General features: G+C 37.4%; 1 protein-coding gene across 2 annotated transcripts; it reads right to left on the bottom strand.

Moving 5' to 3' along the window:
• Positions 1–44,325: 44,325 nt before the first annotated feature.
• Positions 44,326–71,146, bottom strand: LOC127493269 (butyrophilin-like protein 8). 2 transcript variants are annotated; one of them, XM_089332385.1, is made up of 3 exons: positions 71,011–71,146; positions 70,039–70,230; positions 44,326–44,711 (listed from the first exon to the last, which is right to left on the bottom strand). In XM_089332385.1, exons 2-3 carry the CDS (start codon positions 70,130–70,132, stop codon positions 44,341–44,343), a joined length of 465 nt encoding a protein of 154 aa, XP_089188511.1. In that variant the 5' UTR covers positions 70,133–70,230; positions 71,011–71,146; the 3' UTR covers positions 44,326–44,340. The 2 variants fall into 2 exon arrangements, with proteins under 2 accessions (XP_089188511.1, XP_089188512.1); XM_089332386.1 differs by having other exon boundaries at positions 70,039–70,219.
• Between the last annotated feature and the right edge of the window lie 943 nt (positions 71,147–72,089).

Here is a 72,089-nt window from a genome sequence, read left to right as displayed (position 1 = left end):
CTCCAGAGTCTGTCTGCTGTAAAACTGGTGGAGCTGTAGCTGTACCACAAGCCCTTCAACTAAAGCAGCTGCCCGGAAAACAGTGAGCAGTGCCACTGGTGTTCCAATTGCTTAGAAATGATCAGGGACAATGCAAAGAAACTCATGCATCACCAGAGAAAAATTTATAAGCATAAAAATTTAAATATTAAGAAGTAAACATTGCAAAATATGAAATTAATTTTAGAAAAGAGAAGAAATTTTGAACTCTATGTACCAAGCAATTGCCAGGTCTAGCAAGCATAATGCTAGTCCTAGATTACTAATTGATTTAAAAGCAACAATAACAAAAACAAAAACAGTAAAATATAAAGACAAATTAATGTTTTATAGACCCTGGAAAAAAGATTTTTCAGCAAAATAAAAAATGTACAGCACTCCTTTCTTTAAAGTTATAATTCTTTACTGTATAATAGCACAGAATGTCAGCTCTATTTTAAGGAACAGAAGTTATGACTGAGAAAGGAAACATAATTTGGATTATAAAATTCTTACTTTAATAAAATTCCTTAAACAGCGGAAAAAATTTGTCAAGATTGTGCCCCAAATTCTTCTTTGCCAAATAGGCATTTTTGTTGCATTTCTGTATCATAACCAATTACTATAGAGGTTAATATAGGGATTGAATCCAAAAGAGTCAGAGAAATGGAATTATTTTGAGAGAGAATGATTACTCACTGAACTTAAATTGAGCCTATTCTGAGAAAAGCAATGTCAGCATGCATCGTATAATTGCTATAGTACTTAGATATGGACTGATCCCATGGGAGATAAAGAAATGGAGGTTTCCAAGAGATAATAATTACTTACCAGACTTATATTGAGCCTTCCTCCTATCTGAGAGAAAAAATACAAAACATCACTTCATGAGATAAGTTTTGTTAATATTATGAAGAATACACAATCTAAACCATATATCTGCCAGTGTTTGTGCCTGCAACACTGGACACATCTTATTCATTTCATTAGCAAAAAAAGAAAACTCTAAAGTATATTCCAAATGAATACCTCACTCCAATTGGAAGAAAACTGCCTGATATATGAATGGTTAAATAAAAGATGCTTCAGAAATCTTGTATGAAATGAAATGAAAACTTGTTTTATTTTTGGTGCAAAAAATTTTGAAATCTATGTACAATTTTTTCATAATTCACACTTTCAACACATTTTTTGAGATTCCTTGAAATTCCTATAATGTGATACTAAAATTTGTAGAACTATCTTAAAAAACAAAGTCTTAGATTTTAAAGATATATTACCAATGGAATTTACATGAATAACAATGCATACTAAGGTCATGAAAGAAGAACAATTTATAACTGAGTAAACTAAAAGGAAGAAAGAGCAGTAGAGTAGTAACTATGGTTGAAAAGAGAAAATTGTCGGAAAAATCATGGGAAAATATTTAACATTTTTGACTATTTAAAAATATTGTCAAATGATATGGATCAGCAAGTCTCAAGACTACGCTTAATATTAGTTTATACAAACATTTAAAAGGCAAATAAAAGGAGGAATTTATTTCTCTCATACCCATAGTCTGATATCCATAGCTAAGAGTGAAGACATCATCATGTGAAAAAATAATGAACTCTCTACTAGAGAAGATGTGTTGTGGAACACAATTAAAGTAAGTTTTCCATTGAGTGGAAACAGCTATTTTCCTCTTGACCTAATCATTTTCATCTCATGACCTTATAATAAACTTATATCAATTATCTCCAAGAGAGAAGAAGAAGGATATATAGCACAGAAAGGAATAGAAATGAAAGGAAGAGAGGGAAGGAAATTTAATATGAGATAATTTCAGGAAGACAAAAAGAAAATACATAGCCTAATTTGAAATCCACAAGAAGGAAAAGCAAAGAGAGGATAGTGATGAAGTGAAGAGTAGAGATGGCAAAAAGATCTAAGAAATCTGTCAATAAGAAAAACAGTCAAAAAATTACCAATCTCTCCCTGAAGTTCTTCTGAAAAATAAAATGGAAAAACTCATATAAATGTCAAGGAACAACATAGGTGAAGTTAGAGTATGTTATGTTAAGTGTAGTAAGTAGACACAGAATGACACATATCGTGTGCTTTCACATGTGAAATCATAAAAAACCAATATCATACAGTAGAAAGTTAATTACCAGCAGCTGAAGGGGAGAAGAAGGAAAAGGAAAAGGAATGAGATTGATCAAAATGTACAAAGTTTCAGTTAAATTGGAGGAATATGTTTTAGACTACATAGTGACCACAGTTAAAACAATGTAAATTTAAAATTTCTCTTAAAGATATTTGATAATCTTACTGCAAAAATAAATTGATAACAGATATGTTAATTAGCCTGCTGAGTCCTTATACAATGTCAACATGAATCAAAACATTACATTGTAATCCATGCATATTTTAAAATTAAGATTTTGCACCTCAATAAAATTTCAAAATGTTAAGTGAAGGGACAATATGAACCAACAAAGAAAATGAAAATGAGTTAAATTTTCTAGTGTAAAGTATGAATTGGTAGAATAAATATAATTTATAGCATAAACATAGTCATGATAAAATCAACAAAGTGACAAAGAAGCACATTTCTAACTTAGAAACTTGAAAAAGTGGCATATTAGAAAAGCTGAAACAGGACAGAAGAATGTAAATGATGGAAAAGAAGAACTACCTAGGATTTATATCATACATACATACTTTATAGATTAAAGTATTGAAGTAATTTAACTAATCCAACACACATACACAGACATATGAATTGAAGGTATTCAAAAAGTGGAAAAATGGGATTAAAAGATGATACCTCTCTGTCTCTACCTCTCAAATAAAGATATAAATATGGCATTTAAAAAATGAATTAGGCATTTGGAGCAATCTCATATCAAAGAGTTTGGGTCCTGGCTCCACTTCTGAATCCAACTCCCTGCTAATGTGCACTGTAGGAAGCAGCCATGATTATTCAGTTATTGAGTCCTTGCTACCACATGGGAGACCCAGACTGAGTTTCTGGCTCCAGGTCTTTTTCCATCTCTCCCATCTTTTCTCTTAGGCTCTGATAACCTCCAAAGGCTTCTCAGAAGATATCACAAACAATAAGGGAACAGATTACTATAACATCTGGGCACAATATTTTTGCAAGATTCATGGTCTCTAATTCTTCCCATTTAATAAAATTTCATTAGGATTTAATTGAGTTGTCAGTTGACAGAACTTTTAAAATTATCTTTGATAAATAGTTATTCTGTAGTTTTTATTATTTATCTCAGGAGAAGTTCCAAAATCTGGTGACATTGTTTTAATTAAGGCCCTTCCTATTTTTATTATCTTACAAATAAAAACACAATTTGTTAGCCTATAAATATTTGATTAAAAAATAAGAAAATAAATGGAGTAAATCATTATACTTAGTGAAATAAATCATGATCAAAATGTTCGAAAACTGTGCTTGAAACTTCCTTATTCCATCTCTTCTCTAATACATGAATTTGGGCTTCAGGGATATTCCTTAAACCAGTCCCAAAAAGATAGATACAATATGTTTTCACTGATCTGGGGTAACTAATATAGTACCTAAAATGTACTCTATTAGAGCTAAACTGAAATTTTGAGATTTGATGATTTTTTTATAGCCTTTCTCTCACCTGTAGAGAAACAGTGTTTTTTTCTTTTTACTATTGGTTAAACTTTAGTTAGTGTAGGTTTAACCTTATGAGTATAAAGTAAACTGAAAATAAATATTTGTAAAAATTAAGAGAGGGAATAGGAGAGGGAAGAGAAAGAAGAGTTGGGGCATGGGCAGGGGGAAGTTTAGGATGGGAAGTATCACTATGTTCCTAAATCTATACACATGAAATACATGAAACTTGCACACCTTAAATAAAGTTTAAAAAGCATTGATATAGGCCACTGACTCAAGTGTTTCAGAGAAATAAAATTAAACAAGAAAGAATAAGAAAGGAAGGAGGAGGGAGTGTTGAGTGGAGCATTACCACTATGCTTGTAATCTGTATATATGAAATACACGAAATTTGTTCACCTTATATAAACAATACAAAATTAAGCATGTGCAAACCAAGTTAAAAGTGCTATGAAATTCATAATTACAATGAAAATGTATGTCACGCATTTTATGCACATAAAATAAAACTGATACTTTTATTTAAATAATAAACAAATAATTCACTGAGAAATTTATGATGAAGATTTTTGAGGTCATATTTAAGTTGTTTAAGGTAGACTTAGTTTTCCACAATTATTTTAAGAATTACATGAACAAAATGTTTGAAAACTGTGCTTTAAACTTTCTTATTCCATCTCTTTTAAATATATGAATTTAGGCTTCAGGGATATTCCTTAAATAGCTTATATATACTTTTGGAAATATGAGCTCATAATCTAAAATTCATAGATATTTTTATTGTACATTGGCAATTTTTGCACTTTATAACACTTCAACTTTTTATATGATATTTAACTTTTATTGGCCCTACATTCTTAAAGAAATCCATTTTATTGTGTTATTTCTCCTTGATTCTTTTGTCATCTTTGCTGGATTTTTCAGAATATTCCTCTCTCTATGGAGGAAGAGTATAGTATTCAAAAAATAAAATGACTCTGGGAACAATTTTCTAAATGGAAAAAATATGATGCTGTTACCTCATATTCATTCCAGAGAGGAAAATCACATTATTCAATAACTAAATCACATGAAATGAAAATATGTATGAAGTAAATTCATCACAAACAAGTTTGGAATTTATTTGTCATTTCTTAAGGTAAGGGAGGTGTAATGTGCAAAGTAACGGGCACTTCTAGATTGGAATATCTGATAAAGTTCCTAAATCAAGAGAAGTTTTCCAGAAATTATATACATTAAATGGAAACTATGTGCCTTTTGGCTTAATGTGCATGATCTCACCAAAATCATAAACTTCAGAAGTATTTGTAATACAGAAATGGAAAATACATAAATGGAATACAGAATGGAAAAGATAAGGAAACAGAAATAGAGATAACATGAGGGAGGCCCATAACCAAAAAAAAATGAAGATGGAAGAATAGAAGTAGGTATCTGGAGAAGGGAGAGCTGAAGACATGTAAGTAAAGAGAGATGGAAAGTTAAAGACATCAAGAAATTAGTTATTTTAAAGTGATAGGGGAATAAAGAGCTGTCATGGTACTGACCATTATGTCTCTGAAGTTCATCTGAAAATAAGATGGAAAAATAAATATAAATATTCTTGTAATGGAAAACAAGGTTAATAAAATTCCAACTTATGAAAAATGCAATGCAAAGTTAAAACTCGGGATATGGACACACACAAAAACACACACACATATACACTCATACATGGTGCTGGAAAAGTGTTTTTGTTTAACTAATATGCTATACAGAATGAAATGAGAAAAGGAGAAAATCTGCTTCATTGACAAAAATAGAAATATTAGTTCTGATGGTTACTATATAATATATTTTTATTTTACTTTTATGTTATTTAAGCTTTTATTATTAGAGTTCTTATCTTCAACACTGTCTTGGTTTCAAGTAAATATATGATATTGATTCTCATTATCATGGTAGCTATGTTGTATTGAGTCACCATCAACTCTGAGTTACAGACTCTTGGGCAACTGATCCTGGAATAAATCCAAGTTCAGATGCCTCTAAGTCACTGGCCACCACAGTACCAAAATATCACTTTGTTTTATATGCTTGTATGTCAATAATCTGATCCAGAATAAATCAGTATTTACAGGGAAGGAAAGGAATAACTGAACAAAAAAGGATAGGGAATGATGAAATGGAGGGGGACACTAGTCTTGTTTTGTTTGTTTGTGTGATCCCTTTGACTCTTAGACCTATCAGTGTGATCAATTGTGAACTGACTAGTGTCTGCTAATACCAACTGACAGAATCAAAAAGGGAGAGAATGATCCAACATGGGAAGCGAGATACTCAGCAGACTCATAGAATGGCAAAAAGATCTAAGAAATCTGTCAATAAGAAAAACAGTCAAAAAATTACCAATCTCTCCCTGAAGTTCTTCTGAAAAATAAAATGGAAAAACTCATATAAATGTCAAGGAACAACATAGATGTAGTTAGAGTATGTTATGTTAACTGTAGTAAGTAGACACAGAATGACACATATCGTGTGCTTTCACATGTGAAATCATAAAAAACCAATATCATACAGTAGAAAGTTAATTACCAGCAGCTGAAGGGGAGAAGAAGGAAAAGGAAGAGGAATGAGATTCATCAAAATGTACAAAGTTTCAGTTAAATTGGAGGAATATGTTTTAGACTACATAGTGACCACACTTAATAACAATGTAAATTTAAAATTTCTCTTAAAGATATTTGATAATCTTACTGCAAAAATAAATTGATAACAGATATGTTAATTAGCCTGCTGAGTCCTTATACAATGTCAACATGAATCAAAACATTACATTGTAATCCATGCATATTTTAAAATTAAGATTTTGCACCTAAATAGAATTTCAAAATGTTAAGTGAAGGGACAATATGAACCAACAAAGAAAATGAAAATGAGTTAAATTTTCTAGTGTAAAGTATGAATTGGTAGAATAAATATAATTTATAGCATAAACATAGTCATGATAAAATCAACAAAGTGACAAGGAAGCACATTTCTAACTTAGAAACTTGAAAAAGTGGCATATTAGAAAAGCTGAAACAGGACAGAAGAATGTAAATGATGGAAAAGAAGAACTACCTAGGATTTATATCATACATACATACTTTATAGATTAAAGTATTGAAGTAATTTAACTAATCCAACACACATACACAGACATATGAATTGAAGGTATTCAAAAAGTGGAAAAATGGGATTAAAAGATGATACCTCTCTGTCTCTACCTCTCAAATAAAGATATAAATATGGCATTTAAAAAATGAATTAGGCATTTGGAGCAATCTCATATCAAAGAGTTTGGATCCTGGCTCCACTTCTGAATCCAACTCCCTGCTAATGTGCACTGTAGGAAGCAGCCGTGATTATTCAGTTATTGAGTCCTTGCTACCACATGGGAGACCCAGATTGAGTTTCTGGCTCCAGGTCTTTTTCCATCTCTCCCATCTTTTCTCTTAGGCTCTGATAACCTCCAAAGGCTTCTCAGAAGATATCACAAACAATAAGGGAACAGATTACTATAACATCTGGGCACAATATTTTTGCAAGATTCATGGTCTCTAATTCTTCCCATTTAATAAAATTTCATTAGGATTTAATTGAGTTGTCAGTTGACAGAACTTTTAAAATTATCTTTGATAAATAGTTATTCTGTAGTTTTTATTATTTATCTCAGGAGAAGTTCCAAAATCTGGTGACATTGTTTTAATTAAGGCCCTTCCTATTTTTATTATCTTACAAATAAAAACACAATTTGTTAGCCTATAAATATTTGATTAAAAAATAAGAAAATAAATGGAGTAAATCATTATACTTAGTGAAATAAATCATGATCAAAATGTTCGAAAACTGTGCTTGAAACTTCCTTATTCCATCTCTTCTCTAATACATGAATTTGGGCTTCAGGGATATTCCTTAAACCAGTCCCAAAAAGATAGATACAATATGTTTTCACTGATCTGGGGTAACTAATATAGTACCTAAAATGTACTCTATTAGAGCTAAACTGAAATTTTGAGATTTGATGATTTTTTTATAGCCTTTCTCTCACCTGTAGAGAAACAGTGTTTTTTTCTTTTTACTATTGGTTAAACTTTAGTTAGTGTAGGTTTAACCTTATGAGTATAAAGTAAACTGAAAATAAATATTTGTAAAAATTAAGAGAGGGAACAGGAGAGGGAAGAGAAAGAAGAGTTGGGGCATGGGCAGGGGGAAGTTTAGGATGGGAAGTATCACTATGTTCCTAAATCTATACACATGAAATACATGAAACTTGCACACCTTAAATAAAGTTTAAAAAGCATTGATATAGGCCACTGACTCAAGTGTTTCAGAGAAATAAAATTAAACAAGAAAGAATAAGAAAGGAAGGAGGAGGGAGTGTTGAGTGGAGCATTACCACTATGCTTGTAATCTGTATATATGAAATACACGAAATTTGTTCACCTTATATAAACAATACAAAATTAAGCATGTGCAAACCAAGTTAAAAGTGCTATGAAATTCATAATTACAATGAAAATGTATGTCACGCATTTTATGCACATAAAATAAAACTGATACTTTTATTTAAATAATAAACAAATAATTCACTGAGAAATTTATGATGAAGATTTTTGAGGTCATATTTAAGTTGTTTAAGGTAGACTTAGTTTTCCACAATTATTTTAAGAATTACATGAACAAAATGTTTGAAAACTGTGCTTTAAACTTTCTTATTCCATCTCTTTTAAATATATGAATTTAGGCTTCAGGGATATTCCTTAAATAGCTTATATATACTTTTGGAAATATGAGCTCATAATCTAAAATTCATAGATATTTTTATTGTACATTGGCAATTTTTGCACTTTATAACACTTCAACTTTTTATATGATATTTAACTTTTATTGGCCCTACATTCTTAAAGAAATCCATTTTATTGTGTTATTTCTCCTTGATTCTTTTGTCATCTTTGCTGGATTTTTCAGAATATTCCTCTCTCTATGGAGGAAGAGTATAGTATTCAAAAAATAAAATGACTCTGGGAACAATTTTCTAAATGGAAAAAATATGATGCTGTTACCTCATATTCATTCCAGAGAGGAAAATCACATTATTCAATAACTAAATCACATGAAATGAAAATATGTATGAAGTAAATTCATCACAAACAAGTTTGGAATTTATTTGTCATTTCTTAAGGTAAGGGAGGTGTAATGTGCAAAGTAACGGGCACTTCTAGATTGGAATATCTGATAAAGTTCCTAAATCAAGAGAAGTTTTCCAGAAATTATATACATTAAATGGAAACTATGTGCCTTTTGGCTTAATGTGCATGATCTCACCAAAATCATAAACTTCAGAAGTATTTGTAATACAGAAATGGAAAATACATAAATGGAATACAGAATGGAAAAGATAAGGAAACAGAAATAGAGATAACATGAGGGAGGCCCATAACCAAAAAAAAATGAAGATGGAAGAATAGAAGTAGGTATCTGGAGAAGGGAGAGCTGAAGACATGTAAGTAAAGAGAGATGGAAAGTTAAAGACATCAAGAAATTAGTTATTTTAAAGTGATAGGGGAATAAAGAGCTGTCATGGTACTGACCATTATGTCTCTGAAGTTCATCTGAAAATAAGATGGAAAAATAAATATAAATATTCTTGTAATGGAAAACAAGGTTAATAAAATTCCAACTTATGAAAAATGCAATGCAAAGTTAAAACTCGGGATATGGACACACACAAAAACACACACACATATACACTCATACATGGTGCTGGAAAAGTGTTTTTGTTTAACTAATATGCTATACAGAATGAAATGAGAAAAGGAGAAAATCTGCTTCATTGACAAAAATAGAAATATTAGTTCTGATGGTTACTATATAATATATTTTTATTTTACTTTTATGTTATTTAAGCTTTTATTATTAGAGTTCTTATCTTCAACACTGTCTTGGTTTCAAGTAAATATATGATATTGATTCTCATTATCATGGTAGCTATGTTGTATTGAGTCACCATCAACTCTGAGTTACAGACTCTTGGGCAACTGATCCTGGAATAAATCCAAGTTCAGATGCCTCTAAGTCACTGGCCACCACAGTACCAAAATATCACTTTGTTTTATATGCTTGTATGTCAATAATCTGATCCAGAATAAATCAGTATTTACAGGGAAGGAAAGGAATAACTGAACAAAAAAGGATAGGGAATGATGAAATGGAGGGGGACACTAGTCTTGTTTTGTTTGTTTGTGTGATCCCTTTGACTCTTAGACCTATCAGTGTGATCAATTGTGAACTGACTAGTGTCTGCTAATACTAACTGACAGAATCAAAAAGGGAGAGAATGATCCAACATGGGAAGCGAGATACTCAGCAGACTCATAGAATGGCAGATGTCCTAAATAGCACCCTGGCCTCAGAATAAGACCTTAAGGCATTCGGATCTGGCTGAAGAGCCCATGAGAGTATTACAGGCATGGAAAGCCAAGACACTCTGGGGGAAAAAAATTGAAGACCTAAATGAAAGATCTCTGTGAGTGAGATCCCAGTGGAAAGAATGGGCCATCAAAGAAGGAGGTACCTTTCTCTGAAGGGAGGAGGGAACTTCCACTTTGTCTATGACCCTGTCTGAATAAGATCGAAGTCAGCGAACTCAAAAGGCTTGCATAGCCTTGGCAACTCATGACTAGAGCCTAGGGAGATTACTGACGCCATAAACAAGAGTGTCAAATTGTTAAGTCAACAACAAGAGTCACTGTGTACTTACTCCTCATGTGGGATCTGTCCTTAATGTGTTGTCCAATGTGAAGTAATGCTATAACTAGTACTCAAATAGTATTTTACACTCTGTGTTTCTGTGTGGGTGCAAAATGATGAAATATTTACTTAATATATACTATATCAATCTTCTATATATAAAGATAATTGAAAATTAATCTTGATGTGAATAGAATGGGAGAGGGATTGGGATATGGGAGGGGTACGAGTGGGAGGGAAGTTATGGGGGGGAGAAGCCATTGTAACCCATAAACTGTACTTTGGAAATTTATATTTACTAAATAAAAGTTAAAAAAAAAAAAAGAAAATGGAGGGGGAAAAAAGGAGAGAACTTAATGTGGGAGAACTCCAGTAGTCAACATATGGGGAAGAGAGTAGACATTCAAAAGAAGCATGAATCAAGAGATACATATAGGGGAGGAGGGAACAAATGTTAAAGATAGCGAGAAAGTGGTCATTTTAAAGTGGCATGGGAGTAAAGGCTGTCAGGGAATATTTACCACATTGTCTCCGAAGTTCTGAAAAATAAGATGGAAAAACAAAATAAATATGCTTGCTGTGGGAAGCAAAGCTTAAGAAAATGCAAACTTACTGAAAATGCAAAATATGATATGGGAGTAAGGGCTTCCAAGGAACATTTACCATTGTTTTCCATAAGATTTCTTAAAAAATAAAATGAAAAATAACAAAGTAGATATTATTGAGAACAAATTTAAAAGATCACTCAATTTATCATAAAAAGCAAATTTAGAACTCTCAGGATATTCACACACATATGCAGTGGCAAATAGTTTTTTTGTTGTTGTTTAAAAGTATAATGTAGCATAATATGAAATTTGGAGGGATGGAAAATATTTATAAACATTTTAGAAATGTAAATTATTATTATCCTATTAAATCGCTATTGACTCCTTTTTATGTTATTTTGGCTTTTATTATTTGGCCTGCTAACTAATATGTTCTTTGACTTCCAGTAAATAGATAATGCAGATTATCATTATTGTAGTAGCTATGTTTTATTGAGTCACCACAAACACTGAATTGGAGAATCATAAACCATTGTTCTTGAAGGAAATCTAGCTTTAGATTATTCTAAGCTTGTGTCACATTTATACCAATGGATCAATACAGAACTTGGTTTTTCTTTTCAATTAGTTTATTTACATAAAGAGAGCAGATTTCAAGTATTTCACCTACGCAGTTTAAGACCATAAAGACATTCTCCATACATCCTCCATACTTCCCTCACAGCTTTCCTCCTCCTTCCTTTCTTATTCTTCTTTTAAATTTTGCTATAACATGCTTTTAATCTATTTTATAATCACAAACTTGTCTTTCTGTGATAAGCATCTGGAATAAAGAGCCAGGGTTTATAGGGAATAAAAATGGCATCTAAAAGAAGAAAGACAATGGATAAAAGAAGAAAGGGAAACAGATGGGAGAGAAAGAAGGTAGAGAACTTAACATAGGAGAAGTCTAAGATTCAAAATATGAGGCAGAAAAGTAGACATTCAGGACAAATGGGAACCATGCTAATGAAGAGGAAGGGAGTGTCAAAGGGAAAAAGGCACCATGGTGCAGATCTAAGGGTTGTCAGAGAATATTCGCCAAGATTGTTTCTAAGATGCCTCTGAAAAATAAAAAGGACTGTGTTCTAACCCTCAGTGAAAAATCCCAGGATAAAGGACTCAAAAAGAAAATTAGTTTTACAATGAATATTTGATGTTATAAAATATAAATAAAAAGAAAAGTTACTGGATATGGAAAGAGCAATGTGTCAGGCAAGATCAGGTTCAATATGTTTAGGAGTACTGGAGTAGTAGGATTAAAGGCAGAGTTACATTGAAACTTGAGCAATGAAGAATGTTGGTGAAAACATTTTAAAAGATTCACAAGAAAGAGGATGTTAATTCATCCTCTTTAGTTATGTTCTCTTCTGATTAAAGATTAGATTAGGATCATCTGCACAGAAGTGGATGCATTAAAAAATCCATGATAGATTCTCAGGGGACAGGAAGAGAGAAAACCACAGTGGAAATTGTACTGAAGGAAGAGGAATGCAGAGGATTGGTGTGGAAGGTGCAGATGGGCAACATGAACATGGACACAACAGCCGACCTCCACAAAAAGAGCCAGAGAAAGTGCCAGCATTGAAGAGTGAGATGAGGTCAGACTACAGTGGTCATTGACACTGTAGATACAGCCAGAAGTAGAACATGGCATAAGTCTAGCCTGAAACCCTGAGGGGAATAGGTATCTGCAGACTCAGTTAAAAAAAATGGCACATTTCTCTCTCACCACCACCACCCTACAAAGGCTCTTGGCAACAGCTGAGAGAGGACAAGCAACATTTTGGGCATAGGCAGCAACTGCAGAAACACTTGTGTGCATGCCCAACAACTATCCTTCTTGTCAGTAGTAAAAGCAACAACAGCTCAGGTGCATGCACCCTGCAACCAGTAGGGAGATAGCAACATTTGGCCAGAACCTCACCTTTGCATGGCATCCAGAATTTCTACCAAAGGGAGAAATTTGAATCTGACTTTGAATCTGACTGGAAGGATTGACAAGGGACCGGGCAGCCATGCAGGATGTGAGTTGCCCCGAGCCTCTCAACATATCACAGACTCCAAGACACAAATTGCAAAAGTGGAGCACCCACAGACAGCTAGTTCAGGGAACATCTCTGCCTCTCTGTGGATGGGTCAGGCTAGTGGGGGTGGAATGGAAACTCTGCACTCCGTGACTGTGGGAGAATTATGTACTGAGACTGTGAGAAATCTGTGACTGCACAAGAGGGTGTAGCTGGGTCTGTGAGCAATCAGTATGAGTGGCTACACATGCTCAGAGCTCCCTGATTGCCAAGGGATTGGTCACTGCAAGGGGATCCATGCTGAGGACTGTACTGATCCTTCAGAACATAAGGCAGCATGGATTGCACCCACTGTGGGATAACACTGAGACATTGATCACCTTGGAAGAGAAGAGGTGAGAGGAGATCTATCATGCTCAACTACAGTGTCACCCTGGATACACACCCCACCCTGGAGCAATGACCAGAGCTCCCTGGCCACACCCAGCACACACCTCTGAGTATTCATTGAAAGAGCTGACACCACAATAAACCACAGAGGCATAGTTCAAAGATAAAGCCATCGGAATAAAAAGCCAACAAGTCTTTCGAAAAACACCTAAAAATAAATGCAGAAATACAAGAAACAAAAATAAGGAAGACAGCATTATCCCCCAAAGGAACACAGCAACACTTCAATATTAGGGTGTGAAGATGAAGAGATTCATGAAATGCCTGAAATACAATTAAAAAGATTAATCACAGGACTACTCAGAAGAAATGAGAAGCAAATTCACAAATTAAAGAAATTCATACACAACATGAATAAAAAATTCTCCCATGAAATTGAGATTTTGAAGAGAAATCACAATGAAATATATTAGAAATGAAGACTTAAATATGTCTAATAAAAATATAGTGGAAATCCTTAACAACAGACTTGGTGAGGTAAAATAAAGAATATTCAAGCTAGAAGGCAAATCTCTGTAAATTTTTCAGTCAGACCAAACAAAAGAAGAAATGGAAAACTTAAAAAACAGTGTTGGAGATCAATGGGATACTATCAAATGACCCAACATACGGGTCTTTGGAGTTCCTGAATGTGAGGAAAGAGAGAATAGATTAGAAGGGGCCTATTCAGTGAAATAATTTAGAAAATATTCCTAATTTGGAGAGAGGCAGGAATGTCCAAGTAAAGGAAGCACATAGAACACAGAAAACATCTTCACCATGATATTGTAGTTTAACTTTCAACAGTAAAACTTAAAGAAAATAGTCTAATTGTGTGGACCTGTGGCTGAATAGCTTAAGCCTCTAATTCTGGTGCCAGGTTTCCCTAAGGGCACTGGTTCCTCTCCAAGCTACTCCTCATCCAATTCAGATTTCTGCTATGTCATGGGAAAGTAGTGAAAAATGGCCCAAGTACCTGAGCCTGTGCACCCACATGGGAGACACAGAAGAAACACCTGGCTTCCACCTTTGGATTGGCACAGCTCCAGCCACTGCAGGCTTTTTGGGGAATGAACCAGTTGATGAAAGACCTCTCTCTCCTCTCATTCTCTGTAATGCACCTCTCAAATAAATAAATTAAAGATTCTAAAATGTGCATGAGAGAAACACCATTACTTTCAAAAGATCTCTAATTAGCCTCACAGCTGACTTCTCATCAGAAACCCTCAGACTAGGAAAGAATGGGAGGTATAGTCTAATATTTAAAAGAAAAATAACTGTCAACACTGTACAATAACTGTACAACACTGAATGTTGTACCCAACAAAGCTCTCATTTATGAATTAAGGTGAAATAAAGATCTTTCTTTTTTTTCTTTTTTTGACAGGCAGAGTGGACAGTGCGAGACAGAGACAGAGTGAAAGGTCTTCCTTTGCCGTTGGTTCACCCTCCAATGGCCGCCACGGCCGGCACACCGTGCTGATCCAATGGCAGGAGCCAGGTACTTATCCTGGTCTCCCATAGGGTGCAGGGCCCAAGTACTTGGGCCATCCTCCACTGCACTCCCTGGCCACAGCAGAGAGCTGGCCTGGAAGAAGGTCAAACAGGACAGAATCTGGCGCCCCGACCGGGACTAGAACCCGGTGTGCCAGCACCACAAGGCAGAGGATTAGCCTAGTGAGCTGCAGTGCCAGCCATAAAGATCTTTCATGACAGAAATTAAAAGAATTTTTCACCACTCATCCACCTTACACTAGATGTTTAAGGTTATGCTAAACACAGAAACACAGATAGATAGTCATAATTATGAAAGAATGTGAAGACAAAAATTTCACAGTATAAGTATAAAGGAAACCCAAAGTAACAATAGGAATATTTATGAGAAAATGGAAAGGCCACATCACTAATTATCAATAGAAACCTTGAAAGTAAATGGTTTCAACTCTCTAGCTAAAAGATACAGGCTGGCTGAATGGATTAAAAACAAGACCCATTTATTTGCTGCCTACACGAAGCACACGTCGCCAACAAAGATACATACAAAGTGCTAACAGAAAGCAAAAATGAGCATGTATACCTATCCTAATATCAGATAAAAAAAACTTAAATACAAAAAGTATTCAATGACACAAAGAAGGGCACTATGAAATGATTAAAAGATTATTTCAACAAGAAGATGTAGCTATAATAAATGGAAATTCACCCAGTGACAAAGTGCCGGCTATTTAAAACAAATGTTACTGTGCACTTACTCCTCATGTAGGATCTCTGTCCTTAATGTGCTGTACATTGTGATTTAATGCTATAACTAGTACTCAAACAGTACTTTTCACTTTATGTTTCTGTGTGGGTACAAACTGTTGAAATCTTTACTTAATATATGCTAAACTGATCTTCTGTATATAAAGATAACTGAAAATGAATCTTGATGTGAATGGAAGTGGAGAGGGAGTGGGAAAGGGGAGGGTTGCGGGTGGGAGGGACGTTATTGCGGGGAAGCCATTGTAATCCATAAGCTGTACTTTGGAAATTTATATTCATTAAATAAAAGTTAAAAAAATGTTTCTGGATCTAAAGAGAGACATAGACTCCAATATAATACTAATGGGGGACTTCAACCTCTGACTTCAAGCAATGGAAAGATCAATTAGAAAGAAAATCAACAAAGAATCAAAGAGCCAATCAACACTATGAACTAAATGCACCTACCTGATATATACAGAACTTTTCATCCCACAGTTGCAGACCACAAATTCTTCTTTTTTTATTTTTTGACAGAGTGGACAGAGAGAGAGAGAGAGAGAGAGAAAGGTCTTCCATTGCCATTGGTTCACTCTCCAATGGCTGCTGCAGCAGGCACAATGCGGCTGGCGCACCATGCTGATCTGAAGGCAGGAGCCAGGTGCTTCTCCTGGTCTCCCATGGGGTGCGGGCCCAAGTACTTGGGCCATCCTCCAGTGCACTCCCGGGCCATAGCAGAGGGCTGGCCTGGAAGAGGGGCAACCGGGACTAGAACCCAGTGTGCCGGTGCCGCTAGGCGGAGGATTAGCCTGTTGAGCCATGGCGCCGGCCAACCACACATTCTTTTCATCAATGCATGGAACTTTGTAAAGGTATTCTATAATAGACCATATATTAGGCCATAAACAAGTCTCAAAAAAATTTAAAAAATCAAAATCATGCTATGCATCGCCTCCAACCACAATGGAATAAAGCTGGAACTGAACAACTCAGGAATGTCTAAAGCATATGCAAACACATGGAGACTGAAAAACATCCTCTTGAATGAACTGTGGGTCATAGAAGAAATCAAAAGGGAAATAAAAAATATCTGGAAACAAATGAAGACAATAACACAACATATCAAAGCTAATGGAACACAGCAAAAACAGTATTAAGAGGGAAGTTTATAACAATTGGTGCCTACATAAAGGAATTGGAGAAGTACCAAATAAATGAGCTATCAGCACATCTCAAGAACTTAGAAAAAGAACAAGAAACAATTACCAAAATTAGTAGGAGGAAAGAAATAGTTAAAATTAGAGAAGAAATAAATAAATAAATTTAAATTAAATAAATACAAATGATCAGAGAAATGAAGAGCTGTTTTTTTAAAAAAAATTTCATACACTATTGGCCCAAATACTCAAAAAAATGAGGAAGAAGCCCCAAATTTATAAAATCAGAGATGAAAAAAGAATTATTACAGTAGACACTGCAGAAACAAAAGAATCATCAGGAATTACTACAAATTATGCCAATGAATCAGAAAATCTAAAAAAAATGGATAGATACTGGGCACATACAATCTAATAAAATCGAGTCCTGAAGACATAAAAAACATAAACAGCTCAATCAATAAGACATAGATCGATTCAGTAGTAAAGACCTTCTCAACAAAGAAAAGCCCAGGACCAGAAGGCTTCACTGGTGAATTCTACCAGACATTTAAAGATGAAATAAATCCAATTCTTCTCAAGCTATTCAAATATTTCAAAGGCAGAAATCCTCCCAAACTTTTTCTTTAGTGTCAGCATCACCCTTATTCCTAAAGCAGAAAAAGAAACAACTATAGATCACCCTCCCTAATGAACATAGACGCAAAAATACTCAACAAAATACTAGCTAAATGACTCCAAAAACAGACAAGAAGAACCATTCATCTGGAATAAGTGGGATTTATCCCTGTTATGCAAAGATGGTTCAACATTATAAAAATAATTAAATGTTATACATCACATTAACAATCTGAGGAACAAAAACTAAATAATTATTTCAATAGATGCAGAGAAAGCATTTGATAAAATACAACACCCTTCCATGATGAAGGAAACAAATGGGTATAGAAGGAGCATTCCTTAATACAATCAAGGCAATTTATGACAAACCTTCAGCCAGTAACTTTTTCTGGGAAAGTTTGATCTAAGATCTGGAAGTATACACAGATTCCCACTCTCACCACTGCTATTCAACACAGTCCTGGAAGTTTTAGCCAGAGCTGTTTGGCAAGGAAAAGAAATAAAAGGGATACAAATTGGAAAGGCAAGTCAATCTATTCCTATTTGCAGATGGCATGATTCTATATAAGGAAACAAAAAGACTCCACTAAGAGATTATCAGAACTTATAAAAGAGTTTGATAAAGTGGCAAGGTATAAAAAAACACTCAAAAATCAATAGCCTTTGTATACACAAATATACCATGATTGAGAAAGATCTATGACCAATCCCTTCCATAATAGCTACAAAAATATTAAATACCTTGGAATAAATTTAACCAAGAAGTCAAAGATCTCTACTATGAAAATTACAAAACTTTAAAGAAAGAAATAGGAGACACAAAAAATGGAAAAAATCTTCCATATACATTGAATGGTGGAATTAATATCAAAATGTTATTTTGCCCAAAACAATTTGCAGATTGAATATGTTCCCAATCAAAATACCAATTACATTCTTCTTTTTTAAAAAATATTTTATTTATTTGAGAGGTAGAGTTAACAGACAGTGAGAGAGAAAGTTCTTTTATCCGTTGGTTCACTCCCCAAATGGCCACAATGGCTGGAGCTGGACTGTTCCAAAGCCAGGAGCCAGGAACTTCTTCCATGCCTCCCACATGAGTGCAGGGACACAAGTGCTTGGGCCATTTTCTACTGCTTTTCCAAGTATAGGAGAAACCTGGATCCTAAAAGGAGCATCTGGGACTAGAATGGGCATCCATATGGGATGCTGGTGCCAAGGGGGAGGATTAAACTACTGTACCACGATGCCACCCCAGCATTCTTCTACGATTTAGGAAATAAAAACTGCTAAAATTCATATGGATTTTAAAAGACTGTATATCAATAGAACAAAATAGAAACTCCAAAAATCAATCCATGCATCTGCAACCAACTTACCTTTGAAAAAGCAACTAAAATCAATCCCTGTAGCATGCACCATCTTTTTAATAAGTGGTGCTGGGAAAACTGGATTTCCATATAGAGAAGTATGAAACAAGACCTCTACCATAAACAGAAATCCAAAATTGACCAAGGACCTAAATCTACAATGTGATACCATCAAATTACTAGAGAACATTGGGGAAACTCTGCAAGTCATTGACACAGGCAGACTTCTGGGAAAGACCCCAGAGACAGTCACAGCCAAAATTGGCAAATGAGATTATATCAAGCTGAAAAGTTTCTGCAATGCAAAAGAAATACTCAGCAAAGTGAAGAGGCAACCGAAAGGATGAGAGAAAATATTTGCAAACTATGCAACAGATAAACAATTAATATCTAGAATCTATAAACAGCCAAAGAAATTCAACAACAACAAAACAATCTAGTTAAGAAATGGTTTCAAGATTTGAACAGGCATTTTTCAAGAGAGGAACCCTCCACAGTGAAACATAAAGAAAAGATCCTGGCCAGCGCCGCGGCTCACTAGGCTAATCCTCCGCCTAGCAGCGCCAGCACACCGGGTTCTAGTCCCGGTTGGGGCGCCGGATTCTGTCCTGGTTGCCCTCTTCCAGGCCAGCTCTCTGCTGTGGCCAGAGAGTGCAGTGGAGGATGGCCCAGGTGCTTGGGCCCTGCACCCCATGGGAGACCAGGATAAGCACCTGGCTCCTGGCTCCTGGCTCCTGCCATTGGATCAGCGCGGTGTGCCGGCCACAGCGCGCCGGCTGCGGCGGCCATTGGAGGGTGAACCAATGGCAAAGGAAGACCTTTCTCTCTGTCTCTCTCTCTCACTGTCCGCTCTGCCTGTCAAAAAATTTTTTAAAAAAATCCTAAAATGTGCAAGAGAGAAACGTCAGATTACTCTCAGAGGATCTCCTATCAGACTCACTGCTGACTTCTCATCAGAAACCCTACAAGCTAGGAGGGAATGGAGAGATATAGCCCAGGTACTAAGAGAGAAAAACTGCCAGCCCAGAATATTATATCGTGCAAAGCTATCATCTGTGAATGAAGGTGAAATAAAGACTTTTCATAGCAAACAGAAATTGAAAGAATTTGTCACCAGTCATCCAGCCCTGCAAAAGATGCTTAAAGATGTGTTGCACACAGAAACACAGAAAAACGGTCATCAATATGAAAGAAGGTGAAGGAAGGAAACCTCACAGCAAAAGATCACAGGGAATTCGAAGCATATATTAGAACTTATCTTTGGCAAATGGCAGGGCAAAGTTACCACTTATCATTAGTCACATTGAACGTGAATGGCCTGAACTGTCCAGTTAAAAGACACCGATTGGCTGATTGGGTTAAGGAACAAAACCCATCTATTTGCTGCTTACAAGAAACACATCTTTCCGATAATGATCCATTCGTACTGAAAGTGAAAGGCTGGAAAAAGATATACCATGTCAACAGAAATGAAAAAAGAGCGGGCGTAGCCATCTTAAAATCGGACAACATAAACTTTACCACAAAAACTGTTAAGAAAGATAAAGAGGGGCACTATATAATGATTAAGGGATTAATTCAACAGGAAGATATAACAATTATCAATGTATATGCACCTAACTACAGGGTACCGGTTTATCTAAAAGATTTGTTAAGGGACTTAAAGGGAGACTTAGACCCCAATACAATAGTACTGGGGGACTTCAATACTCCACTCTCAGAAATAGACAGATCAATAGGACAGAAGATCAACAAGGAGACAGTAGATTTAAACGACACTATAGCCCAAATGGATCTAACAGATATCTACAGAACTTTCAATCCTAGAGCTAAAGACTTTACATTCTTCTCAGCAGTACATGGAACCTTCTCTAGGATTGATCACATACTAGGCCATAAACCAAGTCTCAGCAAATTCAAAAGATTTAGAATCATACCATGCAGCTTCTCAGACCATAAAGGAATGAAGTTGGAAATTAGCAACTCAGGAATCCCTAGAGCATACGCAAACACATGGAGATTGAACTACATGCTCCTGAATGAACAATGGGTCATAGAAGAAATTAAAAGAGAAATCAAAATTTTTCTGGAAGTAAATGAGGATAACAGCACAACATACCAAAACTTATGGGACGCAGCAAAAGCAGTGTTAAGAGGAAAGGTTATAGCAATAGGTGCCTACATCAAGAAATTGGAAAGGCACCAAATAGATGAGCTTTCAATTCACCTCAAGGATCTAGAAAACCTACAGCAAGCCAGACCCAAATCTAGTAGGAGAAGAGAAATAATTAAAATCAGAGAAGAAATCTACAGGATTGAATCAAGAAAAACATTACAAAAAATCAGCCAAACGAGGAGCTGGTTTTTTGAAAAAATAAACAAAATTGACACCCCATTGGCCCAACTAACTCAAAAAAGAAGAGAAAAGACCCAAATCAATAAAATCAGAGATGAAAAAGGAAATGTAACAGCAGACACCACATAAATAACAAGAATCATCAGAAATTACTACAAGGACTTGTATGCCAGCAAACAGGGAAAACTGTCAGAAATGGATAGATTCCTGGACACATGCAACCTGCCTAAATTGAACCAGGAAGACATAGAAAACCTAAACAGACTCATAACTGAGACAGAAATTGAAACAGTAATAAAGGCCCTACCAACAAAGAAAAGCCCAGGACCAGATGGATTCACTGCTGAATTCTACCAGACATTTAAAGAAGAACTGACTCCAATTCTTCTCAAACTATTCAGAACAATCGAAAAAGAGGGAGTCCTCCCAAATTCTTTCTATGAAGCCAGCATCACCTTAATTCCTAAGCCAGAAAAAGATGCAGCATTGAAAGAGAACTACAGACCAATATCCCTGATGAACATAGATGCAAAAATCCTCAATAAAATTCTCACCAATAGAATGCAACAACACATCAAATGGCCAACAGATACTTTAAAAGCTGTTCAGAATCAGTAGTTATCAGGGAAATGCAACTCAAAACAACAATGAGGTTTCAACTCACTCCAGTTAGAATGGGTCTCATACAGAAATCAACATACAACAAATGCTGCCAAGAATGTAGGGAAAAGGGTACCCTAATCCACTGTTGATAGGAATGTAAACTGGTGAAGTCTCTGTAGAAGACAAAACGCAGATAACTCAGAAACCTGAAAGTAGACCTACAATAATGATCCAGCCTTCTCACTACCTGGAATTGATCCAAAGTAAATGAAATCAACATATGAAAAAGTTATCAGTACCACCATGTTCATTGCAGCTCAATTCACAATTGATAATATATGGAATCAACCCAGATATCCATAAACCAAGACTGGATAAAGAAATTATATTGTATATACATTATGGAATACTGCTAAGCAGTTAAAAAAAGAAATCCTGTCATTTGCAACAATGGATACAACTAGAAATCATTATACTTAGTGAAATAAGCCAGTCCCAAAAAACAAATACCCTATGTGTTCCTTTATCTATAGTAACTAATAGAGTATCTAAAATATAATGTGTTCAAGTGAAATTGACATTTTCAGTTTCAATGATTTGCTTATAGCCTTTGTCTCTACTGTTGAGGAACAGTATTTTTTTCCTCTTACTATTTGTTGAACTCTTTACTTTTTATACAGTTAATCTTTGAGTATAAACTGAACTGAAAATAGTTCATTGTAAAAATTAAGAGTGGGATGGGGCCGGCGATGTGGCATAGCAGGTGAATCCACCGCCTGCAGTGCCAGCATCCCATATGGGCACTGGTTCGAGTCCTGGATGCTCCACTTCCAATCCAGCTCTCTGCTAATGGCCTGGGAAAGCAAGAGAAGGTGCCCCAAGTCCTTGGGTCCCTGCACCTATGTGGGAGACCTGGAGGAGTCTCCTGGCTCCTGGCTTTGGATCAGCGCAGCTCTGGCAGTTGCAGCCAACTGGGGAGTGAACCGGTGAATGGAGGCCCTCTCTCTTTTTCTGCTTGCTGTTTGACAGTGGTGCTTCCCATGTGAACTATAGTGTTTTGGTACGCCCCTTTCTCTCAGAAAATATACGTAATAATTTCTCTTTTCAGTGGCATTAGCCTTCTGTGTCACCACTCAGACATACATACAGTGATGGAATACATTGTCAAAAATTGTACATACAGCTGGCACCGTGGCTCAATAGGCTAATCCTCCACCTGCGGTGCTGGCACACTGGGTTCTAGTCCCGGTCAGGCGCCAGATTATGTCCCGGTTGCTCCTCTTCCAGTCCAGCTCTCTGCTGTGGCCCAGGAAGGCAGTGGAGGATGGCCCAAGTGCTTGGGCCCGACACCTGCATGGGAGACCAGGAGGAAGCACCTGGCTCCTGGCTTCGGATTGGCACAATGCGCTGGTCGTAGCGGCCATTTAGGGGGTAAACCAATGGTGAGAAGACCTTTCTTTCTGTCTCTCTCTCTCTCTCTATCTCACTAATTCTGCCTGTCAAAAAAATCACTTCTACTGCCAAAATCCAAGCTCTAAGCAGTTGATAAATATGATTGTGGTGGTTATTTATGAATAAAGGGGTTAGCACTGAGAGAGGAAAGAAGGAAGCATTGTGGCAATATTAATTTTTAAGTTTTATGATATCATTGATGTCACATAGGTATGTTCATTTTGTAGAAATTCGTTGTTCTCCACACTTGTTTTGAAAATTTTTCTAAGTAAAAAATTGCTATGAGTTGAAGTGCATCCCTCAGAAATTAATATGTAGAAATCTTGTCTCCTAGTAGCTTGGATCATGATCTTATTTGGAAAAAAGGTCATTGCAGGCACTACTAGGATGTCCTTATGGAAAGGAGATATGTGCACACAGAGAAAGACATACATAAGGGAAGACTATATGAGGAGCCCAGCCATGTGAAGATGAAGGAATTTCTACAAGGCAAGCAATACTGAAGATTGGCAGAAAACTTTCAGATATTATGGGCCATGCATGATACAGATTCTTTATTCAAAGGAACCAACTATGTTGTTATGTAGATATCTTGATTTTGATCTTATATCCTAAAGAACAATGGAGACAACAAATTTCTGCTATTTGAGGCACATAATTTTGGGTATTTTTAAAGACAGCACTAGCAAACTAATATATATATGCGTGTGTGTGTGTGTGTGTGTGTATAGCTTATATATATATAAGTTGCTTATAAATATATGAGCAACTTCTAATTATAATAAATAGCACTATAATTATGGCTAGTTATTTCAATTGTTATTTCTATTGTTTTGGAAAATTTTAGTATTCAGGTCTTACCTGAAGTTTGATGTAATAAACCTGAAATGGAAAAAATATATATCATTAAGCTCTTTAGTATTATGACAAATAGAGAACAGAAGAAAAATAATGAATCATTAATCACATTATAACAAAGTGTGAAAACATAAGTTATCATTTATATAGTTTTATAATTTTAAATATATTTGTGCTTAAAATTTGCATTTTAGTCATTGCTATTTGAACATTTTTAAATCTCAAGGTTGTCTATCTTCATAATAATTCAGAAATATATTGTTAGTAGTTATAATATCTTAGACGTACAAAATTTAAGTGCCTTATCCAAGAGTACATGATTTATAATTGTGAGACCCTGAGAACCTAAGAAGTAATTATCATAAAATCATTCTACTCAAGTCTTAAATAGATATGCTTGATAAGCATTGTAGGGACAAATGATATTTCTAAATATAAATGCAAAAAATCTCAATAAAAGTGTATTTAACCTGACAAAGCTATGTACTAAGAGGCTATACATATTCAACAAGTAAATATGATCAGAAATACAAGAATGATTCAACAATTAGATATTATGCTAAAGGATATTTCCAACGTAATATATATAAGAATTATCATTTTATTATATCCCAAAAGTGAAATAAATGCACCCTTGATACAAAATAATAAAAAGTAGAGAACTAGAACAGAAGAAAATATTTTAACGCTAACAAAGAATATCCTTCAGAAATGAATAAATAAATATTTTTCTTAATGATAAACATTAAAACAAGGGAATATTATTTCAGGTGGTTCAAGCCAAAAACACAGTAGGAAAAAAGATATTGTGTGTGTGTGTGTATATACACATCAATAAAAACATATTTTATAAAGAGTAAATTAGGGGCTGACATTGTGACATAGCCAGTAAAGCTGCCACTTGCGATGCTGGCATCCCATATGGGCACTGTTTTATGTCCCAGATGTTCCACTTCTGATCCACCTCCCTTCTTATTGCCTGAGAAAAGCAATAGAAAATGGCCCAATGCTTTAGCCCCTGCTGCTCAGGTGGGAGACCTGGATGAAGGTTCTGGCTCCTGGTTTAGGCCTGGTGCAGCACCACTGAGGCCATCTGGGGAGTGGACCAGGTGATTGAAGGTCTCTCTCTCTCATTCTCCATCTCTCTTTTTCTCTCCCCATCCCCTCCGTAATTCTTTCAAATAAATAAATACACCTTGCAAAAATCAAAAAGTAAATTAGAGTAAGTTAATTATATATGAAAACTATCATAATTGGATCTGATTTCATTTTAGATCCTAAACATACAAGAACATCAATGAAAAACCTACATAAAATGAGTTAAGTTCAACAAAGTGTTCATTTTAACAGCTAAATATTTTTAAAATATCAATAACTTCAAAAAACATCATAACTATGTTTATAAGACCATATTCCTAATTTGTTTGATCTAACCTGTTTATGCAGGCTTTCCAAAGGTAATTATTATTAAAATTAAATTAGTTACACATTGCTGCACAACAAATTACCACAAACATAATGCTTTAAAAAACACACACTTATTATCTCAGTTTCTGTGGATTAGGAATCCTGGATCAGGCATCTGAGCACAGCTTTCTAACTCTACCTTAAAATTTCTCCCAAGGCTGTAGTCAAGGTGTTGGTCACCACTGGGATTTGGACTAGGGAAGGATCTGTTTCAAAGTTTTATGAATACTGGCAGAATCCCAACTGAGTGACTGTTAGATTGAGAGCCTCAGTTCCTAGCTACCTTTACTCTGAAGGCTGCCATAATTTCCCGTCCAGTTAGTTTCCCCCAATGTGACAATGTGATTCATCAGAAACAGTGAGAAAGACAGTTTGCCAGCAAGACAGACATCAAAATCTTTTGTAATATAATGAGAAGAAAATTATTTAAGGACAGAGGATTACACAAGACTGAATACTAAGAGGCAGAGATTATTTATGGCAAGATGAAAATTTAAGCAGAAGATAAAATTTGCCTCAAGTATCTAAATATTTGTGGTTTCTTTTTTCTCCTCAACAACAACTTTATCAATGAAAATGTGTATTGTCCTTTTGATTCAGAATACAGGTATACTAATTATCAACCACTATTCAGCTAAAAATAAATAAAAATTTATGAAAGAAATTTTTTTCTTGTATGGCTTGGATTTTCATTGATTTTCTAAACTGCTGACACATTAAGACAAAACTGACGTTACCACTTCTCTGTTCTTATTTGATTCACCCAATCTATTGGCTTCATCATAATTTATCACATTCAATTTCTGATGTCTTACCATTTTGGATGCGTTTTATAAAAGCTTTGCGAATAAAGTAAATTGAAATGCAAATGCAAATTAAAGTAAATAATACAATCCCAAGGGTGACTGCATCCATAATCAAAGTCTTAGAATCATTTGCATAGTTTCCTGAAAGAAAACAAAGACATGTAGAGTTAGACACAATTTTCATTCCTTTTTTATCCTAGAATAGTTCATATGTATTTATGCTCAATATGACCAGTTAAAATATTCGTATCTTTATTTGAACAATGGAAACAAATTTCTGAACAGCTAATTTCATTAAATTACACTAACTGCTGTGAGAATCGCACAGAAATTGAAGTTATACTTTGTGTCTTGGAAGTTTTCCCCAAGTCACATTATGTAGTTGAATTTCTAGGGCTGCTTTTCTTTAAAAGATTTGGTGTGACCACAGAGCAGAGACCATGAATGCTTCACTAGTATAATGTAATCATAGAGGGCAGAAAGAGTTAGAAAAGGGATTTTGCAGAGACATTTATGGGACAGCTTGATTTCTCAATTCTACGCTAACCAACAGTAAAGTGGAAAATTATATTATCTCAACCCAAATTCTGAGAAAGATTTGTTCCCCACATACTTATCATCCTTTGTTTTAATTTCCTACATTTTATGCCATTTATGCCTCATAAAATTCTACTTCACTCATTATGTAATATCTAATTACAGAATAAGATTGAAAGTCATCCTTATTTTTCTTATATTCTCATTTCCATTCAATTTGGACATTAGGCTCTGAATCCTGCTGATTCTCTCTAGCTCATTCATTTGTTTATTTAAAAAGTTAGCAAGTATCATCAATGGTCATTTCAAAGGTTTGTTAATTTTCTCATACTAAATGATATTACGATATCCCATGAGTAAAAACCTACTGCTGCAGGGCCAGCGCTGTGGCACAGAGGGTTATCGCCCTGGCCTGAAGTGCCGGCATCCCATATGAGTGCTGTTCAAGACCTGGCTGCTCCACTTCCAATCCAGCTCTCTGCTATGGCCTGAGAAAGCAATAGAAGATGGCCCAAGTCCTTGGGCCCCTGCACCCACATGGGGGATCCTGAAGAGTCTCCTGACTGCTGGCTTCGGATCCAAATAGTCCCGGCCATTGTGGCCAATTGGGGAGTGAACCATTGGATGGAATACTTCTCCCTCCCCCGCTCTCTCTCTCTCTCTCTCTCTCTCTCTCTGTTTCTCTCTCTCTCTGCCTCTCCTCTTTCTGTGTAACTTTGACTTTCAAATAAATAAATCAATCTTAAAAAAAAAAAACCTTACTGGTGCCCTGCCAAGGCGATGTTACTCACTGAAAATCTTTCTTCCTCTGCTCAGAGGAGACACCACCATCCTAGATTTCAGTGGCTACTTACCAAATATTTCATTGACAGGCTCCAATAATGAATCTACTTCCTTTGTTTCATAATCCAATCATTCAAGTCAATCTACACTTAAAGTCAATTTGAATATCTATTTACCTTCTGACTGCTTTCCCAGGTATATTCCAATTTTTCTTCCTTAACACTTGTATAAACCTTGATATTTGAGAAAATGTTTTAATAATCTACTTCAAAGCTGACTGCCACTCTTACTTGTATTTATTTTATTAACATTGATTTTTGTAATATATTTGAGCAAACTTCACATAGTCATAGCATGCATACACAAACAGTGGAATAATAGGTAGTAATAAAAAGAATGAACAGATTTTTTGAGATTTATTTTGTTATTGAAAGACAGAGTTACAAAGAGAGAGTGTGAGAGAGAGTGAAAAATCTTTTTTCTGCTGATTCTCTCCTCAAATGTCCACAACAGCCAGGGCTAGATCTCCCACTTGGGTGCAGGGAACCAAGCACTTGGTCCATCCTCCACTGCTTTCCCAGGCACATAAGCATGGAGCTGGATCAGAAGTGGAGCAGCCAGGACTCAGATCGTCACCCATATGGGGTGCTGGCATCACAGGTAGCAGCTATCCTGGCTATGCCACAATGTCAGGCCTGGAATGAACTATTGCTATGTGCAACAGCATGGAGTGATATCAAAATTCTTATTACTGATGGAAGGAAGCAAGATATGAAGCTGTACACAGAGTTTGATTCCACTTAGAGAAAATTCTAGAAAGTTTAAACCAACTTCTATGGAGAGCAAATCAATGATTTCTTGTGACCAGAGAGAACATGCAAGGGCCAGAAGGAGGTAATACAAAGGACCAGAGAGAAACTTTTTCAGGAGATAGATATGTATATTCTTGAATGTTGCTATGGACACACAAGTGTATGTGTATTTCACAAATTTTTCAGTTGCATGATTTTAATGAGTGAATTTTATTTTTATGCAGTTATACATAAAGTAAAGCTATTAACAGGTCAGCCCCGTGGCTCACTTGGTTAATCCTCTGCCTGCAGCACCGGCACCCCGGGTTCTAGTCCTGGCTGGGGCACTGGGTACTAGTCCCAGTTGCTCCTCTTCCAGTCCAGCTCTCTGCTGTGGCCCAGGAAGGCAGTGGAGGATGGCCCAGGTGCTTGGGGTCCTGCACCCGCTCCTGGCTTCGGATCAGCACAGCGCCAGCTGTGGCGGCCATTAGGGGAGTGAACCAACAGAAGGAAGACATTTCTCTCTGTCTCTCACTGTCTATAACTCTACCTGTCTAATAAAAGAAAAATAAAAGCTATTAACAACAACAAAAAAAAAAAACCGCCAGTGCTTTTTATTTAGACCTCAAGGCTCTTGGACCTTCCCCATCATCCCAATCCAAATTGATTTCTTGGCCTCATTTCCTTTAACATCAAGCTGTATCCTTTCTCAAGCATTTAATAGACATTCAATAATACTTCAGATTTATTGTAAGTTGCATAAAAGATAAAAAATTAAAATATTGTATTTTTTTAAAAAAGCACAAACTTTTATCAAGCTACCAAAGTCAAAGAGGAAAAATAAAATCAGAGATGAAAAAGGAGACATTGCAACCAATACTACTGAAACAAAAGGAATCACAAGAAATTTACAGGAACCACCACATACTAACAATTCAAAGAAATTCTTTTTTTTTTTTTTTGTAATCCCTGGATATGTACAATTTACCCAGATTAAATCAAAGAAGTACAGAAAATTGAAATGAAACAACTATCAGAGAGAAGATTGAAGCATAGTTAAAAGTCTCATCAAAGAAAATCCCAGAACCTGATGGCTTTACGGTGAATTTTACATAGATATTTAAGGAGGAATTAACTCCATTGCTATTAAACTGTTCCAAAAGATGAAAAAATTGGGACTGGCATATTATTTTTAAAAGGCATACATTGTTTTGATACCAAAAAAGAAACAAAGGCACACACAAGCAATAGATAATTACAAACATTTTTAGCGAATGTTGATGCAGAATTCTTAATAAAACATTATCAAACAGAATCCAACAGTACATCAACAAGGTTATATATACATCATGATCAAGTGGGATTCATCCTAGTGACAAGGATGGTTCAACATTTCCAATCAATTAGCATAATAAGTCACAGCAATGGAATGAAGTACAAAAATCATCTGATCTTTTCAATAGATGCAGAAAAGGTGTATGTTAACATTCAATATCCTCTCAGGGTTAAAAACTCTTGAAAATTTTAATTTGAAGGAACATATGTCAAAATAACAAAGGTTTTATATGACAAACTCACAATCAATATGCAGAAGGTAGAAAAGCTGAAAGCATTTCCACTAAGATCTGGAACACGACAAGAATGTCCGCTTTCACCACTCTTACTCAATATATTTTTGAAAGTCTTAGAGTGGTTTTGGAAGAGAAAGAAATAAAGGACACTGACTGTGAATAATAATTGATAGAATTAAAAAGGAGAGAATGATCCAACATGGGAAGCAGGATACACAGCAGACTCAAAGAATAACAAATACTCTAAAAGACACTCTGGCCTCAGTCCTTAAAGCATTCAAATCTGTCTAAAAAGCCCATGAGCATATTTCAGGCATGGAAAGCCAAGGCACTGTGGCAAAAAAATGACCTAAATGAAAGATCTCTGTGAGTGAGATCCTGGTGGAAATATGGGGTCATCAAGGAAGGAGATACCTTTCTCTGAAGGGAGGAGACAACTTCCATTTTGATTATAGCCTTGTCTAAATAAGATCAGAGTTGGTGAACTCAAGAGGCTTCCATAGCCTGGGCAGCTCATGACAGGGGCCTTGGGTGATCACTGACATCATAAATGAGTGTCAATTGTTAAATCAACAACAGGAGTCATTGTGCACTTGCTCCCCTTGTAGGACCTCTGTCCTTAATGTGTTGCACTACGAGAATTAACAGTAAAACCAATCTTCAAACAGTACTTTATACTTTTTGTTTCTATGTGGGTGCAAACTCTTGAAATTTTTACTTAGTATAGAGTTGATATTCTGTATATAAAGATAATTAAAAATTAATCTTAATGAAGAATGGCATAGGAGAGGGAGTAGGAGACTGGATGATTTGCGGGTGGGAGGGTGTTTATGAGGAGAAGAACTGCTATGATCCGAAAGGGGAGAAACAGAAATATCCAAGTTTACAAATGACTATACATGAAAAAAATCTACTCCAACAAATACATGTTAGAACTGAATTCAATAAAGTTGTGCTATGCAAAATCAACAACAAGAAATTATCATTAATAATCTTGTTGAAAGGAAAAAGACAAAAGTAATTCCTTTCACAATATATAGGAATAAATTCTAACAGTGAAAGATTTTTACACTGAAAATTACAAGACATTGGTGAAAGAAATAGAGGCCATAAAATATGGAAAGTGAGCAGGTGTTTGGAGTAGCATTTGACAGCACTTGGGATGCATGCATCTCCCATATTACAGTCCCTTCGGTTGATCCTTTCTCAATTCCTAATTCCAGCTTCCTGCTAATGTGCATTCTGGGAAGTGTAGCATGATGGCTCAAGTATGGGCCACTATCACCAATGTGGGAGACCAGAATTAAATACTTGTCTCCTGCATTTGGACTGGCCCAGTTTCACCTGTTGCAGGTATTTGGGAATTAAACCATTAGATGAGAGATATTTCTGTGTCTGTCATTATCTTGTTCTCTCATTCAGAAATGAAAATAATAAAAATATTTTTAAATGGAAAGATAAAACATGTTCATGGATTGAAAGAATTAACAATATTAACTATCCAAAGCAATCTACAGAGTAAAAATATTCCTTAAAGTATCAATGACATTCTTTACAGAAATATAAAAAACTGTCCTACAGTTCACGTGGAACCACATAAGAACCAGAATTACCAAAACAATCTTAAGTGAAAAAAATTAAGCTGGATGAATCACTATGCCTGATTGTGGAGTATACCACACAGTTATAGTAATTAAAACAGCATAGTGCTGCCATAAAGCACTGATAATTAGATAAATACAACAGATTATAGAATTTGGGAGTTAATGCATATACAAATAGCCAAATAATTATTAATAAAGATATTGACTACATACATTGGAGAAAGGATAGTCTAATCTATGGTGCTGTCAAAACTGGATATATAGGGGCTGATGCTGTAGCACAACAGTTAAAGCCTTGGCCCATATAGCCAGCATCCCATGTGGGTGCTGGTTCAAGTCCTGTCTGCTCCACTTCCTATCCAGCTCCCTGCTAATGCACCTGGGGAGAAAACAGAGGATGGCACAAGTCCTTGGGCCCCTGCACCCACGTGGGCAACCTGGAAGAAGCTCCTGGCTCCTGCCTTCATACCATCTCAGCTCCGGCCATTGTGACCATTTGGGGAGTGAACCAGAGGATGCAAGACTCTGTCCCTACCTCTCTCTGTAACTGTCTTTCAAATAAAAAATAAATCTTTTTTTTAAAAAAAGGCAAAAAATCTAGATAAGCATGTTTATAAAAATGAAAGTAAGTTCTCTCTCACTATATTAAAAATCAACTCAAGATGGATCAAAGACCTAATTATAATACCTGGAACTATTAAATTGCTAGAAGAAAACATAAAGGAAGCGCTTTATGACACTGATGTACACAAAAATCTTTTAGTTATGAGCCCCAAAACACAGGCAGCAAAAGCAAAACTAGACAAATGGGACTATATCCAACTCAGACATTTCTGCACAGCTGAAGAAACAATCAACATAGTGAAGAGACAATTAAGAGAACAGAAGAAAGAATTTGCAAGCTACTTATCGAACATAGTATTAATACACAGACTGTATAAGGAACTAAAAAACCTCAACAACAGCAACAAAACAAGAAAAGTAAGCAAGAAACAAGCAAAGAATCTGAATAGAAATTTCTCAAAAGGAGAAATAAAATGACCAACAAATATATGAAAAAATGCTCACTAGCCATTAGGGAATTGAAAATCAAAACTACAAAACGATAGCATCTGACTCCATTTATTCTAGCTGTTACCAGAAGGACAGAAAGTAGCAAATGCTGACAAGGATATGGAGAAAGAGTGACATCACATAACTGGTAGTGAGAAGTAAATTAGTACGGCAACCATGAAAAACAGTACGGAGAGTCCTTTATTTTTATTTTATTTATTTATATTTTTGACAGGCAGAGTTAGAGAAAGAGAGAGAGAGAGAGAGAGAAAGGTCTTACATTTTCCGTTGGTTCACTCCCCCAAATGGCCACTACGGCCGGCGCGCTGCACCGATCCGAAACCAGGAGCCAAGTGCTTCCTCCTGGTCTCCCATGCAGGTGCAGGACCCAAGTACTTGGGCCATCCTGCACTGCCTTCCCGGGCCACAGCAGAGAGCTGGACTGGAAGAGGAGCAACCGCGACAGAATCTGGCTCCCCAACTGGGACTAGAACCTGGGGTGCCAGTGCCGCAGGTGGAGGATTAGCCTAGTGAGCCATGGCACCGTCCATGGAGAGTCCTTTAAAAAACTAGAAATAAAATCTTACTACTGGGTATATATCCAAAAAAAAAAAAAAAGAAATGATTGTATCAGAGAGATAGCTGCTCCACCATGTTTAATGTAGCACTATCCACAGTAGCCAAGATATGTAATCAGTCTGGGTTAATGAGTGGATAAAGCAAATGTTTCATTGATTTATGTATATTTTATATATTTAATATATAATTGAATATCATCCAGTTAGAAAAGAATGGAATCTGGGGTCGGTGCTGGCATCCCATAAGGATGCCAGTTCTAGTCCCAGCTGCTCCTCTTCCAATCTAGCTCTCTGCTGTGGTCTAGAAAAGCAGTAGAGGGTGGCCCAGGTGCTTGGGCCCTGCACCCACGTGGGAGACCTGGAAGAAACTCCTGGCTCCTGGCTTCAGATTAGTGCAGCTCCAGCCATTGCGGCCATTTGGGGAATGAATCAACAGAAGGAAGACCTTCTCTCTGTCTCTCCTCTCACTGTCTGTCACTCTACCTCTCAAATAAATAAAATAAATCTTAAAAAAAGAGAATTGAATCCTTTCATTTTTAGCAAAATGAATGGAAGTGGATGACATGAAGTGAAACACGCCAAACACAGAAAGACAAATGCCACACCTTCTCCTTTATAGGTGGAAACTAAAACAACTCAATTTGAACATACAACAGTAATTACAGAGGCTGGGCTAGGAAGGTGATGGGGACTGTAAGAAGGTTGGATAATGGGTATTGATTCAGAGTTAGATAGAAAAAACAGGCTGCTAGTGTTACACAGCATAGTGGGGTGACTGACGTTCACAGTGACCTATTCTACATTCTGTGAGCAAATGGAACAGAGGATCTCCAAATCGCCAATCATAAACTAAAAACAAAAGAAGGAAATGTTAATTACCCTTATTTGATCAGTATACATGTATGCATTATTGAAAAGCCACACTTCAATACACAAATATTTTCAATTACTGTTAAGTATAAAAGCCTAACTCTTCATTTCATTGATCTTCAATTGTTGTTTATTTGTGATAGTTTTATTTTTGCTAAATTTTTATTAATAAAGATAGTTAATTTTAAGATGTTCATATGTACAACTCTTTGAAATCATTTTAGAAACCTACATGAAGTGAAAACACTTTTTGGAACATAATTCATCAATCCTGACAAGATAATCTGATGTAGGTGCTGATTGCTATAAATGTCCCTGTTAGTACTGCATTTTGGTATGTTATGTATTCAATTTTCATCTGTCCAAGAATTTTATTAATTGCTAGTTTGAATTTTTCAATGATCCATTATTCAGAAGCATGTTGCTTAGCTTCCATGTATTTCTGTAACTTCTAAAATTTCTATTAACATTTATTCCTTGTTTTATTATGTTGTGATCTGAAAAGATGCATAATGTGATTTTATTTATTTTAACTTATTGATGACTTTTCCTTGAGAACATTCTTTGGGCTGATGAAATGAATGTATATTCTGAGGTTGTTCAGTGAAATGTATAATGTTGCTCAGGTACATTTGACCTAGTATATAATTTTCTATGTTGATTTTTTTGTCCATATGATCTGATGAAGTTGGGGCTGTTAAGTCTGAGCATACTTAGAGCTGAAAGAAAACACTCTAAAAAATTCAACATATCAGTGTTTAGTGAATGTACCCAAAGTAGTGCTTTTATGGAAGTTTATAAATAATAATTTTAATATTAAGAAGAAAATCAATAATTCAGCTTCCAACCTAAGAATTGAGAAAAAATAAGAGCAAAATTATCCAAAAGGGAATAACAAGAAGAAAATGATATGAATTTACTAGAAATCACATGACTCAGTCATTCTACTTCTAAGAGAAATCAAATTGTAGGTTTATACATACGCTTGTGAAAAATGGATAGTAAATTTTTTAATATGTAGAAAATGGAAACATTAAATGCTCATCTTGTGGTATGTCCAAGCAATATAAAATTCCTCATAAATAATTAAGAATAAATAACTTTTTACAAGCTGTAAACTGAATGAATCTCAGCGAATTGTATTTAACAAAAGAATCCAGAAAGTACTTAATGTATGATTCCATATACATTAAATTCTATATCAAAGGAAATATTTTATAAAATCGCATAAAAGGAGAACTAAAAACTCTGTTCTAATTTCTTCAAATCTTTGTAACAAGTCTAAAGATAGATATTGTTAGTTTCTCTTCATAATATGTCTTGTGGTGCTGAAATATTCTACTCTAAGCATATGTAGTATTTTAAAAATAAGTACTAAGTATAAGAACTGTAAAATATCCATGAAATACATTGTGATAAGCAGACTAATGTTCCCCTAGAAATGTCCATCTCCTACTCTCTATACTTTGTTACCTATGTGGAGAAGGGAACTTTGCAAATGTGACTCAGTTTAGGATCTCCACCTGGAAAGGTTATCTTTAATTATCTGAGTATGATGACATATGATGACAAAGCAGGCAATGTGTGGTAGTAAACACTCATTTAAGAATTGTGTAGGGTCTGGCACCATGGCATACTGAGCTAAGCCTCAGCCTGAAGCCAGAATTCCATATGGGTGCCAGCACATGACCTGGGTGCTCCTATTCCGATCCAACTCTCTGCTATGGCCTGGGAAAGCAGTGGAAGATGGCCAAGTGCTTGGGCTCCTGCACCCGCATGGGGGACCTGGAAGAAGCTCCTGGCTCTTGGCTTCAGATTGCCACAGCTCTGGCCATTGCACACATCTGAGGAGTGAACCAGAGGATGGAAGACCTTTCTCTCTGTCCTTCCCTCTCTCTGTAACACTACCTCTCAAATAAATAAATAAAATTTTAAAAAGTATAAACTTCAATTTGAGAGATTAATTTTCATAAACATATTTATATAACTTGTAACATATGAGAATATGAGACAATAGAAGACTGAGACCCAAGGGAAAATTAAAAAGTAAAAAATAATAACAATGAAAAACTAGAGGTAAAAAAGGTAAAAGAACTCACCCTGTGTTTCTTCTAAAGATTTCTCTGACATATCTATGGGAGAAAGATTGAATTAACTCAATAAAATTGTAATCCCAACTATTCAGCATGGACCAACTTTATCTGACAAACCATATGTGGGAACTTTCCCAAGGAGAAAATTATAACCTTAACCTGTGGAGATGCTAACAACTCTTTTTTGAGAATGTCAGTAAAAAAGAAGGATTTCTGTAAAGTAATGGTCATCAAAGAGGCATTTATCAGCCACCACTTTAGAGATATCTAGGATCATACAAGACTGGGAAAATTAAAATGAGCACATTAAAGGGAATATAAATTTGGAAATTATATGTGTTATCAAAATATAAAATTACTGGGTAAATTCTACAAATAACAGTAACTTCAGGACATAAACCTTAATATCTCATTTCTTTTTTAATTTTTATTTATAAAAAGGGAACAAATTTCATGTGTTTCATATATGCAGTTTTAAGACCTTAATGATACCTCCCATCCTACCCTCTCTCCGTTCCTCTCTCCCACCTCCCGCTTTGTTTCTTATTTTTCTTTTAATTTTTACAATGACATATGACAAACTTTCAATTTTCTTAATAATCACAAATTTAACCTTCCACTAAATACCCTATTCAACAAGTAGTAAATAGAAATATATCTGATTTCAACATCCTAACATGAGATGGCTGGTAATCATTGAAGCCTAGGAAAAGTAAGTGTAGAGAAAAATTGTGGTTGGTAAACAAACCAAAGTAAGGAACAAAGAGCGAAAGAGATAGGTAGAAGTAGTAGTATGGAGGCTAGAAGACAACAAGGCGGAATAATCTCTGGACTCACTTCACAACAGGATTAATTTAAACTACTACCTTCTTAAAGGCACAGACAGAAAAGACAAAATTTTTTAAAAATGTATACCAGTGTCAAGATTTAGGAAATCATGATCTCTGTTCTCTGTATTATCAGTTTAGAGAGTTAAATGAGATTACCAAAGAAAAAGAAATAAAAATACACTGAAAATCTCATCCTCCCTGCCCCCTCCCCAGCCTCCATAGTACAAGCACCGTGATAAGATATTTATCTTCTGCCTTTATTTGGAGCACTAAGGAAAAAGAAAAAGATATTATATTATTTGAAGTATAGAATAATTAGCATTTCTGCCTGTATTTCTGAGGAGTTTGTAGGCTGTCTCAATTTGAGTGTCTCATATATTGACTCAGAAATTATAGTTCTGCCTCCCATCTCCGGAATATATATTATCATCATCCTGAAGGACTACAGGTGCATTTCTGATCAAGACAGACACGTGTCACCCTTTTACCACTGAAATTTACATATGCATTTTATATTTTTCTCTTTATCTCTGGAGTAAATTTCCACTTTGCTGCCACTGTCAGATGGCTTACAGGTGCCTGCTCCTTGAGGGGAGGTATTATTGTCAAATTGATTTTGGCCTTGGATATATGATATTCTTCCAGTAGAGCAAGACTTTGGTAATGTCTATTTGCATACCTATGCAAGGAAAAGATACTCATAAGAGAAATAGGCACAAGCAATCTTATTCAACTTTATCAACCATTAGTGAAGTGTAAGACCATGATGAAATGTCACTACATACCTCTGGAACAACCAAAATAAATGTAAAATAATATTCTGGTGAATATACAGGGCTGGTAGGCATGTAAAATGGTAGAGTCACTCAGAAAAGTCATTTGGGAATGTCTTTAAAAATTTAAATGTTTACATAACATGCCCTTCATCACTCAGAATCCCTGCATGTATTTCAGAGATGAGAAAACATGCAACCACAAAGAAACCTCTGCAAGAAACCCATAGCAGCTTTTTTGTAAGAGTCAAAACCAGGAAATTTGAAAATGGCTTTCACTGAGTGAATAGTTAAACATACTTTGGAATATCCATACTTTGGTACACACTCAGCAATAATGAAGCAAGCTATTAATACAAAATTTATTTGGATGGACCTCAAAGGCATGACACTAAATGCAAAAGACAGTCTCAGAGTGTCACCTACTTAAAGTCAGTCTAAGATGAAATGAAATTGGAAATGGAAATGGAGAACAGATCAGTGGTTGCCAGCATTGGAGGAGCTTGGGGAGGGAGAAAGTTAGATCTGAGTTTAAAGAGGTAGTAGAGGAAGATCTTCATAGGGATTGTCAGGGAATTACTAAGGAGAAGAAGCTGCACTCTAAGCTGCCCTGCAAGAAGAAATGGCCTAACCACAGATCGTTGTTATAACTATGTAACCCTTCTACTAGGACTATGGGGCCTAGGAGGGCAGCGTTGCTATGATTACAAGACCCTGGGAGGGCGGCACAGGGGCGGGGTTGATCTTTTAGAACTGTATATAAGTGGACCCTCAGACTCGGTAAGCAGAGGTTACTCAGCTTCTCTCCCCGGTCCATAGTGCCTTGTGCCTAGGGGGATTCTCCTGGTCCGTAGTGCCTTATGCCTGCAGGAGTTTGGCTGAGCAGTGTCTTCCTCTAGATGCCATAATAAAGGTGTGTACCTGAGTCTTCTCAGTCTCCTTTTTTGAACCCGTCATTGGCTTCCTGGCCTGTTGCTGATGATCGGGAAGTCAACAGTTGGCGCCAGAACAGAGACTCGACTGAGGCAGTGGAAGGAGACGTGCCCTTGAGAAGACTAGAGAAGGGTGAGTAGCGGTGGTTGAAAAAGACCACAATGGGTAGGACATCCCAGTCTAAAGAGTATAGGAAGGCTCTAGAGAGTATGGGAAAGGTAAAAGTCTTTCCAGGATAAACGCAGAAAGGAAAAAGAGCAAAATGCTACACACCAGGTAATGTAACATGGGCTTGTAAGCTGGCAGCAGCTTGTACAGAACGTGACCTCTCTAGTCTTAGGACAGTAGAAGACATACAGAAGATGTTAAAGGACTTCCTTCTAAAGGGAGAATGTAATCTTGGAAAGGATTATAAGTGCACAGCCAAGACCCTTAAGGTGATTGTCTGCTCTGGGAAAGAGCTATGCCCTAGGAACACTGAGGAAGCCTGTAGTCTAAATAACATGATTGCAGACTTTCAAGACAGATGTTCATGGCTTGAGCCTTTGCCCACTACGACTGAAGAAAGAATGAAAGAGTAGGCAGCCTACCCTGTAGTAGTGCAAGCTGGAAACATAGAATATGAACCATTGGGTCCTAGCACAATTTCAGCTTGGGTAAAGCAAGTACAGGAACATGGCTTAACAGGAACCCCTATCATTACTTATTTTGGGGTAGTCTCAGTAAATCTTACATCAGTAGATATACATATGCTTCTAAATGTGATAACAGGGGCAGCATCAGAAAAGCAATTAATTCTAGAAAAAAATAAGGGAAAAGGCAGCACAGTGGGATGAATAACACCCACCCCCGCCAGCCAGCACAGCAGGACCGGCACCATTTACATCTATCCAAATAAGGGGAATAGGCATGACACCACAGGAAGCACCTGACCCTGTATTTAATAATGCCCAAGCCCTATCTAGTCAGTGGATAATGGAGGCAATGCAAGAAACCAAGAGGATAGTTAGTGGGGCTCCAAAAGCAGTTAGCATAAGGAAAGGACCAAAAGAACCTTATTCTGATTTTATTGACAGGCTATATTCTCAAATTGACTTAGAGGTATCTAGAGAAGATTTAAGGGAGTACTTAAAGGGCACCATGAGCATTCAAAATGCCAATGATGAATGTAAGAAACTGCTTAGAAATTTAAGACCAGAAGACTCCTTAGACGACAAAATGTATGCTTGTCGAGAGTTTGGGTCCACAGACTATAAGATGGCAATGCTGGCAGAAGCATTAAAGGTGGGGAATGAAAAGGGAAGCTCTAATACATTTAAAGGAAATTGCCATAAATGTGGAAAAAGAGGTCATATGGCTAAAGAAAGTCATGGGAGGGAAGCCACTAGACCTCCTTTAAAATGTTATAACTGTGGGCTAATTGGACATATGGCAAAAAATTGTAGAAAGTCAAAAAACAGGGGACGGGGGTGGGGGGGGGTTTAAGGCTTCCCTGGACGATGATGGCCAAACTGCTATTGGAGGAGAAACCTGGTCATATCCAACCCTCTGCCCCGACAATGAAGGAAATGCAAGCAGAAACCTCGCAAATAGGAATTTACCCAAAATTACCAAAGGACTAGACTTGGAAAAAAGACCAATGATAAAAATTAAGATGGGGGAAAAATGGTTGAAGGATTATTAGATACAGGAGCAGATTTATTTATCAAAGAAAAACAAGATCTAGAAGGAATACAAGGGGGGATTAATGAGGGATGGCAATATGTAGAAGGAGTAAGTGGAAGAACTAGGTTACAGAAAAATATCAGGACTGAAACTGGAAACACAAAATGACATCAAATGGACATCTTTGTTAGTCTCCCCCAATATTCTGATCAACATATTTTGTAGGGATTTATTACTCCAGTTAGGAGTAGCCCTAGTAATGGCACAACTGTCAACTAAAATATAACCAGTGAAAATAAAAATGAAAGATCCCAATAAAGGTCCTATTACTCCCCAATGGCTTTTAACTGAAGAAAAATTGATAGGATTAAAAGAGATAATAGATGCATTATTAAAGGAAAAGAAAATATCCCCTGCAGCTGCAGACAATCCGTGGAATACCCCAGTTTTTGTTATCAAGAAAAAATCTGGTAAATGGCATATGCTGATAGACTTTCAGGAATTTAACAAGTTAGTTGAAAAAGGAAAAGAGGTGCAATTGGGTATTCCACATCCCAGGGGGTAACAGAAAAGAAGGCAGGTTACAGTATTAGATAGAGGAGATTTATACTTTACTATCCCTTTAGAGCCAAGATTTAGACAGTATACTGCTTTTACAATCCCAGAAATTAATAACAAAGGACCAGGACATAGGTATCTCTGGAATTGCCTGCTACAGGGATTTATATTAAGTCCCTTAATTTATCAGACCACTTTAAGGGATATACTGGAGCCTTGGAGAAAGCAACATCCAGAAATGGACCTTTATCAGTATATGGATGATTTATATATTGGTTCAGATTTACCATTGCAGGAACATAAACAGAGAGTAATTCGGTGCCTACACAAAGTAAGACAGGAAAGTATTATAAGACTAGGAAGAGAACCTATTTATAGGCTTCCTATAAAGAAGGGAGATTTGGATATCATTATCCTAGAAGACCCTTATCTACACTGGGTACCCCAAATAGAATGCATGCATGCTCCTATAATTCAGGAGAGCTTTAAGCAGTCTACAAGCTAAGCCGGTAGAAGGACCCCATATTACGGTGATGGAGGTAGCAAACAGGGAATGGGAAAATATGGCTTTTGGACAGCTGAAGGAAAAATAATGATTAAGGAACATGAAGGGAGCAACCAAGAATTACAAAAAAGAGCTATACTTTCTGCCCTTCATGCAGGACCTGAAAAAATGAATATAGTTACTGATTCACAGTATGTATGTGGGTTAATTGAGGCAAGGCCTCGGCCTGAAGACATTGAAGAACCTCTCTTGAAGACTATACTAGAATCTATAGAACACAAAGAGGAGCTTTATATACAGTGGTACCAGGGCACAAAGGTATATCAGGGAATGAAAACATTGACAAGCTAGCATCCACATCTTGTAGGATGCAGATACACCTAGTGGTGCAAGGAGGTAATATCCGGGAGAAGGTACCAGAACAGGTAGGATCTAAGCACCAAGGAATTTATTTCCTTGAAAACATCAAGTCAGCAGAAGAGGACCATACAAAATGGCATGGGGATGTTCAATACTTAAGACAGAAGTATAACCTTCCAAAGAACGTTGCAGAACAAATAGTTAAGAAGTGTCCCAAATGCATTAATAAAGGAGGAACTATCCCACATCTCAGTAGATCAGGACCAGGTGTATGGCAGATGGATGCCACACATGATGAAGGAAAAATCTTTATAGTAGCAGTTGAGACATCCTCAGGACTATTATGGGCTAAGATAGTTCCAAAAGAAAACGCACAAGAAATCGTATGGGCTCTATTAGAGCTAGCTCACTTATTTCATATTACAGGATTACATACAGACAACAGGCCTAATTTTACAGCAGAAAAAGTAGAAGGGCTATGTAAATATTTAAATATTGATCACACCACAGGTACTCCGTATAATCCACAGTCCCAGGGCATGGTAGAAAGAGCAAATCAAGCGTTAAAGCAGGAGATGGATAAATTTACTGAAGAAGTACAAACTATAGAGGCTCATTTACAATTGGCTCTTATAGCTCTTAACAAAAAGAAAAGGGGAGGAATAGGGGGATACACCCCTATAGAAAGGTATATTTATCAAAGATGGCAGGAACTAGGCCAGAAATTACAAATCCAATAATTTAAAAAACAAAAAGTATCTTGTTTTTCTAGACTCCCCAACAGCAAAGATTGGAAGAGGCCTACAATTATCTTATGGAAAGGGGAAGAAGTGGTAGTTGTAGAAACCCCTGAGAAAGGGATAATTAGTTTACCACAAAGACATGTTAGGCTAATCCCAAACCCGGAAAATTAACCTTCCTACAGCATACATGAATTATCAGCTATGATTACCCTGCCAAAATAATCCCTGCATGTGCTCTGAATGCTGCTATCATTGCCAATTATGCTTTCTACAAAAGAAGTTAGGGATATCTTATTCCAGACAAAAGCAGAAAGAGATCGAGTATCCATGGTGCAAGTATTACCAATTAGTGGAGAAGAAGCAAAAGAATTGTATCAAAAACTCATAGAAAAGATGATACAGGAAGGAACGTGAGAGCCCTCCATGAAGAACCTGTTTGAGGGACTCCAAAAGGAACAACAAGAACAAAAGGCAGGAGAATTGCAGGCAATAAAAGAGAAACTAACTGAATGGGAGCCAGGTAAGGTATACACAGGTAAGGAAAAATCGCGGCCTCTTATAAAAGTAAAATTCATACCCTTAATAATGCTAGTGATATTACCAGTAGTGCACTCTCAAATGTTGGGCTTAGTTGAAGTCCCTCCAGCCTATAAGGTTCCTGACGTAAGGGAAGTACCGTGGAACTGTGAGTCAAAGGTGCCAAATATAGGATGTGAACTTCCAGGGACTCTTTCCAATAAGAGGAATGGGGATGGGACTGGAGCAAGGACAAAATTAGCTTTATTTGTATTAACGGTAGCATTATGTAGCATAATGTGCCCGATAGGTATATCGGCCAGTATATTTTTAATACACAAAAAATGTAAAGAAACTATATGCTTATCTCATGGTATGTCAATACAATAGAAAAATCTTCATAAATAAATAAGAGAAAATATTGTATAAAAACCCATAAAAAGAGAATAAACTCTATTCTTCTATTTTTATTATAATTCTATAGATAGATATTGATAAATTCTCTTCACAGCATGCCCTGTGCTGCTGAAATGCTCTACCCTAAGCATATATATATGGTATTTAAGATATAATTTGCTGAAGCAAAAAAACTATAAAAGACCCTTGCATACTCTTGAAAAAAGCATACATTCAATCTTCTTTATAATCACAAGCTTAAACCACCAATAAATACTGAATTCAACAAGAAGCAAATAGAAATATCTCTCATTTCAACATCCTAACTTGAGATCTCAGGTATTCACTGGAGGCCAGGGAAGGTAAATATAGAGAAAAATTGTGGCTGGTAAATAAAAATGTAAGTAAGGAACAAAGAGTGAAGGATATAGTAGAGTAGGTTTCCACTTATTCTCCACGTATGAAGTGACAAAGTCATGAAAATGGAGACAAGCTTGCTGTTTGCTAGGGTTGGAGGAGGTTGGGGATAGAGAAGTTTAGCTGTGAGCTGAAATCAGTAGCAGAGGAAGATCTTTGTGGGGATGAGATAGTTCACTATGTTGATATGTGGGTGTTTACATGAATCTACAGTGTGAATCAACACAGAGACACACAAGACAGTAATAACTGACAGCATAAGATCCTGCCTTTGAACTATAAAATAATATAAATTCTCCTCATTTAATAACTTCCTAATAGTCCAGAGTAGTTATATGAAAAAAGAAAATTAGGAAAGAATTAAAAACTGACCTGACACCCGAAGCTCCCAGGTGGCAATCTGGTCATAAATCCCAATGCTGAACCGGCACCCATACACACCAGCGTCCAAAGCAGTGACATTCTTCAGCCTCACGGAGACTTTCCCCTGTGCAATGGAACCATTCAGGAACTCAGTCCTCTTTCGATACTCTGGTGTCTGCATCGATGGTAGGTCTTCCCCATGACTATAGACGATGATCTCAGAAGAGAGCTCTTTCCTGTAGAACTGCACTTTCATGGCTTCCGCAGTGACTTCAGGGGACAGGAAGCAGGGGAACTCTGCGTCCTCCCCACTCAAGGCCAGCATAGGACTGTCTGGTCCAATCACCTGCCAATGCCCTGTGGGAGAAAAGACAACAGATAAATAGGTGGGAGGAGGTTGGAGATTGGGGGTTACCAGAGGCTGAATGTGGAGATGTTAATCAAAGAGTACAAAGTTGCAGTTAGGGGGAATAAGATTTTTGAGGTTCATTACAGACCACACTGATTAAAGTTCATAAGAATACACCCTGCACTGCAAAATTGCTGAGTACTTTTCCAATGCCTCACCACAGAGAATAAGTGGTGGATGAATATTTTATTATGCTACATTTAATGAAACCTGCCCTCTACATATAGCAAATATTACCTTCTACCCCTTATTGGCAAACAAACGTGTTAAAATAATGGCTGGAGAGATGTTGGTTTGTGGATAATAAGCATCAGTTAGCTAGCACTAACAACTTCAAGATATCTCCTGTACATCAAGACAATAGATAATCATTGTATGGGATATCTTTCTTCCACGACCCCCTGTGGATATCAAAATCCTCCAGTTTTCAGCATCCTTACAGAAAAAAAAATGGCATTATTTTCCACACAGTTTCTAGGCAATGTTCTGTAAACTTTACCTCATCTCTATATCAATGATTTTGCTGACACAATGTAAAATCCATGAAAATGCTGTTATACTATATTATTTCAGAATAATAACAACAGAGAAGCGTGCAAATATTCACAACAGATGCAGTTTTCCCCTGAATGGTTTCTGTTGGTGGTTGGTTGAATCTTCAGATGTGGAGTCCACAGATATTAAAGGCCTACTCCCTTTTATCCTTGAAAATTGCTAAGAAAGTGGATTTTTAATGTTCTTATCACATAAACAATGATGGATTTATGAGTAAATGCACCTGTTCATTAGCTCAATATAGTCATTCCACAACGTGTGTGTGGGTGTGGGTGTGGGTATGGGTGTGGGTGTGAGTGTGTGTGTCTGAGGTGACACACACATTTGTTGTGGTAAATCTCTTTTTTTTTTTAACAAAAAAGAGTATTGTCTTTTGACATATTATCAGCTTAGCTCCTCTTCTTGAAGGAGACCAGTTCCTGGGCGCTAGACCCAGAGACTATATTATTTGTCTGCTTGTCCACAAGGACAACACAAAGATTCGTTGCAGTCCTCAGTGTAAGCTCAGATCCCCCATCAATATCCCTTGCCAGGTAACCAGGGAGCCCTGATAGTGTGGCGCCTCTCACAGTGACTGCCCAATGTCCCAGCTACACACTGAGTCCTCCCACACAGCCTCAGTGTTTTCACAGTCCCAGCACACAAGCACCCCATAATCATGAACTCCCAGCCTCCCGTCCGTTCTCCCCACCAGACTCAGGAGTCTCCATCTGGATCTTTTCTGGGCATGGACATGAGCTGGGCAGCCATTACGTATGTCCAAAACGGTGACTAATCTCTGTTAGCTTGTTACAAGGTGCCTTTACAGGATGATCAGGGAGAAAGAAAAAATGGCCCCTCTTTTTTTTCTCCTCTAGTTGGGTGGATACATTATCCCCCCATGGGGCTCCAAGCCAGATTTCCTCTAGGCTCTCCCTGCAGCTTTTTTGCCATGAATTCTGGTCTCACCTTGCACTCCAGTGCTGGTGCAGAGGCTCTTGGCTGCTGGGGTACTAAGTTGTACGTGTCCTCACCCTCCACAAAGGTCCACTGTGTTCCTCCAATTTCTTTATAGAGTTTTCCCTGCTGTTTCCTCCCTAATTTTTCTCCCTGACTGCACTCTTTCTCTTTTTTTTTTCACACTACCTTCTGGAGACTTTGTCTACATGAATGGGAAATGGCTTCAATCCATTCAGACATCAGAGTATTGAGGAAGAACTGAATCCATAAAGGCCTCCATTGGAAAGGGGCATGTCTCTCTGAGTCTCAAGGATAACACTGCCTCAGATGCTGACAGAAACGGTTCTAATTCAGGCCCTAAATTTATGACCAGAAGGCCACTTGGGAGCTTGAGTTGTCAGGTTAGTCGTTCTTTCATACTTGCTTATTTTGTCCAACTCCTATAGACTCTATATTTTTGTTTACTCAGGAAAATTTTTACCTTAAAATATGTAGTTCAAAGGCCAGCACCTTCTGCCATGAGTCATGTCTGATTTGTGTGTGTGTATCTGTGTGATTGTATAACACCTGAAGATTCATGTGCACATCAACATAATGAACTATTTTGTCCCCATGAAATCTTCTACTATGACCTCTTTAAACTCATCAAACTATACCTTCCCCCTTCTCGATCTCCTCCTAACCTAGCAACTAGTGATGTGCTCCCCATTTCCAAAACTTCACCATTTCATCTAAAGTAGGTGACACTTTGAAACTGTCTCTTCCACTCAGGAACATGCCTTTGAGATCCAGCCAAGTCATTTTTGGGTATTATTAGTTTGTTTCATTACTGCGGAATGTGGAGCACTGAAAGGAGCACAGAACAGAGATCTCTGGCCACACCCACCACACACCTCTAGTTATTTCTGAAAGCAGACACTCCACTAATCCACTCAGACATAGTCCAAAGATAAGTGTGGCAACAGAGACAAAACAAAGAAACCAAGGAGTATCTCCACAAATGTTGAAAAACAAAAGCCCCAATTCAAGAAATAAGAATAAGGAAGACCACATGACAAACCCAAAACAACACAACACTTCAATACTACATTGTGAACATTATGAGATGGAAGAAAAGCCAGAAAAGGAATTCAAAACATAGGCATACTTAGAAGTAATCTGAAGCAAATGCCTCAATTAATGAAATCATCTGTACATGACATGAAAGAAAACTCCCACAAAATTAGATCTTAAAATGAAATCTTGGTAATGATTTCAATAGAACAAATGAAATACGGTGCAAAAAATTAAAAACAGAATTGGTGAGGCAGCAGAAAGAATATCTTATTAAGGAGACAAAGCACAGGAAATTACACAGTCAACCAAACAAAAAAAGAAGAAATTAGAAAACATTGTTGGTTATCTACAGGATATTAACAAATGACCCAAAATATGGGTTCTAGGAGTTCCTGAAGGCATGGAAAAAGAAAGGATTAGGAAGCCTGTGTAGTGAAATAATAACAAAAATAAATAATAACAAAAAACAAGAAAAATTTCCAAATTTGGAAAAAGAAAAGGATATCCAAGTACAGGAAGGACATAGAACTCCTAGTAGCCATGACCAGAAAAGATCTCCACCATGACACATTGCAATCAAATTCTCCATAGCAAAAAATTTAAAAAAAAAAGATTTTGAAATGTGTATGAGATAAATGCCAGATTATTTTCAGAGGATCTCCAATTTGAATCACAGCAGACCTCTCATCTGAAACCCTATAGTCTAGGAGAGAATGACAACATACATTCCAAGCCTTAAAAGACTGTCAACACAGAATACTATACCCTGCAAAGCTCTCATTTATGAAAAAGGTGAAATAAAGCCCTTCCATGGCAGACAGAAGCTAAAAGAATTTGTCACCAGCTGTCCAGCCCTGAAGAAGATACTTAAGAATGTGCTGCAAACAGAAATACAAAAACATGGTCATCACTATGGAAGAAGGTAAAGGAAGGACATGTCCCAGTAAAAGTACAAAGGAAATCCAAAGTAAAAAAAAGGGGGGGGGATAGGAGTATTTATGGAAAAATGGCAGGGCAAAGTTGTTACTTATCCAAAGAAAGCTTAAATGTAAATGACCTCAACAGCTCTAGTTAAAGACACAGATGGTTTGAATGGATAAAAAAAAAACACATCTATTTACTGGCTACAAGAAAGACATCTCACTAACAAATACGGAAGCAGACTGAAAGAGAGGATGGAAAAAGATATTCCATGCTAACAGAAACCAAAAAAGAGTTGGTGTAGCCATCCTACTATGAAACAAAAGAGACTTCAGCACAAAAACTGTTAAAAGAGACAAGGACACTATGTAACGATTAAGGGGTCAATTCAACAAGATCTAACTATTATAAACGTATATGCACTTAAATATAGGGCACCTGGCTATGTAAAGAAATGTTAAGTGATGAAAATGGAGACATGGACTCAAATACAAAAGCAAAGGGGGTTTCAATACCCCACTTTCAGCAATGAACAGATCAACCAGACAGGAAATCAGCAAGAAAACATTTTATTCCTCAGAAACCTGAATATAACCCTGCCATACAACCCAGCCATACCACTCCTTGGAATTTACCCAAAGGAAATGAAATTGGCAATCAAAAAAGCTGTCTGCACATTAATGTTTATTGCAGCTCAATTCACAATAGCTAAGACCTGGAACCAACCCAAATGCCCATCAACAGTAGATTGGATAAAGAAATTATGGGACATGTACTCTATAATACTACACAGCAGTCAAAAACAACAAAATCCGGTCATTTGCAACAAGATGGAGGAATCTGGAAAACATTATGCTGAGTAAATTAAGCCAGTCCCAAAGAGACAAATATCGTATGTTCTTCCTGATCGGAGACAACTCACTGAGCACCAAAGGGGAAACCTGTTGAAGTGAAATGGACACTATGAGAAACAGTGACTTGATCAGCTCTTGTCTTGACTGTTGATGTACAATGTAATACTTTATCCATTTTAGGATTTTCTCTTTGTTTTGTTCTAGTGCTATTGGTTGAACTCTGTGATTAACACACAATTATTCTTAGGTGTTTAAATTTTAACTGAAAAGTGATCCATGTTAAATATAACAGTGGGAATAAGAGAAGGAGGAGATGTACAATTTGGGACATGCTCAATCGGACTTGCCACAAATGGTAGAGTTAGAATCATGTCAGGGGATCCCAATACAATCCCATCAAGGTGGCATGTACAAATTCCATCTCACTAGTCCAAGTGATCAATTTCTATTCACAATTGATCAACTGATAGGTCTAAGAGTCAAAGGGATCACACGAACAAGACTAGTGTCTGCTAATACTAACTGATATAATCAAAAAGGGAGAGAACGATCCATCATGGGAAGCGGGATACACAGCAGACTCATAGAATGGCAGATGTCCTAAACAGCACTCTGGCCTCAGAATCAGCCCTTAAGGCATTCAGATATGGCTGAAGAGCCCATGAGAGTATTTTAGGCATGGAAAGCCAAGACACTGTGGAAAAAAAAAAAAACAAAAAAAAGAAGACCTAAATGAAAGATCTCTGCGAGTGAGATCCCAGTGGAAAGAACAGGGCCATCAAAGAAGGAGGTACCTTTCTCTGAAGGGAGGAGAGAACTTCCACTTTGACTATGCTCTTGTCTAAATAAGATCGAAGTCGGCAAACTCAAAAGGCTTCCATAGCCTTGAAAACTCATGACTAGAGCCTAGGGAGATTACTATGCCATATACAAGAGTGTCAAATTGTTAAGTCAACAACAAGAGTCACTGTGTACTTACTCCTCATGTGGGATCTGTCCTTAATGTGTTGTCCAATGTGAAGTAATGCTATAACTAGTACTCAAATAGTATTTTACACTTTGTGTTTCTGTGTGGGTGCAAACTGATGAACTCTTTACTTAATATATACTAAATCGATCTTCTGTATATATAGATAATTGAAAATGAATCTTGATGTGAATGGAATGGGAGAGGGAGCGGGAGATGGGAGGGGTGTGAGGGGGAGGGAAATTATGGGTGGGGGAAGCCATTGTAATCCATTAACTATACTTTGGAAATTTATATTTACTAAAGAAAAAATACAGAAAAAAAAGAAAACATTAGATTTAATCAACACCATAGACAAAATTGACCTAACAGATAACTACAGAACTTTCCATCTTACAGTTGCAGAATACACATTCTTTTCACCAGTTTATGGAACCTTCTCTAGAATTGACCACATGCTAGGCATAAAGCAAGTCTCGCCAAAATCAAAAAATCACAATCATGCCATACATCTTTTTGGACCATATGTAATGTAGCTGGAAATCAGCAACTCAGGAATCTCTAAAACAGAGAAAATGTGCTCCTGATTAAACAGTGGGTCATAGAAGAAATCAAAAGAGAAATAAAAAAAAAGTCTGGAAACAAATGAAAAAGACAAAAAAAAAGGAAAAATATTCATTGTTATTGATTGGAAGAATCAGTATCAACAAAATGTCCATTCTTCTGAAAGTAATTTACTTGGCTGGTGCTGTGGCATAGTGGGTGAACCAGCAGCCTGCAGTTCTGGCATCCCATCTGGGTGCCTCTTTGAGTCCTAGGTGCTCCACTTCCATTCCCGCTCTCTGCTATGGCCTGGGAAAGCAGTAGAAATGGCCCAAGTCCTTGGACCCCTGCACACACGTGGGAAACCTGGAACAAGCTTTAGGTTCCTGGCTTTGGATCAGTGCAGCTCTGGCTGTTATGGCCAATTGAAGAGTGAACCAGTGGATGGAAGACCTCTCTCTCTCTCTCTCTCTCTCTCTCTCTCTCTCTTTTTATCTGCCTCTCCTCTCTCTGTGTAACTTTGACTTTCAAATAAGCAAATAAATCTTTAAAATAAAGAAAGAAAGACTCATTCCATCTTGAAAAAAAGGAAGAACTTTACAGATTCAATGTAATACCAATCAAAATATCAAAGACATTCTTCAAAGATCTAAAAAAAAAATGATAACATCCCTAAGGAAATACAGGAGACCTTGACTAGCTGAAGCAATCTTATACAACAAAATCAAAGCTGGAGATATCACAATACCAGATTTCAAGACATACTAACATGCAATTACAATCAAAACAGCATGATACTGGTCCAAAACAGATGGATAGACCAACGGAACAAAGTATAAACTTCAGAAATCAATCCACACATCTACAACCAACTTATATTTGACCAAGAAGCTAAAACCAATCCCTGGAGCAAGGACAGTCTCTTCAACAAATGCTGCTGGAAAAAACTGGATTTCCACATGCAGATGTATGAAGCAGGACCTCTACCTTCACCTTATATAAATATCAGCTCAACATGGATTAAAGAACTAAATCTATGAACTGATACCATCAAATTAATATAGAACATTGGGGAAGCCCTGTAAGACATAGGCATAGGCAAGGGTTCTTGGAAAAGACTCCTGAAGAACAGGCAATCAAAGTCATAATTAACTCATAGTGTTACATCAAATTCAGAAGCTTCTGGACTGCAAAAGAAAAGGAAAGTGAAGAGGCAACCAACAGAATGTGAGAAATTATTTGCAAAGAATGCAACTGATGAAGGATAAATAACCAGAATATATAAAGAGATCAAGAAATTCCACAAAAAATGAACAACCCAGTGAAGAAATGGGAAAAGGACTTAAACAGACATTTTTCAAAAGAAGAAATCCAAATTGCCAATATACACATGATAAAATGTTCAGGATCACTAGCCATCAGTGAAATGCAAAACAAAATCACAGTGAGGTTCCACCTCACCCCAGTTAGAATGGTTTAGTGGATTAGGGGAGTGTCTGCTTTCAGGGAATAACTAGGGTGTGTGGTGAGTGTGCCAGGGAGTTTCCTTCTATTCTCCAGGGTGAATGGTGCTTTTATGCATATACACCCAGGTTGGGCTTGGTAAATCTCTCTCCTCTTTTAATCAGAACAGAAGTTCATTCTGCTCAGCTGAGCTCCACTCCTCAAAGAGAGCAGTTCCTGAGTGTTAGTCTCAGTAGGTATAATATTCATCCATTCTGCCCCAAAGACCACACAAAGGATCTGTGCAGTCTTCATTCTAAGTTCGGATTCCCCAGCAATGGCTGTCACCAAGTAACCAGGAAGCCCTGAGCACGTGGTGTCTCCCACAGTGGCTGCCCAGAGTCCCAGCCACACTGTGAGACCACCCACACAGCCTCAGTTTTTGTCACAGTCTCAGCACAGAAGACTCCCAGTCCCCTGTTAGATCACGCCACAAGAGTCAGGAGTCTCCACTCCTGGGCACCAACACAAGCTGGCCCAATTGTTAAGTAAGTCCAAAATGGCAACCAATCTATTGGTTTATTAAAGGATGTCATTGTGGCGGAGCCAAGATGGCGGAATAGTGAGGGTGCACACCGATAGTCCGGGAAAATTTAGTTTAATAAAAGGGGAGTTACGGTAGCCTCAGAAAAATGAACCAGAAAAATATTGCAGAGAAAACTCTTCTGGAACGAGTGGCTGTGAATCGGAGGACCTACTGGGAGAACAAGGTCGCCAACCGCGTGGAAGCCGAGCCGCGGGACCGAGCCACAGAAGCCGCGGGGTCTGCGCGCCAGTGCTCGAAGGGGAGTGCGTGCCACACAGACAACAGCGGGGAGACTTGGGATGTCCAGGGCTCCGAGTCCACACATCGGCGCTGGAAGGGGAGCGGACCTGCGTGGAGAGCGTGGGAGCCCACAGTTCGGGACACCAGTGGCAGACTCAACACACCAGCGCTGGAACGCGAGGTGAGCCGAACCTCAATAGCCCGAGACACCGGCAGGCAAGTGGAGAGAGGAGATTAGAGGGAACGACCCCCGGCGGGGGGCGGAAAGTTCACCAGGCTAACTGGAAGAGAGACAGAGAGGAAAAAAAAAAAGGTGACTGGTACGGACACGGGTTTCTCTCTCTCCGCTCACCTCTCAAGGGCGAGCAAGACAAAGAGCAGGCGCCATCTTGGACATACGTCATAAGCAGAGTGACCTCAGGTCTGCACTGGCCCTGAGCCTAGCAGAAAAACCTGACTCTGGGCGGGGCGAATTAACAGGAGATTAGGACCTAGTAAATTTGTGGTGCTACTGAACTGAGACTGTGAAAAAAGAGACGGTGGGGGAGAGAACTCACAGAATTCACATGAGTACTCTCCAGAGACGCTACAATTCCGTAACTTTGGCAACCCAGTGGGAGACTGAAGGAGAATTTGAGCCCACTCTGAGGGCCGAACAGATTCCCTGTGTGGTCCTTGGGAAAGAGCTTCCGATCTCTGGCTCCTGCGGGTGTATCATTTGCCTGCTAACTACCTCCAACTTCGTTCAGCTGTGCGGAATTACTTCCCTTTTGAATCAAAAAAAAAAAAAGAAAGAGAGAGAGAGAGAGAGGTTTACCACGCCTAACCTGGGAGTGTCACCTTTGGCACACCAAACAGAGCTCTCAGGCCACACCCATCTCAAGCCCTAAGGCTCCATCAAAAACAGATAGTCCACTTAATCTAGAGTCATAGTATAACAAGAAAAAGCACCACAGTGAAGAAACCAAATATCTCCAATATGCCAAATAACAAACGCAAAAACCAAGGTAATAAAAACAAGGAAGTCACCATGACGCCCTCAAATGAAAAAGACACCCCAATTCAAGATTATGAAGATGATGACATAGAAGAAATGCAAGAAGCAGATCTCAAAAAATTGATAAGAACATTAAGAAGTTCTCAAAAACAAATTCTTGAACTACAGAAATCCTTAATGGACAAGATAGAAAATCTCGCGTGAAAATGAAATATTAAGGAGGAATCAAAATGAAACGAAACAACTAGTACAACAGGAAACTGGGATACTGATGACTGAAGTGAAGAATTCAATAGATCAAATGAAAAACACAATAGAGAGCCTTACAAACAGAATGGGTGAAGCAGAAGAGAGAATATCGGACTTAGAAGACAGAGAACAGGAAAGGATACAGTCAGACCAAAGAAAAGAAGAGGAAATTAGAAATCTAAAACAGATTGTCGGGAATCTTCAGGATACTATTAAAAAACCCAACATTCGGGTTCTAGGAGTTCCTGAAGGCATGGAGAGGGAGAAAGGATTAGAAGGCCTTTTTAGTGAGATATTAGGAGAAAATTTCCCAGGTTTGGAGAAGTACAGAGAAACCCGAGTACAGGAAGCTCATAGAACCCCTAATAAACACGACCAAATGAGATCCTCACCACGACACATTGTAATTAAACTCACCACAGTAAAACAGAAAGAAAAGATCCTAAAATGTGCAAGAGAGAAACGTCAGATTACTCTCAGAGGATCTCCAATCAGACTCACAGCTGACTTCTCATCAGAAACTCTACAAGCTAGGAGGGAATGGCGAGATATAGCCCAGGTACTAAGAGAGAACAACTGCCAGCCCAGAATATTATATCCTGCAAAGCTATCATTTGTGAATGAAGGTGAAATAAAGACTTTTCATAGCAAACAGAAATTGAAAGAATTTGTTGCCACTCGTCCAGCCCTGCAAAAGATGCTTAAAGATGTGTTACACAGAAACAAAGAAACACGGTCATCAATATGGAAGAAGGTAAAGGAAGGAAACCAAGGAAGGAAACCTCACAGCAAAAGATCACAGGGAATTCAAAGCATATATTAGAACTTATCTTTGGCAAATGGCAGGGCAAAGTTACCACTTTTCATTAGTCACATTGAACGTGAATGGCCTGAACTGTCCAGTTAAAAGACACTGATTAGCTAATTGGGTTAAGGAACAAAACCCATCTATTTGCTGCTTACAAGAAACACATCTTTCCAACAAAGATCCATACAGACTGAAAGTGAAAGGCTGGAAAAAGATATACCATGCCAACAGAAATGAAAAACGAGTGGGCGTAGCCATCTTAAAATCGGACAACATAAACTTTACCACAAAAACCGTTAAGAGAGACAAAGAGGGACACTACATAATGATTAAGGGATCAATTCAACAGGAAGATATAACAATTATCAATGTATATGCACCTAACTACAGGGCACGGGTTTATCTAAAAGATTTGTTAACGGACTTAAAGGGAGACTTAGACCCCAATACAATAGTACTGGGGGACTTCAATACTCCACTCTCAACAATAGACAGATCAATAGGACAGAAGATCAACAAGGATACAGTAGATTCAAACAACACTATAGCCCAAATGGATCTAACAGATATCTACAGAACTTTCAATCCTACAGCTAAAGATTTTACATTCTTCTCAGCAGTACATGAAACCTTCTCTAGGATTGACCACATACTAGGCCATAAAGCAAGTCTCAGCAAATTCAAAAGAATTAGAATCATACCATGCAGCTTCTCAGACCATAAAGGAATGAAGTTGGAAATTAGCAACTCAGGAATCCCTAGAGCATATGCAAACACATGGAGATTGAACAACATGCTCCTGAATGAACAATGGGTCATAGAAGAAATCAAAAGAGAAATCAAAAACTTTCTGGAAGTAAATGAGGATAACAGCACAACATACCAAAACTTATGGGACGCAGCAAAAGCAGTGTTAAGAGGAAAGTTTATATCAATAGGTGCCTACATCAAGAAATTGGAAAGGCACCAAATAGATGAGCTTTCAATTCACCTCAAGGATCTAGAAAACCTACAGCAAACCAGACCCAAATCTAGTAGAAGAGGAGAAATAATTAAAATCAGAGAAGAAATCAACAGGATTGAATCAAGAAAAATATTACAAAAAATCAGCCAAACGAGGAGCTGGTTTGTTCAAAAAATAAACAAAATTGACACCCCATTGGCCCAACTAACTAAAAAAAGAAGAGAAAAGACCCAAATCAATAAAATCAGAGATGAAAAAGGAAATGTAACAACAGACACCACAGAAATAAAAAGAATCATCAGAAATTACTACAAGGACTTGTATGCCAGCAAACAGGGAAACCTATCAGAAATGGATAGATTCCTGGACACATGCAACCTACCTACATTGAACCAGGAAGACATCGAAAACCTAAACAGACTCATAACTGAGACAGAAATTGAAACAGTAATAAAGGCCCTCCCAACAAAGAAAAGCCCAGGACCAGATGGATTCACTGCTGAATTCTACCAGACATTTAAAGAAGAACTAACTCCAATTCTTCTCAAACTATTCAGAACAATCGAAGAAGAGGGAATCCTCCCAAATTCTTTCTATGAAGCCAGCATCACCTTAATTCCTAAGCCGGAAAAAGATGCAGCACTGAAAGAGAATTACAGACCAATATCCCTGATGAACATAGATGCAAAAATCCTCAATAAAATTCTCGCCAATAGAATGCAACAACACATCAGAAAGATCATCCACCAAGACCAAGTGGGATTTATCCCTGGTATGCAGGGATGGTTTAATGTGCGCAAGACAATCAATGTGATACACCACATTAACAGACTGCAGAAGAAAAACCATATGATTATCTCAATAGATGCCGAGAAAGCATTTGATAAAATACAACACCCGTTCATGATGAAAACTCTAAGCAAACTGGGTTTGGAAGGAACATTCCTCAATACAATCAAAGCAATCTATGAAAAACCCACAGCCAACATCCTATTGAATGGGCAAAAGTTGGAAGCATTTCCACTGAGATCTGGTACCAGACAGGGATGCCCACTCTCACCACTGCTATTCAATATAGTTCTGGAGGTTCTAGCCAGAGCTATAAGGCAAGAAAAAGAAATTAAAGGGATACAAATTGGGAAGGAAGAACTCAAACTATCCCTCTTTGCAGATGATATGATTCTTTATTTAGGGGACCCAAAGAACTCTACTAAGAGACTACTGGAACTCATAGAAGATTTTGGCAAAGTAGCAGGGTATAAAATCAATGCACAAAAATCAACAGCCTTTGTATACACAGGCAATGCCATGGCTGAGGAAGAACTTCTAAGATCAATCCCATTCACAATAGCTACAAAAACAATCAAATACCTTGGAATAAACTTAACCAAAGACGTTAAAGATCTCTACGATGAAAATTACAAAACCTTCAAGAAAGAAATAGAAGAGGATACCAAGAAATGGAAAAATCTTCCATGCTCATGGATTGGAAGAATCAATATCATCAAAATGTCCATTCTCCCAAAAGCAATTTATAAATTCAATGCAATCCCAATCAAGATACCGAAGACCTTCTTCTCAGATCTGGAAAAAATGGTGCTGAAATTTATATGGAGGCACAAGAGACCTCGAATAGCTAAAACAATCTTGTACAACAAAAACAAAGCCGGAGGCATCACAATACCAGATTTCAGGACATACTACAGGGCAGTTGTAATCAAAACAGCATGGTACTGGTACAGAAACAGATGGATAGACCAATGGAACAGAATTGAAACACCAGAAATCAACCCAAACATCTACAGCCAACTTATATTTGATCAAAGATCTAAAACTAATTCCTGGAGCAAGGACAGTCTATTCAATAAATGGTGCTGGGAAAATTGGATTTCCATGTGCAGAAGCATGAAGCAAGACCCCTACCTTACACCTTACACAAAAATCCACTCAACATGGATTAAAGACCTAAATCTACGACCCGGCACCATCAAATAATTAGAGAACATTGGAGAAACCCTGCAAGTAATTGGCACAGGCAAAGGCTTCTTGGAAAAGACCCTGGAGGCACAGGCAGTCAAAGCCAAAATCAACTATTGGGATTGCCTCAAATTGAGAAGTTTCTGTACTGCAAAAGAAACAGTCAGGAGAGTGAAGAGACAACCGACAGAATGGGAAAAATATTTGCAAACTATGCAACAGATAAAGGGTTAATAACCAGAATCTACAAAGAGATCAAGAAACTAACAAAAACAAAACCAACAACCCACTTAAGAGATGGGCCAAGGACCTCAATAGACATTTTTCAAAAGAGGAAATCCAAATGGCCAACAGGCACATGAAAAAATGTTCAAGATCACTAGCAATCAGGGAAATGCAAATCAAAACCACAATGAGGTTTCACCTCACCCCGGTTAGAATGGCTCACATTCAGAAATCTACCAACAACAGATGCTGGCGAGGATGTGGGGAAAAAGGGACACTAACCCACTGTTGGTGGGAATGCAAACTGGTCAAGCCACTATGGAGGTCAGTCTGGAGATTCCTCAGAAACCTGAAGATAACCCTACCGTTCGACCCAGCCATCCCACTCCTTGGAATTTACCCAAAGGAATTTAAATTGGCAAACAAAAAAGCGGTCTGCACCCTAATGTTTATTGCAGCACAATTCACAATAGCTAAGACCTGGAACCAACCTAAATGCCCATCAACGGTAGACTGGATAAAGAAATTATGGGATATGTACTCTTTAGAATACTATACCGCAGTAAGAAACAACGAAATCCAGTCATTTGCAACAAAATGGAGGAATCTGGAACACATCATGCTGAGTGAAATAAGCCAATCCCAAAGGGACAAATACCATATGTTCTCCCTGATCGGTGACAACTGACTGAACACCAAAAAGGAAACCTCCTGAAGTGAAATGGACACTATGGGAAACGGTGACTGGATCAGCATAGCCCTGACTGTTAATGAACAACTTAATACATTATCCCTCTTAGTAGTTCTTTTGTCTGTTCTACTTAATATGACTGGTTTAATTCGGTAATTAAAACACAGTTATTCTTAAGTGTTGAAAATTAACTGAAATGTGATCCCTGTTAAACATAAGAGTGAGAATAAGAGAGGGAAGAGATGTATAATTTGGGACATGCTCAAGCTGACTTACCCCAAATGGTAGAGTTAGAAACATACCAGGGGATTCCAATTCAATCCCATCAAGGTGGCATGTACCAATGCCATCTCACTATTCCAAGTGATCAATTTCAGTTCACAATTGATCATAATGAAAGGACTAAGAGTCAAAGGGAGCACATAAACAAGTCTAGTACCTGCTAACACTAACCGATAGAATAAATAAAGGGGAGAGTGATCCAACATGGGAAGTGAGATACTCAGCAGACTCATAGAATGGCAGATGTCCTAAATAGCACTCTTGCCTCAGAATCAGCCCTAAAGGCTTTCGGATCTGGCTGAAAAGCTCATGAGAGTATTTCAGGCAGGGAAAGCCAAGACACTCTGGAAAAAGATCTCTGCGAGTGAGATCCCAGTGGAAAGAACAGGTCTTCAAAGAAGGAGGTACCTTTCTCTGAAGGGAGGAGAGAACCTCCACTTTGACTATGACCTTGTCTAAACAAGATAAGAATCGGAGAACTCAGAGGGCTTCCATAGCCTTGGAAACTCATGACTGGAGCATAGGGAGATTACTGATGCCATAGACAGGATTGTCAATTGGTAAAGTCAACAACAGGAGTCACTGTGCACTTACTCCTCATGTAGGATCTCTGTCCTTAATGTGCTGTGCATTGAGATTTAATGCTATAACGAGTACTAAAACAATATATTTCACTTTGTGTTTCTATGGAGGTGCAAACTGTTGAAATCTTTACTTTATACTAAACTGATCCTCTGTAAAAAAAAAAAAAAAAAAGAGAGAAAAAAAAGAAATTATCAACTCCCAACTTGACTCTCACTGGGATTAAACATGACAATAGGTCTGATCTGATTTCATCATCATTAAAAAAAAATCATCTATTATTTTTCACTTTATGTTTCTGTGTGGGAACAAACTGCTGAAATCCTTACTTAATGTATACTAAGCTGATCTTCTGTATATTAAGATAATCGAAAATGAATCTTGATGTGAATGGAAGGGGAGAGGGAGTGGGAAAGGGGAGGGTTGTGGGTGGGAGGGACGGTGTGTGGGGGAAGCCATTGTAATCCATAAATCGTACTTTGGAAATTTGTATTCATTAAATAAAAGTTAAAAAAAAATTCTACATGGATCACTTTTATTTTTGATCAAAATAATTTGATTGTCTTTAATCCTACTGAAAAAAAATTTCATTCGAGTTCTTTCTCCCCGGATGTCACTGCACCATTTTGTCTTCTTTTGTAGAAGACTGTGCTAGTCATCATGTGTACAAGTAAGAAACTGTTGAGTAGAAGTTACATGGAAGAGTAATAACTGTGGGTACCTAAAATGCTGTTGTAAATTTTCCTAATTCTAATTAGAAGATGCTCTCTTAATTTCAAAAAAAAAAAAAGGATGTCATTGTAAATTGATTGGGGAGAGAGAAATATGTCTCTTTTTTTTCTCCTCTGGTTTGGCAGGTACACTCTCCCCCATGGGGTTCCAGGCTGGGTTCCCTCTAGACTCTTCTTGCAGCTTTAGCACCAGTGGCTTGGGCTGCTCTGGTGTGATCTTACCTCAGTTTCTAATGCTGGTGGGGAGGCTCTCAGCTGCTGGTGTCCTGCTTTGTGGGTATCCACACCCTCCATATAGGTCCAACATATTCTTCTAATTTGTGTAGAGTTTCCTCTGTCATTTTCTCCCTAACTCTTCCCTGAGACTGCACCCTCTCTACTCTTTTTCTAAACAATCTTCTACTAGAAGAGTGCAGTAAGCTCCCTCCCTACTGTGCTATCTTGGAACTCTGGACTCTCTCATTGTTTTTTTTTTTTAATTTTTTTTTTTGTTTATAAAAGGGAACTTGGCCGGCACCCTGGCTCATTAGGCTACTCCTCCGCCTGCGGCACCAGTACTCCAAGTACTAGTCCCGATTGGGGCGCCGGATTCTGTCCCAGTTGCTGCTCTTCCAGTCCAGCTCTGCTGTGGCCCGGGAAGGCAGTGGAGGATGGCCCAATTACTTGGACCCTGCACCCACATGGGAGACCAGGAGGAAGCACATGGCTCCTGGCTTCAGATCAAAGCAGCGTGCCAGCCATGGCAGCCATTTGGAGGTGAACCAACGGAAGAAAGACCTTTTTCCCTCTCTCTCTCTCTCTCTCACTAACTCTGCTTGTCAAAAAGAAATAATAAAAATAAAAAATAAAAAAATAAAAAGGGAACAGACTTCATGTTTTCCATATATATAGTTTGAAAACCATGATACTCCCACCTTCGCCTCCCTTCCTGCTCAGCCCCAATCTTTTTGTATTTTCAATTTTTACAATGATATATGATATACTTCAATTTTCTTTATAATCACAAGTTTAAACCACCAATATATATTGAATTCAACAAGTAGTAAATAAAAATATCTCTCATTTCAACATCCTAACTTGAGATCTCAGGTATTCACTGGAGACCAGGAAAGGTAAGTATAGAGAAAAATTGTGGCTGGTAAACAAAATGTAAATAAGGGACAAAGAGTGAAGGATATAGTATAGTAGGTTTCCACTTATACACTACGTATGAAATGACAAAGTCATGAAAATGGAGACAAGCTCGCTGTTTGCTAGGGTTGAAGGAAATTGGGGACAGAGAAGTTTAGCTGTGAGCTGAAATCAGTAGCAGAGGAAGATCTTTGTGGGGATGAGATAGTTCACTATGTTGATATGTGGGTGTTTACATGAATCTACAGTGTGAATCAACACAGAAACACACAAGACAGTAATAACTGACAGCATAAGATCCTGCCTTTGAACTATAAAGTAATATAAATTATCCTTATTTAATAACTGACTAAATAGTCTAGAGTAGTTATATGAAAAAAGCAAATTAGGAAAGAAAAATAAAAACTGACCTGATACCTGAAACTGAATTCCATCAAAATTAAATATTTTCTCTGTGAGAGATCCTTGTATGTAACTTGGGCAATGGATGACATGTACATATAGCAAATTGTCACATGGTATCGCATAAGTATGTACAACTTTTATATGCCTGTTAAAATTTTTAAATCTTAATAGTGATGATATGATAAAGAAGGTGAAAAGATGCAATATTGATTGGGAGATACTACATGCAAAGTCATTGGGACAATTTGCAATTTTTGCCGAGATCTAGAGCTCAATAGTTTTTAAAAAATCCAATATAATTATATATGAACATATTTTCCACAGGGAAGAATACTCATATGGGAAATAGGCACAGGAAATATTTTTCAAGTTTGTCTACCGTTATTGAAGTGTAAGTTAAGACCGTGATGACATATCATACATACCCACTGGAATGACTAAAACTTAATATAAGATGGTGGTGAAGGTACAGTGCTGGAAGGCATGTAAAGTCGTATGGTCACTCAAAAAAGCAGTTTGCACATTTATGGAAAAGCTAAATGTTTAGTCATTATGCCACCAATCAGTTGTAATCCCTGCATGTATTTCCTATATGAGAAAACATGAAACCTCTGCACAAAATTCATAGCAGCTTTGTTTGTAAGATCCCAAACCTAGAAATATGAAAATGGCTTTCATTGAGTGAATGGTTAAGGGAACTTTGGTATATCTATACCTGAAACATATTTATCACTAATTAAACAAACTGTTGACCAAAAAATGACTTGGATGGATCTCAAAGGCCTGATCCTGAGTAGAAGATACAACCTCAAAGTGTCACCTACTTTAGGTGAAATGATATTTTTGAAAATGGGGAGCACATAACCAGTTACTAGAGTTGGAGGAGATCGAGAAGGGAGAAGGTTGGGCTTGATGAGTTTAAAGAGGTAATAGTGGAAGATCTTCATGGGGATGAAATAGTTCATTATGTTGTGTACATGAATTTTCAAGTTATACAATCTCACAAATATAGACGTACACACAAAAATCAGACATAACTCATGACATAAGATGCAGTCTATGAACTACATATTTTGAGGAAAAAATTTTCTAAATTGTCTATAGGAAAGGAGGAGCTCCAAGATAGCGGAATAGGGAGGGAGTGCACTGATAGTCCAGGAAAAGATAATTTAATAAAAGTGGAGCTACTGTATAGTCTCAGGGAAGAGTTAGGGAAAAAACTGCAGAGGAAACTGTTTCAGAACTACTGGGTCAGGGTGGACCTACGTGGAGGACATGGCTGGCCAAATCTCAGGACCCCAGCTGCCAAGTCTACGCACTAGCACTGGAAAGGAGTGAGGCAAAACTGCAGTAGCCAAAGACACTGGCAGAAAAGCAGCAGGAAGAGCCTAGAGGGAACGAGGCTTGAAGCCACATGGGGGAAAGTTCACCAGCCTGACTAGAGGAGAGAAAAAAAAATAAAAGGGACCAGTATGGACACGATTCTGTCTCTCAACTCACCTTACAAAGGCGGGGAAAACAATACAGCAGACACCATTTTGGACATACATAGCAGCTGCGCCAGCTCAGGGCTGTGCCCACCCTCAGCCAAGAAGAAAAACCTGACTCTGGTGGGGAGAAATAACAGGAGGTTAAGACATAGTGAATGTATAGAGCTTATGAACTGGGACTGTGGGAAAAAAAAAAAAACTGAGGGTGTGTAGGAGAACTCACGGTGTGTCTGAGATGTGAGTACTCTCCATGGGAGATGCCACAAACTCAATAACCTTGGCAACCTAGTGGGAGATATTGCAGGGGAATCTGAGCTTACACTGAGGAATGCACAGATCCTTTGTGTCGTCACTGGAACAGAGCAGATGAACATTATACCCACTGGGACTAGCACTCAGACACTGATTTCCATCAAGAAGAGCTCAATGAGTGGAATTACTTCCATTCTGAATAAAAAAGAGAGAGAGAAGATTTGCCATGCCAAACCTGGGTGTGTCACCTTTGGCACACCCTTAACGCTGAATAACTGAACAGAGCTCTCTGGTCAACCCACCACAAGCCCCTAGAGATTCACCAAAAGCAGACAGTCCACTTAATCTAGTGCCATAGTATAACAAGAAAAGCCATCACAGCAAAGAAAAAAAAAAAAAAAGAAGAAACCAAAGAATATCTCTACAATGCCAAACAACAAATGCAGAAACCAAGGAAATGAGAACAAGGAAGAAATTATGATGCCCCCAAATGAACATGACACTCAAATACAAGATTATGTAGATGAGGGGATAAAATAAAATGCAAGATATGGATTTCAAAAAATTTATGATAAGAATATTTAGAATTATCAAAAACAAATTCAAAAACTACAGAAATCCATAATGGACAGGACAGAAACTCTCTCTGTGAAAACGAAATCTTAAGGAGGAATAAAAAATGAAATGAAGAAACCAGTAGAACATGAAATTGTGATATTGAAGACAAATCAAAATGAAATGAATTCAATATAATAAATGACAAATGTATTTGAGAACCTTAAAAACAGAATAAGTGAGATAGAAGAGGGAATATAGGACTTAGAAGACAGAGCACAGAAAACTATACAGTCAAACCCAAGAAGATGAAATTAGAAATCTAAAAAATATTGTTGGGAATCTACAGGATACTATATCAGACAAAATAAACTTTAACACCAAAACTGTTAAGAGAGACAAAGAGGGGAACTATATAATGATCAAGGGATCAATTCAACAGTAAGATGTAGTTATTATAAATGTATATGCAGGCTGGCACCACGGCTCACTAGGCTAATCCTCTGCCTTGCGGCGCCGGCACACCGGGTTCTAGTCCCGGTCGGGGCTCCAGATTCTGTCCCGGTTGCCCCTCTTCCAGGCCAGCTCTCTGCTGTGGCCTGGGAGGGCAGTGGAGGATGGCCCAAGTGTTGGGTCCTACACCCACATGGGAGACCAGGAGAAGCACCTGGCTCTTGGTTTCAGATCAGCATGATGCACAGGCTGCAGTGTGCCGGCCGTGGCGGCCATTGGAGGGTGAACCAATGGCAAAAGGAAGACCTTTCTCTCTGTCTCTCTCTCTCACTGTCCACTCTGCCTGTCAAAAAAAAAAAATGTATATGCACATAATTACAGGGCACAGGTTTATTTAAAAGAAATGTTAAGGGACTTGATCAGCCCTTGTCCTGACTGGTGAGGAACAACTTACTAATTTACCCTTTTAGTATTTTTTTGTTCTACTTAATACTATTGGTTGAACTCTTTAATAAACAAACAATTATTCTTAGGTTTTAAGTTTAACTGAAAAGTGATCCCTGTTAAATATGAGAGTGGGAATAAGAGAGGGAGGAGATGTACAGTTCAGCACATGCTTAATGAGACTTGTCCCAAACAGTAGAGTTAGAAACGTGCCTGGGGATTCCAATTCAATCCCATCAAGGTGGCATGTACCAATGCCATCTCACTAGTCCACGATTGATCATAATGATAGGATTTGTCGCTCCCCCTCTTCGTGGAGGAACGACACAGGACCCTGCGCTGTTCTTTCGTCTGCTCGGCCCTCCCCGGGTTTGCTGCTGGTTCTTCCCGGGTTGGCTACCGACCCTTCCACCTCCGTGGAAGGGCAGTTCCCCCGGCCACATTGCCCACTTCTGCAGGGGAGCGGCACACCGCCGGCCGGCTCTTCTCGGGGGCTGCACAGGTGTTCCTTCAGCTAGATGTTCCCCTTAGATGTTCCTGGTGCATGCCGTCTCTCTCCTCCTTTATAGTCCTCCTCCGCCAATCCTAACTCGGCTGCCCACACGCCGAGTACGCTGCTCTCCTCCAATCAGGAGCAAGTCCTACAGTTTATTAGCTGAACTGGAGGCAGCTGTGCGGAAGCTGTTTACTTCTCTCCCAGCGCCATATTGTGGGAGAGCAGATGCATAGAATAAGTCTTAATTCCAGTAACTCAGTCTAGTCCGGTTTGCTCCCCACAGGATTAAGAGTCAAAGGGATCACATAAACAAGACTAGTGTCTGCTAATACTAATTGATAGAATTAAAAAGGAGAGAACAATCCAACTTGGGAAGCGGGATACACAGCAGACTCATAGAATGGCTGATGTCCTAAACAGCACTCAATCCTCAGAATCAGCCCTTAAGGCATTCAGATCTGGCTAAAAAGCCAATAGAGTATTTCGGGCATGGAAAGCCAAGACACTCTGGCAAAAAATAAATAAATAAATAAATAAATGACCTAAATGAAAGATCTCTGTGAGTGAGATCCCAGTAGAAAGAACGGGCCATCAAAGAAGGAGATACCTTTCTCTGAAGGGAGGAGAGAACTTCCACTTTTACTATGACCTTGTCTAAATAAGATCGGAGTTGGCGATCTCGAAAGGCTTCCATAGCCTTGGCAACTCATGACAAGAGCCTCGGTGATTACTGATGCCATAAACAAGAGTGTCAATTGTTAAATCAACAACAGGAGTCACTGTGCACTTACTCCCTATGTAGGATCTCTGTCTATGTGAATTAACATTATAACTAGTCAAACAGTACTTTACACTTTGTTTCCGTCTAGGTACAAACTGTCGAAATCTTTACTTAGTATATACTAAATTGATCATCTGTATATAAAAAAATGAAAATGAATCTCAACGTGAATGGGATGGGAGAGGGAGAAGGAGATGGGATGGTTGCGGGTTGGTGGAGGTTATGGAGGGAAAAAGCCACTATAATCCAAAGGCTGTACTTTGGAAATTTATACTTGTGAAATAAAAGTTTAAAAAAAAAAGAGTCTACAGGAGTTGTACAAAATAAGCAAGTATTAAAGAAACAACTAACCTGACAACTCAAGCCCCCAAGTGGCCTTCTGGACATAAATCTGGGACTGAATGAGAACCGTATCTGTCAGCATCTTAGGCAGTGACATACTTGAGCCTCAGAGAGACACGCCCCTTTCCAATGGAGTCCTTTATGGATTCAGTTCTTCCTCAACACTCTGATGTCTGAATGGATTGAATCTGTTTCCCATGCACATAGAAAAAGGCCCCAGAAGAGGGCTTATTCTTTAGAACTCAAGTCCACAGCATCAACACTGGTTTTAGGAGATAGGAAGCAATAGAACACTACATAGTCCCCCACTTAAGACAGGGATTGTTTTTTCTCTCAAATCATCTACCTCTTCTTTGTCCAGGAAACAAAACAGAATATTAAGCAAAATACATTTGTTGTGCTCTGCTTCTGTGTAGTGTTGAAATGCATGAAAAAGGGATGTTTATCACAATCTGTTTTTTTTAATACTGAGATTCTCATTTGTAAAACCCCTTACAGTTGATAGGACATGGTCATGTTGTTTATTTCATTCAGTAATGAGAAATGTCTCTGTATTGTTGTGTGTTATTTATTTCCAACATTCAATATGAGAATACCATGTCGTGGAGACTAAGCTATTTGTAAGGATGAGAAGACCTCTCCAAATGCAGACCCTATTACTGGAAGAGATGTTAATCCTGTTTTTTTTTTTTTCACTCTGTCCATGTGGTTTATAGAAGTCTCTTAGAGGGCCTGCTGTCATCTTCTTTGCTAATAATCCCTTTACAAAAGCTCAAGATGGAATATGTTGCCATACTATTAGCAGTTTGGAACAACTTAAATTCTTTTATATCACATGATTATATCTTGTAAATGCATATGGACATAAAAGAATATATAATCTGTCAAGTGATTAAACAAATAGTCTTGTATTTGTAATATTATATTTTTCAAAAAATAAATAATGCAGCACAAAAGCAGCATACATATTTTTTACTAGGTTAAATTCAGCATATAGGTCCATGGGTGTTCTTATGTGCTTCCTTTATTATTTTAATCTTTGCTTTTTTGCCTCTTATACTTTATTTTTGTTCATGTCTATAAAACATTAATAGAGAAAAAATTCAGTGTAGTTCAGGAATACAATTCCATGACTATAATAATATTCCCTCTCTTCCTCTCATCCTCCCTCCTCCTTGCTCTCCCTCTCTTCCTATCTTTCTTTTTTGCTTTTATAATATTTGAGATCAAATTTTAATTATTAATTATTGTGTTTACAGTCAAGGGCCCAATGCTCCACTAAATAGAGATAAACAAGTTAAAAGATCCCAGTTTATTGGGAATATAGATAAAGACTATAAATAATACAATGGAAAGATAATCATTTCGGCCGTCACCGTGGCTCAATAGGCTAATAACCCGCCTGCAGCGCCGGCACCCCGGGTTCTAGTCCCGGTCGGGGTGCCGGATTCTGTCCTGTTTGTTCCTCTTCCAATCCAGCTCTCTGCTGTGGCCCAGGAAGGCAGTGGAGGATGGCCCAGATCCTTGGGCCCTGCAACCACGTGGGAGACCTGGAGGAAGCACCTGGCTCCTGGCTTCGGATCAGCACAAAGCACCAGCTGTAGCAGCCACTTGGGAGGTGAACCAACAGAAAAAAGAAGACCTTTCTCTCTGTTTTTCTCTCTCTCACTGTCTAACTCTGCCTGTCAAAAATAAATAGATAGATAGATAGATAGATAGATAGATATTTAAAAAAGAAAGATAATCATTTCACTCATATATAGTAAATTTTAAAATAATCAAGATCATTAAAACCATATAGCATAACATTCTTAACAATTGGTTTGACAAAGATATAGGACCAAGTTTGGCAAAAATATATTTGCAACAATAGACACAGGCATTCCTTTTTTTTCTTTTATTTTTCTTTTAAATTTTAATTCCCATATATAAGGGAAAACATGCATCATTTGTCTTTCTGTCTCTGCCTTTTCACTCAGCATGATGTAGTCTTGCCTTATCATCCAGCAAGTCTACTACTACTGTATATGTGTGCAAAAGATATGAATATAATGCATTTTATTAATAGAGAACAGATTTCATGTATTTCATAGGTATAGTTCTAAGAAGATAATCAAAATTCCCTCCCTTCACCTCTTCCTCCCCTAACTCACCTCCTTCCCCTGCTTCTTTTCATCAATTTTTAGAGACACAATTATAATCCACTATATAATCATGGGCTTTTAAACCACTGTATAATCACATAATCAAGGAGTATGTTATATTAAAGATACTTGCACCATCACATTTTTATTTAATAGCCAAAAGATGGAATCAACCAATATTTAGATCATTGATTTAATGGATAAAGAAAATGTGGTATATATCTATATACAATGGAATATTATTCAGGTATAAAAAGAAGACAGTTTTACCATTTGCATCACGGTGGATGCAACTTTTGGCTTTTAAGAAGACTCAGGGTCAGAATCAATAAGGTACTGTGATTAAAACCAAAAGAATCTTTGCAGAAGCAAACAGAATAATAAATGCCATCTTATTTGGGGAAGTTTTCAATTAAATATAATTCCTTGTGTATACCCTGAAGTAGAACAGGATGGCCTCTAAGGGAGAGAGGTTACCTGCTGTTAGAAGGGAAGTGGTGCAGACGGAAACATGGCTTAGAGGGTAAGCAAAGGCAGGATGATACTGATCTGTGACAGCAGAAAACTGAAGGGACATAGTGATAGGTGATCAGGAAGGTGCATTTGTTCAGAGAAGAAAATAATTTTCATCAGTGTGGGTACAGAAAACAGTCTTAAAGCTCAAGTTTTATCTCCTTGTTCAGTGCTGATATCTCCCCCTAACTTCTCCCTGATGTGGTCAAGCTCCAGGGAATCTCAAGAAAGACAGAAAACTCTCTTCCATTTGTAAAGGCAAATTTTGAGGGCATTTTAATTAGTCATAATTAAGGATAATAAGAAATATATTTTGTATTTGAACTTGAACACATTGACTTTAACACACTGAATACATTGAATCTGCAATTAATACAGAGTATTCTTAGTACTGTTGATCAATGCACACAGTTGCACATCTCATCAAATCGTTAGTCCTTTATGTGTTTAAAAGAGCAACTTCATATCTCCTTAAGGTTTCCTTTCTATAAGTTAAATATCTCCCACTTTATAACCGTCGTTCCTACATTACAGCTTGTAGACCTTGCATAATTCTGAATAATATAACCTTTTGTCCTTAATTTGCCTTGCCTTTTGTCCTGTAAGTTTAATTCAGTGTCTGTTTCAGTGACAAAAACTTCACCCATTTAGAAACTTACCTTTTTCTTTTAATGCTGCAGAATCGCCTTGATAAAACGAAATTAGTACCATGATTAGGTGAACTACTGGAAGAATCTTGCATGAATTGGCCATTATGAAGTTATGATGTGAAAAGATAATTCTGGAGATGTTTTGATTGACTCGTATAATTTGAATGCAGTCAGTGTCTTCACTTCTGTCCTGCAAGTAAACTGGAGAATCATGACTCAGATCGAATTTCCTAAGGAAAGTTATACCCCTCCCCTACTATTTCCAAGGACATGGAGGGAAGATGCTGACTCAGGCTGTACCAGGTGAGTATTTGAGGACAGAGTTGGTGGAGGCAAGCTTCCCTACAGGGCAATGGTGAGCTTTGAGTGCGACAACCTCACCTGACCACAGGTTGGCTCTTATCCTTTCATTCTTCTAGAAGGAGATAGAGGGTAAAAAACTATGGGGAAGATTCTAGATTATTATGAAATATATTTGAATGAAATTTTGAGCAGGTTTTGAATGAGTAATTTACCTAAGGGGAATAGCTACAGGGATGAAAATGGATTTACAGTGTCTCACCACACAGAAGAAAAACGCTCCTGGTAGGGAGACAGCAATGGGGGAAACTACAGGATGTGGGAATAATAGAGAGGCCTTGGGATGGATCCAAATAAATAGAAATAGAGCCAGACAAGTTCTCTAACAGACTGTAAGGAAATCCCAGTACTTAAGATTTTAGAGGATAATAGCCTGGAAGAATCTTTAAGTTTTTCTAACTGGAAGGAAATAAATTAGGATCAGTTGAAGAAATCATGAGGACAAACGACATTAATTAAACCTCTCTCTGTATTCCTTGTTTTCTCTATTGACATTGCTAAGGTCCTTAAAAAACTCCCCTGTTTCTCTCTCTCTCTCTTTCTCTTACACACACACACACACACACACACCCCAACACTAACCTTAACTTTCCCCAGGATAAAAATTTCTTTTTAACTTACCAGAGTTAATTTCAGCTGAAAAATATGAGGTTCAAATGAAACACTGAATATGTCTTTTCATTTAAGTTTCTTCTAAAATACAGAAGCCCATTATCTAGAAGTGCAGTTGTCTGCTCCATGCACTGTAACCAACAGGAATTAGAGAGTTGTAAGGAATAGAAAGAAAAAGGAATAACAGGGAAGGACTCTGGACTGAACGTTGCACTTCTCCATTTAATTAGGGGCCATAAAGATCTCAAATGAACATGAAGCCAAACAGACTGAACCTAAATATTTATATGCTCATATAAATACACATATTCACTTTAAAAAATCTCTGAAGACTGACTGCTCTCCTTCTTGATTTTATTTTCTTTAATTACTACTATTGGTGGGAAGTGTCACTATGTTCCTAAATCTGTATATGTGAAATACATACATAACTTGTATATGTATATGAAAACTTGTATAACAAAAAAATTTTAAAAACAGATCATTAAAATTGCTACTATTTCAAAGACAAAAACTCTTAGTGGAGATTTAAATGAGGCATTCATACACCAACTTACCAGATACATGAATTTACTTTGTTTAGTGTGATGGATGTGTAAATACATCACCTTTGTGGCCTTTTACTCAGGAAAGTTGATGCTACTTGTCCCTGTAATTCCCTAGGACACAGAGGAAGGATGCTGCCTAGAGTTGTTCTATGGTGAGGAATTCAGGACAGAATTGGTAGAGGGGACCTTGCATCTTGGATCATGAGTGGGCCTTTTCAATCCTACTGTTTATATAAAATCTTCCCAGGATATTGAGAAAGGCTGATTCTTACATTTATATCTCCAGAACAGTAAATGTTTACAGCATGCCTGTACAAATATTTATATTTATCAAGTATGCATTCTCTGGACACTCCCTTGTATTCAGTCTTGTCAACACATAAAACTGAATAAGAAATTCTGACAGTCAGTCAAGGCAAGAACTCATGTAGTAGCAAAAAGCGCACGTCCCTTTTATTGTTGGAACACTTACATTCGGTTTAATCTCTGAGGACCTAAAGTAAATTCTAGGGCTATAATCTGAATTTATCAGATACCTCT

The sequence above is a fragment of the Oryctolagus cuniculus genome, chromosome 5 (assembly GCF_051225735.1).
Source record: "Oryctolagus cuniculus isolate XC-2025 breed Fujian yellow rabbit chromosome 5, ASM5122573v1, whole genome shotgun sequence".
Lineage (NCBI taxonomy): Eukaryota > Metazoa > Chordata > Mammalia > Lagomorpha > Leporidae > Oryctolagus > Oryctolagus cuniculus.
The sequence above is the reverse complement of the archived record's forward strand: the minus strand, read 5'-3'. Positions and strand labels throughout refer to the sequence as shown.

Excerpts from the sequence above, each read along its gene's own strand:
- LOC127493269 (XM_089332385.1), bottom strand. The coding sequence starts at position 70,132 with ATGGCCAATTCATGCAAGATTCTTCCAGTAGTTCACCTAATCATGGTA. Across the intron at positions 44,712-70,038 it reads TGCAGCATTAAAAGAAAAAG|GGCATTGGCAGGTGATTGGA; the intron begins GTAAGTTTCTAA and ends TTTCTCCCACAG.